The sequence below is a fragment of the Blennius ocellaris genome (assembly GCF_963422515.1).
Source record: "Blennius ocellaris genome assembly, chromosome: 4".
Lineage (NCBI taxonomy): Eukaryota > Metazoa > Chordata > Actinopteri > Blenniiformes > Blenniidae > Blennius > Blennius ocellaris.
In genome coordinates this window covers 10,333,337-10,396,132 of record NC_137653.1, presented here as the reverse complement: position 1 = coordinate 10,396,132, position 62,796 = coordinate 10,333,337, and the positions used below count along the sequence as shown (strand labels likewise).

General features: G+C 41.6%; 1 protein-coding gene across 1 annotated transcript; it reads right to left on the bottom strand.

The window, feature by feature from the left end:
* Positions 1–2,927: 2,927 nt before the first annotated feature.
* On the bottom strand, positions 2,928–61,922 carry gli1 (GLI family zinc finger 1). The gene is made up of 13 exons (XM_080494689.1): positions 61,674–61,922; positions 17,635–17,744; positions 13,947–14,182; positions 12,751–12,852; positions 12,463–12,661; positions 11,994–12,162; positions 11,744–11,851; positions 11,347–11,487; positions 10,568–10,717; positions 9,975–10,139; positions 9,586–9,828; positions 7,840–8,155; positions 2,928–7,664 (listed from the first exon to the last, which is right to left on the bottom strand). Exons 2-13 carry the CDS (start codon positions 17,703–17,705, stop codon positions 5,095–5,097), a joined length of 4,470 nt encoding a protein of 1,489 aa, XP_080350815.1. The 5' UTR covers positions 17,706–17,744; positions 61,674–61,922; the 3' UTR covers positions 2,928–5,094.
* Between the last annotated feature and the right edge of the window lie 874 nt (positions 61,923–62,796).

Below are 62,796 nucleotides of genomic sequence, written 5' to 3'. Positions count from 1 at the left end.
CACACACACACACACACACACACACACACACACACACACACACACACACACACACACACACACACACACACACACACACACACACACACACACACACACACACACACAGAGAAAAAGAGGGAGCATGAAGGAAGCAGTCCCACTGGGGTTTTGTCCCAGCCTGTGGTCTATGGGTTCAAAGCTTCTTGCATGGGGAGGAGAGCCCTTACACAGCATATTAAGCAGGAGTTAATTATATGCCAACCTAAGTGACAAAAGGAAAAGAAAGGCCTCCTTCTGAATGGCAAGACAAGAAAAGAGAAAAGTCATTATGTGGCCCACTTCTTTGCATTTGAAAAACTCCGTTCTTATTTTGGCATTTTAACACAACAGGAAAAGTAGAGATCAGACTGGATCTCTGCATCAGTCGTTTAACTTTTTTTTTTTTTTACACTAGATATTTAAGAATAACATTCTGGAAAGCTTTGCACACCCACCCCCCCCCCCCCCCCCCCCCCCCCACACACATATGCACACTCACACTAATTCGGAGGACATGAATCTGATGTTCTTGCCATTGTATTGAAAAGACTGAACATATACAGCAAGCCTAATTCTGATCAAATCATAAACTCCCTCCGATTCAGTGCAAAGTGCAGCAGGTTTCAACAAAGGAACAATTCAATACTCAATACACAATGTGTGGTGGCTCTCTGGTGGTATCATCAGTAATTTCATGCCTTATTTCTCCAGCTGTATGTATTTAACATGCAGCCATAGGATTGTTAATTATAAGAGCATTTTGCTATTAATGTGACCCCACCCTCCTCAGGCAACACGCCCCGTGCGACTCCTTTTGTGGAAACAGGGCTATTGTTTCAAATCACAAATGTGGATATGCCAGATTGCAAATCAGTAGTCCGTCAGGAAAACTTCCCCTCGCTTTGGAGCAAATGAGTCAGCGTTCAGTGTCGCTGCCAGGCAGTAGTGGCTGCCGTGAGTCTACTGTGCCATGCCACAACACCACAATGCCAATATAGTCTGAGCACACTGGGGCCCCTGAACCCAAATGAGCCAACACTGTAGAAAGTAAAGGTAACGACAGCCTTTCGAAGTCACTGTGATCCATCTTTTCAAAAATCAACCCCACACGACAGATTAAGTGGTAGTTTGACGGTTGTTTTAGGAAAGTATAGCACACAATTTTATTTTTTTTTCCCATATTACATTTTTACACGGGAGTTTAAATTGTACTGTCACTTACCAGTGGAGGGTTAAAAATATCCATGCTGTTTTAAAAGAATGTTGTAAGTTTAACCAATGTCACAATACAATGTTTGAAAACTACAACTTAAATGTGCCTTATTACACATGCATTTAATTTCTTATTCAACCACAAATAGGCCTATTGGTGCCTTGAGGAGTAAGTGTTACGTGGGGAAAAAGTCCCTCCTCCAAGAGGGAAAAGCACCTCTAACACACTGGGAAGTTCCCACTGGAAAAGTCGGAAATTTCAGAGAGCTCAGAGAGCTCAGACAACCAGACGATGTTTAGTGCACATGAGAAATATCATGAGATGAAAGAAGCCTTATCACAGCTGGAATACAAATAACTAGGCTTCATTAATCTAGACTACATTAGGCTACCTGTAGCATATATCACGAACTTGCTTTAAAAAACAAAAAACAAAAGATTGTGTTACCACAGTGTTATCACACGTGTAAAAAAAGGTCCACAGGTATTATTGACATATTTCTTCAGGCTTGTTTGGATGATGACAATAGTGTCTGTCATTTATCTGCTGATTGTCACAGGCGTGACTGTGTTGTCATTTCACCACTAAACTGGGAAAATGAACATTCCCCACTTCTGTTCCAGTTCCCAGATGCATGAACACACCATATGTGCGCAGTATAAACTTGCGATGTGCACTGCAATAAAGAAATTGCGAGGGTACCGTTAAAGTTGTTATCCTGTCATAAGGATGACTGGGCTCCTAAAATAAATATAAAATGTCACGGGATGATTAAAGGGATGGGGGTATAAATTTTTCTCCCTCTCCTTCAGTTTGAGGGGGGAAAAAAAATCACTATTTGGTTGAACTGTTTGTGACTCATGTTCGCACCACTGTAACCTGTGATGTACGACACACAAATAAACATGACTTCACTTTAAAGAGTCACAGGCCAACACCATTGGGAACCACTTGCCCTTTCTGCAGAATACGACGCAGAGTTTTCCCCATCTCTTTTTTATATGATGTCTTGTAAAGCCCGGATTGTTGTTGATAATATTTTACGAGCATGATTTGTGCAGTTTTTCTTACAGCTCTCAGTCGGCCTCAGTGCCAGTTCCCACTGACCACAGAGGGCCCGTCCAGGCACTGATGTCACCAGGAGCAGCCGCATTTAATGCTCGTTCACTTAATCTTGGCAGATCACTAGAGCTCAAAACAGGCTGCCATGAGGTCTAAATCATATCCATAACAAGAGGTTTTCTAATTATCCTGTGGGGCATCAACAAAAAGGAGGATGATTTAGGATGAATGCCTGTTGCTTGGCCATTTGAATAGACTTTCATAAAAAAAAAAAAAAAAGTTGGGTGTAAAATTGTGCAAAACACACTGGAGCGTAACTGCTTCCAGACAGACTATGTATAGAAACAGTCAACTGATGTTATGGTGGCTTCATTTGTTGTAAAATACATTTAAATAAGGTCTGTGCTTGATCTCGGGCTATACTGCCCTCTACTGGAACAAACGAGTCATTGCATTTTTAGAAATTCAGTCTCATTTTTACATGGAAACGTGGTTCATAGATTAGAGTTTTTTCCACTTCTGGTAAGATCAGAAAATTAAGACATTATACAAAATATCCTCCGATCTATTGACACAAAGCGTTAAAACAAAAAAAATAAGACAAAGAAATGTTTCACAAACATTCTGCATCCATCCCAAACTGAACATGTTTATTCATAAAATGATCAAATATAGCACATATGTATAAAAATGTAGAAAATTGTACACAAAATATAACACTTGACTTTTTTTCTTAATCTATTATAGTTATTGCTACTATTATAGCTTTCTGTTGCTAAAGGTGATATTCTTTTGCCAGCAAAAAAGTCAGAATGAAGGATGACAGTTAAAAAAAACACACACTCACAGAGAAGGCAACATCCATAAAGTTCATTAATATAAAAAGATAATTTTATACAAAACATCTCATACATTCTAAAGAAACAGCACTATCAGTCAATGTTCATGCCCTTATTGCTAGTGTTAGTGTTGTGTTAAAATAGACTATTTGTGCATTTCCTTTCAGTCATTTTTAGGTGTCTTTGGTAGGCTGCAGACCTTTTTATTCTTTTCCAAATGAGGAAATATTCTTTCATACAAATACTTGGCAAGATTAAAGGTGACATTGCTAGTAAGTTTTGAAAAAGTCACATGAAATGTATTTAGAAACACTTTAACGTGACTTCAATGTCGCACAGGGGTCACTCAAATGTGTTTTCTTTTGAAAAAAATACTGTGATGAATCTACATTGCCATCAAAAATGAGGTTCATGTGAATAGTTATGAGACAGGGATCTTCCACACAGTGCTGTCATCAGTGCAAAGCCACAGTATAAAATTTGTTCTACAAGGAGCTGCAATGTATGTTCATACAATACAGCTCATTAGATGCAAAAAGTACCTCAATATGCCCATATTTTATATATGCACTACAGTGGTAGGATTTGTAAATTGTAAAAAATAATGCTTTGCAATGCCTTACTATTCTGAGTTAGTTGCAAAATAACACATTTTTGGGATCAGCGCCAAAGTACATTGGCACCGTACTATGAATGTACCTCAGCTCCTCAAATATCAAATCCACCCAATCAAAGCGTAAACCAGCTGTATTGAGTTTCCATTCCATAGCCATGGCCCTCAGCTCAGTCAGTGTGAGTCACAGTGAGGATTAAGGTTGAGTAAAGGCATTATGGTTGATAGTATTGGTGAAGTTACTGATACATATTATGTTTGGGCTTTGCTCAGTCAATGTACCATTGAAATCATAGGCCACTTCTCGTCTTGCAGTACAAAGAACAAGTACAACAGCTGCTTTAGGAACACGTACAGTAAACATGTGGAGTGCAAACTCTCTGTCTGGAAAGGCAATTCCAACATACATGTAATGTGAACACCAAAGATTTAAACAAGTCCTGAGTGTTTGTGAGTGGGCACATGTGTGGGGATGTTATGTATGCAAATTCATCCGTGCAGATGTGTGAATACTGATATGCCACTTAAGCATAATGTGCTGCTCCTGGCAATGAAGAAGTCTCTAGCAAAGAAAGTGAATTTTTAGTAGCACCGAGGAATAATTTCTCAATCGATGAAAGCATATCTTTCTCACCGTTTTATCCATTCTTCTAACATCCCATCCTGTGAACACTGGCCTTCAGAATCCATCCATTTCTCCAAAGACAGAGGATAGCTATCCAATGCCTCATTGTCGTTTACATGTTCAGAATATATATGACTTATTTACATGAATCTTTCTCTGCTCCACCATTACCAAAATCCTTATGTGATTGGAATGCCTGTTTAGAAAAAGCAATGCATCGTTTTGTATCAGGCAAATAGCTCAGCGCCCCACAATAAGGCACAAATGATAGCAAGTACCAAGGCAATGAAGTTACAATACAGTGAGGGAAGCTGTTCAGGCACCTTTGGTTTTAAGATGTTGGGGGTGGGGACTCAAACGCATTTAACCTGTATTGGGACTCAACTTGCAACCAAAATGTAGTACAACATGTGGTTATGTCTGTTACCTGGTATCAACTTAGCCCTTAATGATTCAACATTCTGCCTGAAACAAGGCAGACATAATGGGGCCAATGCATATTACAGCACAGACGACTGACTAAATACATAAAATGTACCATTCAAACTTTGCCTAACCGTACAGTCTTGTAAACGTACAAGTAAAAACCACGATAAGTGACAGAGATAGTGTAGTTTTTTTTTGTTTTCTTTAAACCCCAGGCTAGTATCACTGGAACCCGGCCATGGCCAGTGTTTGATTGTTTGCTTAAATGTCTGCTTGGCCACTACAGAGTCTTCTTCTAAGACAGTGTGTTCAGGTATTTATTTTCTCCAGCCAGTGAGGTAAGCATGGATGTCATATCACCAACAGCCATGTTGGATAGGCCGGCGCCTACGGCGAGGCTGACAGAAGTCTGGGGGGTGGTGAGGCGGGATGAGGCCTGGGAAGAAGATCCTGCCTGCCCTTGTAAGGGATTGCTGACGGGGCTGAAAGAGGAGGAGTCGGCATCATCGATGATGGAAGTGAAATCTATGCGAGCATTGTCCAGGTCCAGGTTTTCTAAGGCATTGGATATAGGCCCAGACTCAGTATAAGGAGCCATAGGGGTAGATTTTGTGCCCCCTACTGGGTCCAGACCAGACCCCATACTATGCTGCTGGTTTAGACAAGCCACGTTTGGTGAATCCATGTGTTTTTCCATTTCCATGTTTATCTGACCCGCGTAATACATGTTGTTGTTATTGTTGGATGGGGAGAAGATTTCGCTCTGTGGATGCTGTGGATGCTGGACCGGAGGAAGGCGGACTCCTCGACGTGGACTAGAAGTTGAGTGGACAGGGCTGAGGTGGGGTGGGCTGCCAAGATAGCCTCCTCCTACCTGTGACAGGCTGTTCTGGCGGCTGAGAGGTTTCCGTCCCTGAGGAGGCCTAGGAACCACCATCTCCTGGTTATAACATGAACTTTGAAGACCTGTCAGTTGCTGGTCTTTAGGTGTTACTGAGCTCGGCACTTGGCTGTGGGCAGGCGGGCTCATGACCAGGTTCTGGTTGGGATATGGTGGATAGGCCTGACCGGAGAAAAGGTTCTGGTTTGGATGTTGTGGACTATGTTGCATGATTGCGTTTTGAGCACCCAGGTCCATATTATCAGAAAGAGGTGGAGGCTTTATTCCAGTCTGCTGCTGCTGCTGCTCCTGTTGCTGCTCCCACATGAGGGCTTGCTGGGATTGTACATAGTTCCTCACCATCATCTCCTTCACCTGCATCATCGGGGTTTCCGACCTCTGCCCATCAGCCAGCGTGGAGCCAGCGCAGCCCAAACTCACTCCACCTCCACTGGGGAAAGAGTTTTGGTTTGGCGCTTGAAAGTCACAGCTGGGATTGTTTGAGTTCCTCATCATTACCTGGCCAGCCTGCTGTGGGTAACCTTGTGTCTGTTGCAGAAGCATCTGTTGTTGGTGGAGCTTCGCACTTTGACAAGCATCACCATCTCCCATCCCTGGGTGGAACTGCTGCTCGGGCTTGATGACAAGTTTACGGACTCTCTCAGAGCTGTTGTAAAGACCCGTCTGATTGGTGAAGTGAGATGGTGTCTGCTGAGGCTGCAAGCTAGGATCAGAATACTGCATTGCCCGCTGGTTCTGAAGAGCGTGGCTGGAAGTCTGTGCTTGGCTGCGGTTGTCATTCCAAGGGCCTCCAGCATCTCCTCCCTGGCCTAAGCTGGGGTAATGTGGGCCTGAGGGACTGAGCTGGCAGGTGCTCATACTGTACTCAGCCTGCTGGAGAAGTGAATTTGACATGCCCTCTGGCTGAATAGGCCTTGACTGGACGATCAAATTTCCAGCGGCCCTGGAGGTGACCTCCGCGCCTTGGTTCTGGTAGTGTCGTGGCATGTAACTCTGATCGGGGCAGCTCAGAGAATCATGGCTTGGGGATAGCTGATTCGAGATCGAACTTCCACCTCCGAGGGTCTGATTCTGTTGCTGGTATCCTATGAAGTTTCTTTCTGCAGGCGCCATCATCACGGAACGATCCCTTGCTTCGGCAGGAGCGAGATGGGGGTCCATGCCCATGGCCTCCATCATTACATTCTCGGTTATACTGGGTGGCCGAGGAGAGTACATGTGGCGAGAAAGACTGGAGTCAGAGCCACGATGCTGCAGTGCATTTCTCCGGCCCATCATAGCCACGTTATTAAGGCTGTTGAAACGCTTCGGAAGAGCTTGCGGGTCAGCTGCTGATCGAACTGGGTCACTTGCTCGCCTGATGTTGTTACCCGCAGCCTGGTGAGGGTACATAACCCCAGTGCCATATTCGGTGTTGTTACTGTGCCTTCGAGGACCACCATGTTGGAGAAAGGGAGGAAGGGGCTGACCTTGGTACTCACTCAAAACACCTCCTCTTCGAACCGGAGTACCCGGTTGCTCCATGTTGGGTAAGGGAGTAGGTGGCGGACCACCAGTGGCTGCGGCATATTTGGCCTTCAGGCTATACTGCTGTGCAGGGGTTAAATTCGGAAGACCGGGCAGCCCTCCGCCTCCTCCTGGACATGGAGCTCCTCTGCGTGTGGTCTCAGGAGACAGAGGGTCACCAGCCGCCTGTTCAGGGCCGAGGAGGTGACAGCCTCCCACTGCTGTACCTCCCATCTGTGAGACGTCACTAGAACGTCGGCTGGACAGGTATGGAGACACCATGGAGGAACGGCGGCTCACAGTATAGGCGGAGCTAAGGCTGCTGGTGCCACTTCCTCTCCTGTCATTGGTAGAGCAGGCAAGTGTCCCTCCTCCGAGCTCGTGATTGGACAGCTCCATAACACGCCGATTTGAGAGAAGTGGAGATGGTGCACACATCCCCATACTCTCCCCAGAACCTGAAAAAAAATATTTAAGAGGTATCAGCTTAGAAACCGTGCAGCAAGGTAAAGTAAGAATTCTATTCTTCTTATGTGGGACAGTGAAAATAAATTCAACAATTCTTTATCAATCATAGTGTGGTTATAGGAATCCATTAAATACATGTGCGCCAAGAGGAACCACAGTGCGTACCAGTTAGGGCTGGAAGCTTGTTGCTGGCGCAGCGACCAGGAGGGGTTGGCCTGCGGATTTGTTTCAGTTTGTCGATCTTCAAATTCTCAAGCCTCTTCAGAGCCTGTGCTGACATCCCCATTGTCCCGGGCTCCCCACCTCCTCCACCTCCACCTCCACCTCCTCCTGCGACTCCATCTTCCAAAGCAGTGAGATCTTCCAAACTGCCCGCTGCATTGAGGTTCATTTCCACACCACTGTCATTGTTGTTGGCGCTCCCTAGTGGAGATCGTTCACTACTGCAGGATGACTGACCACCAGGGCTGGGCTGGGACTTCTAGAAGAGGATGAGAGAAAACCATACATTGTTACTTTTACCCTGATTTTTTTTTATTAGTTATTAAGTTGTTCATTGGAAATATTGTGCAGTATTTATTACTGTAAGCACAGAATGCAACTGTGAATTTTAAGCATGTTTTGTAAGAGTCTACTGATTCTGTCAGATCTCTGTGTCTGCCTCTGCGTGTTTCACCTCGTATTTCTAATTAACCAATGGCCTTCTCCCTCTGTGTGCTCCTATCGTTGTGTTAAACCCTTGTGTATTTAAACCCTCTCCCTCAGTTGTCTTTGTCGGTTCGTCTTGTCAACATGTCTCACCTTTTCTGGTGTCGCTCCTGTGTCCCTGCTTTTTCCTTGTTTTTCCTGGACTTTTGTTGCAATTAGGGTTGCAAAGGGGCATGGGAAGTTAAGCTGGGTAATTTTGGAAATATTAAAAATCAAATAAGTATCTATAAATTAGCTGACAATGCAGGTGGCCACCTGAATAAAATGACTTTAGAACAAATGTACTTTCAATAATAAACTTTGAATAGTCACGAAATGAGATTACAATCAAGCACAGGTTGCTGTGTTGAGGCCTGCATGACAGATGGATCACATATTTTAACACAACAGACAAAATTTTAACTCATAATTCATATTACCTACAAATAGATTGGTAGTAATTAATTTCAGGGGATCAGAGGAAGTAAATGGCCTTTAAAGTAACTTAAATATGTTTTAAAAACACACCATTAATAAGGATTCCTCCGACAGTAAAGCGAGCTGCTAACTAAGCACTTTTTACGGGGTGACTGAAAGCGCATACAGAAACCATTATTCATTCACAGCAGTCACACAGGTGGAGGTAAGCTGTGTTGTAGCCACAGCTGTGCTGGGCTGCTGACAGTAGTTGTAGTCTTATTCATCATCATGAGAAGGGAACATGAATGACAGTTGAAGGTGCTAATTATTCCCTCTATTCAAAGGACATCGCGAAAGGGAGATATAGCAGGTTCTTTGACCCCTGTTGAGGGCCAACCTTGAATTTTGTGAATTTCTGTTTTATCCCCATAAATTCCCATTAATTCCTATGGAAAGTTTTCAGCTTTGAAAATTCCCAGAATTTTGCAACCGTAGTTGCAATAAACCTGGTTTTTACGGAACTTCCTGAGTCTGTGCTTGGGTCCATCCACAGTCCACCTGCATTCCCTGACAGTTTCTTCTGTTGTATCTGACAATTATTTTGCAGTAACATTTAAAATTTTACAGTCAAATGTTTATTACTGTGTTTTCATACTTATTAAAGGTATCTTATGTATCTGTAATGTATCTGATTGGTTATTCGAGGCAACAAAAAATGTAATTATTTTGATTCCCATTTTATTTTGACAATGCTTTTATGCCCTTGTTAAGACAACAGTAAGATATATATTCATGAAAATTTACCAGAGTGCTTTCAGGAGCCAACAGTTTGCAGTCTTCTCTGCGAGTCTCCTCCTTCTCCAGCAGCAGTTCAGAGTTTGGGGCTCCGGGGGTCATAGCTGAGCCTGGGGGTCGAGGGCCCGTGTCTCCTCGATGCTTCTTGGTGATGTGAGCCTCAGGGCCGTGTACCGTCTTCACATGTTTACGCAGAGAGCTTGGGTCTGTGTATCGCTTAGTGCATCCAGGAATCTTACATACATACGGTTTCTGTAAAAACAGCAGAGCGATGAGTCAAACTGTGTTGTTTGGTTGTACACAGCAACATTCCCATTTGACCTATTTATTATTATTATCAGGACAGAAAGTATTGTCAATGTGTGGTGTTTCAGTTTTAACGATCAACACTACAGTACCTCATTGGAATGAGTTCGGTTTTGGTGCTTGGCGCGGTCTGAAGCATTGGAGAAGGCCTTGTTGCAGCCTTCGTGTTCACACACGTACGGTTTCTCTCCAGTGTGAGAGCGCAGGTGGGTCTTCAAATTCTCCAGGCGAGAATAGGCCTTATTACAGCCTTCAAACTAAAACAGAAAGCATTATAAAAAAAAGTTTGAAAATGGTTCAAAAACATCAATCGTGGACAGTGAAAGAGAAATACCTTCCACATATTTTTTTTTTTTAACAAGTTCCCACTGGTTCATTGACACTTTATTTGAGCTAGAGTATATTAGGTAGACTCATGAACTTTAATATTACTGCCCCATCTATCTATATTATACTTATACTGAATAAATCATATAAGAATAGAAGTGTTCAGAAAAAAGTGCTTCAGTAAGCTGTGGAAGCACTGTTCAAATAACTGTTCAAATAATGGACTACAAAGACTAACTAGATGAATACTGTACTTCAGAAAAAAACCTAAAAAAGGTCAATATTTTTCACTTAAAAACACACAAAGGGCATGTATGCAGATAAACAGGAAGTAGAGCGCACTATCACATTCACTCACAGTGCACTTGTGTGGCTTCTCTCCCGTGTGTCTGCGCATGTGAACCACCAGCATGTACTGAGCTTTGAACGGTCTCTGCTCTCGGGAGCACTCCTGCCAGTGACACACAAACTCCTTCTTCTCGCCGTGGATGTGCTCATTGTTGATGTGCTGATAAGGAAACAAAATGGCAGGTGCAATGATGAATATTAAAAGTGAAAGACTGGCGATACTTCACACTGGTGAATCAGGTGAGACATAAAAATCTAAAGGCACACGGTGGTTAAATGGTTAACATTGTCATCTGAAGTTTATTTATAGAATTTACATGTTGACCATTGAAGAAACACAGATAAAACTAACCTACATAATTTATCCACATTGTGAAAAAAAACAACCTTTTACATTATTACATTTGTTCAAATTTCAGAATTTAGTCAAATATAATTTAATTCATGTTTTGCATAAAGCAGTATATAGGGTTAGGGTTATAATATTCATCTAATACTCAACAGAAATGTTCCAAAGAAGACTTGTATGAATTCGGTAATATTTCCCCCCAATTTCTTTTAAATAAAAAATAAATAAATCCAATAATAGATGCATACAGGTGCTTTTATTATGAAAAAATAATAATTCTCATGAAAAACGTATATTTAGTTATAAAGCCAGATGAAATAAGTCACCCACACTTTTTTCTTTTGTCTTCACACATAAAAAGGATGAAACAGGATGAGATCCAGAGCAATATTACAATATATCTTGTGCTTATTCTATCAATCTTTTGCCACTTTTCTTACATGAACGAGCTGGTCCTGTGTGTCAAACTCCTTGTTGCAGCTCTCCCAGTGACAGTTGGTCTCATAGACAGCCTCTGGTTCAGGTTTCCCATCCTCTTTGTCAAAGTCATCTCTACCGTCCAGCAGACCCAGGAGAGGATCCTGATCACACATACAAAAGAACATCAAGTGAGACTGAGCTCATTCTGACTATTTACAGAAAAACTAAATCCACCATGTGCTTTTTTTTTCACTGAGACAATCAATTTCATCAGTCAGCTCCAAGTGCGTATGACCTTAACTCATTGTTCCTGAATCCATTTCATTGTGATACATGACACACAAATTCCTGCTACATCCCTGCATGCCATATTAAATCTCTATGGCGGAAAGTAAAGGGACAAAGACATGAATGTACCTGAGTGCCAGTGGAAGAAGGGCTGGCTACGTCTCCTTCTGACCTCTCCTCCAGGCTCTTTACATTCATGCCATCGATCACCCCTCCGAGCCCTGGCTCCGTCTTCAGCTGTGAGCAACATATCCAGAATATGATATCACCTTTGTAATTGTCAACATTTTAAATTTACTGTGATTCTTTTCCGTTCATCAGCCTGAACTGCCTGGATCGCCCCGGCTGCTCGATGAGGCGAGTGGGAGAGGCGTCTTACATGTCCATGCTTGGGCGCCGCGTGCAGCCGGGGATTGTGGGGAGGCAAACGGGAAGCTTGGCAGGGACCTGGTGTGTGTCCACCCAGTGGGGTCCCCCCGCCTCCTCCATACATGGAGCCCTGATGTCTGGATTGACAGTTTATATTGCTGGAATAACCCAGTGACGGGCTGTGAGGCACAGAAAGAGACACACATGTGATGACTCTGCTTTACCTGACGGAGCCAGCCACATATTTAAATATATATCAATACAAACAGAAGATTTCCTTTGAACTTGTATTTTTCACAACCAGACTTTTCTTTAGAATTATTTAAAGTGCATATCATGGTTCATCCTGTTCAGGGTGAAAGGTTATAAACAAGAGCGAACAACATTTTGAGACCATTTATAAACATAAATAGAGAGGCCAACCAGATACTTTCCCTCTGCAAATCAGCTCTGGAGAGATAAAACAAAAGAAAACTGACCTCATGGCGCTCACAGAGAGATGCCCGTACGAGCTGGCTCCGTTCGGGTTGCAGCGCGAGTTGACGAAGGCCACCAGAGAGTTGGGTGAGGTGCGGATGACCGTCTGCAGGTCGACGCTGGCATCGGACAGAGGGGAGATGGACAGGGCGCGCTTTTTACTCAGCTTCAGCATGGAGCGAGGAGTGGAGAACCTCGAGCCTGTGACAGTAAGAGCAGGCGGGTCAGTTTTGGTGCTATAAAATCATCATGTATGTTTCAATGCAGTGTTTATGAGTGTGTTTTCTCACCATCACCAGGCCCAATCTGATCAGTGCCGGGCTGAGCTGGGCAGAAGCTATGATGAGAAGACATCATGTTGTTCTGGTTACAGTAGGGGGCACTATTGCCTCCTGTAAAATATAAGAGACACAGACTTTGCCATTAATTTGTCACTTGCACACATTATAATTAAAGCTACAAAACAAAGCAGATTACACAAAGTAAACTACATGAGTATAAGTAAAATTATATTAACAAAAAAAGGAAAATGTGTCAAAGCATTGAATAAAACAACTTGATTGCAGCTTTATTTCTACCCCATTATGAATTTAAAAACAACAAAAGTTACAATACGGGAATACGTATTAGTTACAATGATACAAATTTTTTATAAATAATATAAATATTATAAATTTTATTTATAAATATTACAAATGAATAAATATATAGGATATAAAAACTTGAGTATCTGTTATTTGTTACTTCCACCCCTTACGGTTACATGGTGCCATATTAGTACAGATTTTATAAATGAAAAAAAACACCTCAGAAAAGTAATCAAAATTAAGTTACACTAATATGGACATTTTAAAGTTGTTATTTTCCCCTCTTGTGATTTAAAAAGTATCAAAAAAGATCAGATATTAAAAATCTTAGTTACAGTAATGTTAACATTTGCAATCTGTTACTTTTAGTTGGAAGTTGTAACTTATACATTTGTTCTTGAATTGGAAATAAATGATATCCATAAAACAATTAAAATAAAAGGAATATATGAGCGTGTGGGTCGTTAAGAATATTCCTTCAATACAATAATGTGAGTATTTGTAATTTGCGACTTCAACTTATTAATGATTTTGAATAAAGCAAAGTAGAATACATGGTTATGGATTGTATTCAATGATAGGCAATAACATGTACTTGCATAAAGTACTCATAAGTACTTCTCTATTGCCAATAGTTGTGATTCAGTTTTAGATGCTTCAACATTTCTAGTCTGAAAAAACTGGTAGTAGAATGACGTGTGTATTTTTTCTTAAAGAAGTGCAACTTGCAGGTTTATTGCATGGAAAATGTAGCAGGGAAACAGATTGCACCGACATCTCAACATCATCATCTCGTTACCTCTGTCGAAATCTGTGAGTATTAGGTTCAGTGTCTCAGGTGTCCAAAGTATGTCCAAAAATCAATGGCTGAGATTAGAGAAAAAGATACTGTGACTCACCCTCGGTGGGCGGCATGCTCCTGTGGCCCATCATGTTGTGAGGTGGCGGTGGGGCCTGAGGGGGCCTCATATATTGATCCATGCAGTGGCCGATCCCCTGCCCCGGTCCTGATCCGTGGGTCATGCTGGGAGTCATGGGATTGTACATCGCGTGGCAGTCCTGTGGGGCGCCGTCGAGCAGCGGAGCACGCAGCAAAGACACATCGCTGTAGGGGGACTGGTCGGAGGGGGCTAGGCTGCAGAGAGTAAAGAAACACAATCCTCAATTAAGATCATTAGGATCATTTTGATTTAGATAATTAACTGTGGATACATATTTTATTTAGTTATAAGCTATATAAAATTGAGAATAGGTGAATTATTTGGTGGGAAAAAAATAAATGCTGCTGGATAATTAATAACTTTATGACTATTTGCCCCAACTGAATGAAAATGTAATTCCTAGTATGCATTTTTGCCCATGTATTGCTTTCTGAATATGGCCCGCTAGTTAGGAGCTTTCTATTGATTTTGTTTACTGTATGTTGTATCCGAGACAAGAGCAGTGTTAATACAATTCTCCTTTTTAATCAGTACTGCCTTAAAGATGATAAAGAAACATTTTGTGCTCCTCATAGTAGACCTTCATAACAGGGGGATCACAGGGGGATAATCACCAGGTTTAGATGAATTTTCTCACTCTGTGATACAATAAATGACAAATACATAATCGTCAACTCAAATTTGATCAAGATGCAAAGTAGCAACTATAAGTTATAATGGAGAGTCTGTGCAGAGGAATAATGGCTGCAGGTCACAGAGGGTCACATTAGATTATTTATAATTAAGCCTGGTTGTGTCTAATATGATACAAGCCAAGCAGTACAAATAAGAAGTTGTCACTTAGCTACATTAACATACCACAGCTCTGAACACAGTCAGGATTTTATAGCCTTAGTGCTCATATTTTAACTTATTTTAAATCTGCTCTACACTGATTGCAGAGAGAACACTGCTGTTATGTTTGTGTTCTTGCAGTTATTACGTGGTTTATTGATTAAAATCAATGTGCCTATCTTAGTGTTACTTATCTCATGAATCATGAGCTCTCAAGCTGCGGATTAGTAATAGATTTCATTGAATTATTAAAATTAATCATTCAGACCTAATGAGGTATAAAAAGTATAAACATATTAGGCAACTGGAATTTCTTCTGATTTATTGCAACTATTTGTGTAAACAAAAGCATAGTGAAAGCATGTTTTCAGTGCACTCGATTGATGTTTTTAACTTGACAAAGCGAAAAAGGGGGAAGCCTAAAAGAACATGTGTGTCCCCATTTGATCATATATATAAAGTACAGATCAGGTTAGTCACTGTATTAGATTATCATTTGTAAAATATACTTCTGACGTGTCCAATAAATCATATTTAATGTTTTTAGCATGAATATGGATTGATTCTATTTTCCCCTTGAAGATGTTGAAACAGGATTAAAAAAAGAAAAAAATAGCATGAAGTCTCTGAATATTCCAAAACTACACCCTCAGTTTGAAAGTCAACCTGCTAACGAGTTCATAAGTATCACTGCTTTAAGCTGAAGAACTCAACAAGCTGTGATCCTGAGCACAACCTGAGCAGATGAAAGCTCCTCTCTAAAATTACTGTGACGTCTCCTGTCCACCACTAGATGCCGTATAGCCCTCGTCGTGCTCCAAATGGTGGAAACTTTCTCTCCTCTCTGGGTTTTCCCCCCCTCACCAACCTATAAAAGTGAAGCTCCTCTGGAAGTTTCCAGTGCTCTTGTGAATTTCAATGTGTTTTCTGACGTTTCTTGTCTCAGCGTTCGGCTCGAAATCTGCCTCTCCTGTTCTCTTCCTCTTCCTTTCTCCCCCTCTCTTTAAAAAGGACAGACTTCATCCATCCACCTTCTCCTAAGTCGTCCTTTCAGTCCTTCTCCTTCTTTCACCATCATGTGTATTCCACACAGGAGCTTAATCTGTCCTCTCTAATCCACAGTGTTGTGCCCCCCCCCCCAAACTGAAATTACCTCCCTCCTGTTCTCAACCCTTTTCTCCTCTCCCATTCACTCTTTCTGTTGTACTTTTCAGTTTCCTTCTATTACTCCCTCATCTATCCCATCTATCTATCTATACCCCCCCACCACCCCCCCGGCTCTCCATCCTGTCCGGCCACCTTTCTCTCCAGCCCTCTCTGCCTCTCCCTCGCTCTGGGTAACCTGAGTGGGGCGAGAGGCAGTCATGCAGAGCGCAGCAGGGCCTGGTCAGCCTGTAATTAGCAGCTGTCAGAGAGAGGCCGAGTCCACCCGCAACCTGGGTGGCATGAGAGCGGGAGGGAAGAGAGAGAGAGAGAGAGAGAGAGAGAGAGAGAGAGAGAGAGAGAGAGAGAGAGAGAGAGAGAGAGAGAGAGAGAGAGAGAGAGAGAGAGAGAGAGAGAGAGAGAGAGAGAGAGAGAGAGAGAGAGAGAGAGAGAGCTCTCTCCTAAAAAGACAGAGAGGGGAGGGTAGATATGTGAGGAGTGAGGGGCTGAGCCAGCGCTGCGTCCGCAACAATTGCAGAGAGATCTGAACTTCTGCATCCTCGGAATATCTGCGGGGCTTAAATAGGAACCATTTCTTCCCATCTATGCTGTTTGTATGGGAGCTGCTGTTTGTTGTAAATTACAATATTTGTGAAAAGAGTGAGATGACCCGTGTAGCGCCTCCACTCCATATAAAATATAAAAAAAAACAAACAGTGTATTTCTGAAGGTGAGCTCAGAAAGCTGACTCATTGTGAGTTGAAATGTTGTGAAGACAAGCATCTTGCGAGAAAAACTCTCAAACACGCCTCCTGCAACTCGTGTAAACATCTTCTGAACATAAACAAAAATGTAGATGTATAGCAGTTTGTGGGTTCTGGAGGAGTTGCGCGTCGGAGTCAGAGCAGTGGAATTGTGGTCAAGACCATCATGGTGAGGTCACCAGGTCGCCAGCGGTGTCAAACGTGCGGCTCGTGGGCCAAAACTGGCCGACCAGCGGGTCTGATCTGTGCCATGGAAAAACCTGACACAGCCTGTCAGAATTGTTTATATTTTTAAGGGAATTTAGGAGTTAATCGACCTTTTATTATGCCATTATTCAAATATTTAAAACTAGACTTTTTAATGCAAAAGAATTAGAAAATGCTGAATGTGACCATAGATGGACCATAAAGGGTTAAATGTGAATATTTACAGAATTTTCTCATAAATTGTTGCACATATTATTGTTGTTATAAGTTATAGTGTTATTGGACCGGCCCATCTGAGATGAAACAGTATGTATGATGACCAATAAGAGAATGGAATGTGTCTCAATAGGTACCTGTGTAAGGAAAGGACAAATACCTTTAAAGACTTATCTGGTAAATTAGAAAAAATAGCATTTTTCCTTTTGTGAATGAGTTTCTTCTGTAGTTGATATATTGTGTTTTTTAAGTCTAACATATAAAGTTAAACTTCTCAGGACCTGATCTTTTAAGATGTAAATTAAGCTGCATTCCCATGAGAGGAAGAGACAAACCAGACGGAATTTAACACGCTTGACTTTTAGCTATAGCTATAGCTATAGTATAGTATAGTAAATGTATATTTCATGGAATTTTAATGAAAATCTGGAACATTTCCATGTAAAAAGAGGCGAGAGGAAGGAAGCCCACTGCTGTCTTACCCTCTGGAGGGCTGGTTGGGTGAGTTCTCATAGTAATACAGCCCCTGATGTGGCTGCATGTCCACTGGCATTGGAGCTCCGGGACCTGCTGCTCCCCTTACACCCTGGACCTGATGCACACACACACACACACACACACACACACACACACACACACACACACACACACACACACACACACACGCACACACACAAGAAAGAGGGAGAAGGACACGGTCAGGGTGAAGACAGGAAAAAAAACTGAAAAAAACAACAAAAAACAAACCCAACCCAACCAAACATAACTGAACCCCACCAGAAAGAAAAAGCCAAATACACAAGAAACAATTGTGGCTGGAGGGAAAAAGGAGACGTAGGATGATGATGACAGACAAAACCAAACCGAGTCAAACAGTTTGAGGGCAAAATGAAGCACTAGGAAAGGCTTGAGTCATACTTATCTCAAACAGAGTGGGTTCTAATTCCATTACTTAAGTCAAGTAGAAGGTTTGAACTGTTCCGAAGCGTCAAAAGAAAAAGTGTCCATCATCAATTAGTTGATGCTTTCAATATTAAATCCTGACAAATACCTTCCAGCCAACTGACTGAGCAAAGTAGTAACCTTGATTGCAGCGTTTAATGTGTCTTATAAAACAAAAGTATTATGGAAAGAGTAAAAACCTTTTCAGACAAAGTGGGACAGAGTTCAAACAAGATATCTCCCAAATTATTGTATATTTAACAGGTAAAATCACAGCTGTGTAGAAATGTGATATAAATCTGTGTTTCAATTCCGTTCAGCCCTGAAATTTTGAGATATGTGACGTTTTCCTCAAACAACGTACTCAGAGTAGTCGGTAATCTTTCGGAAAGCATAGATATTTGGATAAACATCCACTTTATAACAGGATATGAAGAAGATGAGAGGATGGATAGGAAGTGTTTTTAAATAAAAAAAGAAAATGTCTGAGGCAGTTTTTTTTTTACTTTTTAACTATTGAATATGTTTAACTTTACAGCAAATATGGAGTGAAATAGGGATGAAAGAATTTATGTATTTGTTTATTTCACCCCTGAGCATTGCAAAAAGAAAATGATGCCAAATGCTGCTAAGAGGATGCAAAGTTCATGCTGAAGTGCATTTTGGCAATTCCACACAGTGTTTGTGTTTCCAGCAGCAACAGCAGCAGCTCGGTGCTTCGCTCTGCAGACAATTCACGGCACCGACAGGAAGAATCGTCATGAAAAACACAGGAAATCCAATCATTTTTCAAATTTAAATATCAGAGAAGTCAGATGAGTTTGAGTCCCAACATCTCCTTGAAATCAAATATATTTAAGCAATTTGAACAATTGTGATTGCATGATTAAGTTTTACAAGTTCCGAATCCATAAGTCCAAAAAATAACTTTCCAAAAAACGGCAACGAGGTGACGACACAGGTTAGAGACAATTTAGTAGCCATGTTGCCTTAACCAAACTTCAAAAGATTAGACCAAAGCCGGTGACACAAACAGTGGGTTTCCCTATAATCTCTCTTCTCCAAACACGCCGGCTGCGCCTCAAACACTGCTGACAGACATTGAAAACCTGCTGCAACTCAAGCAGTGATCAGCTTAGAAAAAAACAAAAAAAAAAAGACTCACAGAGGAGGAAAATCTGGGTCTCGCCTTAAAGCTTAAAGGACAAAAGTGTAGCGATGCAAGAAGCACAAACAGGGAAAAATGAAAGCGGGACAAAGCAGCCTTTTGTGGGGAAACTCGTATCGAGGAGGAATCTTTCAGCGGGAGTGTATGTGAAGGTAATTCTAGCTCAGAGATCTCGGATAGAAGCACCTGCTCATTACATCCAACCACATCAGTGCAGGTACTAATAGTGAAGACTACATGTTTATGGAGGCAATTAGGGACAGAAAAACTTTAAAATCAGTGGCTCAGCTGGGGCAAAACAGGAAATGGTGAAACAAAACAGCGCTTGGGGTTAAAATCTCTGATTTAAACATTCATCTGAGATACAGAAGCTGCGGATTTAGTGATCATACGTAATCAGATTACACGTCAATCTCACTCCAATCGCAATATGTAAACACTTCTATCTGATTCTTTGATTGATTAATGGCATTGGAAATGCAGCAGAAGGTAAAGCGGGACACAACGCAGCCACATTGTGCAAAAAAGCACTTCTTTCTAATCCGTTTAAAAACAAAGAGAAAATCCATCTTATTGGGTACAGTTGGATTATCATGTTTTCATATCCATTTTCAAAACTTCCCCTGAAGCTTTATTTTAATAACACAAACAAATGAGAGATCCACTGTAAATCTGATTGTGATGGGATTTTTTTTAATCAACTACAGACAAACAATTTTAAAAAGGAAGACTTAAAAGGCAAAGGAGAATCAAACTGATCCATGTAATAAGATAATACAAAATTAAGATCAGAAATGACTGTGGTAAAGTTTCAAGAACATAAATCATTAAATTTTTCTCTGAGTAAGAAAGAGTCTAATTTTACTAGTATTTATTTTTGCCACTTTGTTTATGTGCATTGCAAAGCTATGGTGGAATGAGTGAGTATTTTAACAATTTCCCATTAATACACTCTGTGAGTGTTTTCATGGTCTTGTCTTTGATTTGTAGCACTTCACTCCCAATATCAAAACATGTAAAAAACAAAAAAAACAAAAACACATACCGTGTGCTAATCTGACTAATCTATGCTGCATTCCTGTCCAGTATTTGGAAACTAAATATCACGTTGCTCCTGTTCATGTGACAAGTGTTGAGACGAGGACCGGGGAGCTCCTGTCTGCTGCAGATGAAAGTGCTACGGTTTCAGGGCAACAGGCCTGTTATGTAGTAGCACATGTGTTAAAAGGGCAGCAGGGACCTATTTAAGCCTACAAGCCACCAGAGGGGGATTTGGTACGCAAAGTTTAGCGAGAACCTAAATTACGTGGGCGGTCTGGCGGGCTAATTGCATATATTCAGCTCAGGCTTTGGATGTGTGTATGATAATTAGCAGGAAGTGCTAAATAGAGATCTTAGGCGAGCAGCTCAGCTGTCCAGAAGTCATAAATACCAAGATGTGTGTGTGTGTGTGTGGGGGGGGGGGGGGGGTGTCCCCTCAGACAGCCCGACACACACTGTCACAAACTGGCACACCTGTCAGTCTCGCCAGGGGGAAGCATGATAATCCCACCAAGACTACAGAGAATGTGTGGGTGAAGGAATGAGGGTGACAGTGTACAAACCGGGGCAGTTTGTACGGTGTAAGCCCCGGAGCAGGTGTGTATTTGAGGAGAGTTTTACAGACAAGTGTATTTGCAATGAAGAGGGAGAGTGTGTGTGTGTGTGTGTGTGTGTGTGTGTGTGTGTGTGTGTGTGTGTGTGTGTGTGTGTGTGTGTGTGTGTGTGTGTGTGTGTTTGTACACAGTGTGTATGTGCGTTAGATGATAGATGGTGGTGGATTGCAGAGTAAAGCTGAATAATATATGAGCCCACCTGCACATAAGCAAGCGAGGAATTTTTTTTTTTCTTTTTTAAATATGTTTGTGAGTGTTTCCCCCCGGGAGCGAGGCAGCGAGTGAGTGAGAGTGTTACTGTTGTAGCTGTGTGTACACACACTAAACTGTGTCTGCTGTGATTAATTCACGCGGTACACAGCTCACTCTCTCATCCGGGGAAAGTAAACAGCAGCGGCGCACTAAGTCTGAGAAACCCTGTCTGCTTGCTGTAATGTTTCCAGACTGTGTTTGCAAATACGTACAGATTAGAATCGTTAATTCTGTGATTCATCTTACTTTCACTAAAGGTCCGGATATTAAAAACACCTTCTAACATATTGGCCAAAGCTTTAAAAATAATCAAGCTTGAAGATCACATCAACAAAGAGATGGAAATTCATCACAGTCGTCGTATTGAATTGTGTATTTTGCGTAAATTTGAACACATTTATGACAAAAAAGAAGCACATGGTATATGGAGAGCCAGAATTGATTGTATTTAGTCAATTTTTTTAAATTGTTTTGATGGAAAATGTAAATGGTCACATACAGTATCAGAAATACTTATATCATAAACATCAATCAGCATTTACAGAACTATCAATAAAACATTCATATTGAACTTTGATAAACAACATTTTGATTCAATATTTCGTTTTTTCCACACACATATTAACTTGAGCAGCCTTGTAGAAAAACAAGCAACAAAGAAAAAAAAAAAAAAGAAGTCCCATTTGAATAAAACTATTCTGACATATCAGATAAAGTATGATGAGAAAAAGTTTCACACAAACTTTGATGATGAACATGAAGCATTTGAACTATTTTCCAGTAACAAATGTGTTTAAACAATCAAACGCTGATAAAAGACATACACGTCTTTTACTCTATCCACCTTTTATCTTGCTGTATCCAATTTAATTGACAGCCAGATGGAGCGTCAAACACACATGGAGAACACGCAAACACTGCAGAGGAGAGCCTCAAGTCTGGACACGAACGAGGATGTTGTCACAATGAGCCAAGAGTGCAAACCATCTACCTACCGTGAGCATCTGTGCACACAGAATTGTGTTCTGAACATCGGCCAAATGAATGATTTCATACATGTGGTGCTGACGCAGGTGTTGTGGTGTTGTGCTATTCTCGGTCAGTGTTTTGTGAGAAACTACAAGCAAGTTTGCTCCAAAGTGTAATTTTGCGGCGCCGGGTTGGAGAGGGATGGGGCGGCAGCGTATTAAAAACCCCAAGGCCATAAATCAAAAGGCTAACTAAACAGATTTGTGGCACGGCGAGCCGGGCAGCGAGCGAGGCGCTGAGGACGAGATGTTGAGCCAGAAGCCCCAAAACCTGCCCGCGACAGGTTTGCTCACCCTGCAGCATCCCAACGCACACAGAGAAGCTGTAAACTCGCGCAGACTCATGTTAAGAGGAAACACAGAGAGAACAGGCACAGGGACACGGCAGCACTGCACACAAGAACATTCACTGCATTGGACTGTTCAAATGCTATAAAGATCAGCAGTGTATAAAACACTCTGATTGCTTTGTGAAGTTTGCATGTTCTCACTGGTGATGTAAAGGGTTTCTGCAGGTATGACGGCTTCCTCCCACAGTCCCCAAAACATGCTTTTCTGTAAATCAGTAACTTTAAATAAGCATGACTGTGTGCATTTAGCATGTATCAGCTCCAGCTTACAGTCGTCCTTCATGCCATTAATATATGGCACTCACTAATACATTCAACCACAATCAAATAACTTTACGTTGCATTTATACACCATTTTATTCAGATCCACTTCTTTGATTGGCAACATACTGCTGAGTATCACTGTAAAGTATTGTTCACAAAGAAAAAAAAATACAGTGAATATTATTTATTAAATGCAATAGAAGAAAAACATAATGTCTCTTACAGTAGATGTGGATTCATGCAAGAGAGCAACACTTACTGGCATCAGCACCTAATCAAATGTGTCACGTGATAATTTAGTAATGTAACTTAAGACTGTAATTAATTTACATCAGTATTTTTTGGTGGGACAGAAATGTTTAGGTTAAAATAAAAACAGTAATTCTCTTACCTCTTTCTTTCGGTTGCTACACTTCTTTTTTCCAGCATGAGACATGCTCATGAACCTCACCCTGAAGACCCTGACTCCAGTTGAAAGGAGATATTAGCTACGATTACCTCAACTGCTGGATATTTTTACACATCCCCAAGCAAGTCTCTCATCCGCGGTGCAGCCTAATAAATTTCCACTCCAGCTTACCTACTTACTCACCAAACCAACACAGCTTCCACCACCAATAAATAAAGTATGGCTTTGTATGCTCAGTGGGCTGCTACTCACTCACGGTCAGAAACCCAACCACTGTTTTGCAGCAGAAGCTGATATTAACCAGCAGATCTGTGTGGCAGGAATCAAAATTCTGATTTACAGCCACACCGTGTCACATATAAGAGAAGAAATACCACAGTGACTCTTACAAGTGATCACATGGCTTCAAAAGGAATGAAACACTTAGCTGGGCTGAGTTATGCTGTCAGAGTCTGGCTTTGATATAGTTACTCAAACCCTGAGTAGATACTGGCTCCAATAGACATCTAGCTGACCTACTTAGTTTTCTCCGCTTTTGTACTATTAGTTTTGTATAACTGCCACTTATGACCATTACGTGGTTAGATCAACAAAAGTTACATGTGTATGGTGCAGACATTATGATGGGAGTACATGTACACTATGTTGGAGAAGAGCTATCAAATTCCTTCTGAACTCCACCATTGTTTCTGAGGTTGATCTACTCGCACACATGCAGAAAAACTATTGACTGCTACCGCAGTGCACATGTGCCAGGACTACACTTTGCACTCTGGAAGCCATTCCTAAGTAGTAAAAGTTTTAGGGGGCTCAAAACTATCAATAACTAAAGATTTACTCTTTTCACTTCTAACGCAGGTGGTGAGAGGAATAAGTAATTTCATCCTATTCAACAAGTGTAATTACTACAAAAGAAAAATATCAAATTAGTGCACGGTGATGTCATAAAACTCATTTAGCGATAGAAGGAAATCCTCTGTGTTTTCATGCCTGGAAATATATGTTAGATGAAACAAAAAGCTAAAACAACCAACGATGCAAATTAAGATTCATTTGCTTTGCCTGTTGAAGATGAGCGATGTGTTATTAAAAAAGTACAAGCAGTGGGTGTAGCTTTAACTGAGAAGACATGCAATGAAAAAAAAAAAAAAACGTGTTTCCACCAAAGATGAGCATTCACAAAGTACTTGTACACTGTCCTAACATTTAGCCTTGAATTTGCAATAAATATGATCTGATCAGGTAGCAAAAGTATTAGTCTGCATCAACTTCCACAGCAGACAGCAGAGCTCTGTCAATGTCAGACACAATATAAGCAATTCAAAAGTGTAGAAATAGAACATTTGGAAACTGGGAAGTGGGAAATGAATGTCAAACATGAACACAGTCAAACTGAGAATTTCACTCTGAAAAACTGGGAGGCCCCGTAGAAAGTCAAGAGAAGTGCATAAATGTAGAAATCGTTTATTCGATTTTACTTTTGATTGGAGTCACAGGCACAAATAATGAGGCTCCCTCGCATCATGTCAACGAAATGGCGCTCCGGTTCATCTCAACGTTGCAAGTCAGACAACAGTGCATCTGTCCGTCCAGATTGAGTTCTCAGGTGATGGTTCGTGTTTTGCGGTACACAAAGAGAAACATTGTTTGGTCCGGCCCAGTTTGGTCATTTGTGACATTCTCATAAGGTGGCGATCCTCCTCCCAGTGAGGACGTCTCCGGAGAGAACAGACATTTCCACAGGTCATTGGTCACGTCAGACAAAAGAGCCCGGCTCTACTCTGCCTCTTCTCTGGGGTGTAACGCTAAACTGGGTCTTGCACATGTGCCCACCCTCCCTCCTCTCTCCTCTCCAAATATATAAAAAATACTGACACTTAATGACATTCTTCCTCGACTCTTGACCTCATTTCTCTTTTCCTTTCAGGCGGGAATGTCGGCAAACGGAGTGAATTTGCCGGACGATGAGTTACTTTGACAGAAAACAGAGGCACAACTTAAGATGCGTCTTTGGGGCTTGTTTCACTTAGTGTAAACACCCATCTCAAAGTATTTTGTCCTCATCGCTCTCCCCCACCCTCTCCCTCGTTCCCCGCCGTCCTCTTCTCATTCGGCCTGTTGCACAGCTCTGTATCTCCAACTATCTCCTGCTTCTTTCTCCCCCGCTGCCACAACCCTCTCCCTTCCCTTTGCTCCCTCCCTCCCTTCACTCCCTCCCTCTCCCTGCTCATTCCTGCCTCTGCGACCTCTCCCTTGCCCCTCCCCCTCCTGGCGGAGCTGCAGTCGAGGTGGGTGTTCTCTGGCTGTTATGACTTGGGAGACGATAATGGCAGCTATAATGTAGCCAGCCGTTCCTGATGTGGCTGGGCTTGTGGGGGATTCTGTTGTGTTAGTGCTGGAGACGGAGCTGGAGGGATTGGGGGTGGGGGGGGATTTGAAGGCGGGGCCCGGGCCCTCAGCCAACCACAGTCCACATCCTACATAATTTTTTTTTTTCTTTCAATATTTTTCACCCTGGACCTTCTCTCCCACTCCCTCGACTTTTTCTTGCCCTGTTGTTTTCTTTCGGTGGTAAACTTTGTTTTTAAATTCTGGCCTTGTTTTTGTAACTCCCCCACACACCCACCCAGCATGGACTCTCCTCCTTTTCCTGCTTTTCTCCCCCACCCACCCCTCTTCTTCTTTTTTTTTTTTTTTTACCCCTTTTACCCAGACTGGGTGAATTCCTCACAGCTGCTGTAATGTGATGGGGGCCAATGGTGTGAGCACTGAAAAGGCCACAGGGCCGGAGACATCACTGTAATGTACAATAAGCCCTACTCACTGACCTGCTGCGGCAAAGATTAATGTCATATCTACTTGCTTCTTACTCCTGAGTTCGATTGAAACCATTTTAAAACTGGGTCTGTCTCAGTCTGACATTTTCAGAAGTTACCGTTCCAAAGTGAAGACTCCCTTTGGATAAGCAGGCTCATAAGGTGTGCAACACGTGCGTTTTTTTGGAGTCACTTGCAGTAAATCGTCTCATCATAAAAGCATTCTACTAAGCAGTGCTGCAAAATATATAAAACTCTGAGTAGAGCCATATGCTACTAGGTGAACATTCAATATGCATTATTGTTGTTTAATAATAAGGAAATGATTTAATTGTCTTTGTGTCTTGAGATTACATTTTAAACTAAATCTACTTTTATTTACCATTTGCGAATTGCAATTAATTGCACTTTTCTTTCATCTTCAAAACTCTGTAGTTTCAATTTGGAGAGAATGAAGGCACAATGCATGGAAACACAATTCATCCAATTTGCGATATATATCGTGAATCACTCTAATTTGAGTTTTTCTGTACGGCGGTTGCATGGTCTCCCCCGTGTATGATAACATGACAAACCGTATGGAAATCCCCGCAAAAAGTAAAAAAAAAACAAAAAAACAAACAAAAATGTGCACACAGACAAACTCTCTTCGTGTTTTAACAATGCAACTAATCCTGGTGAAATTTCCAGTGAAAAACTACATTCATGCAGCAGAGAAGACCTTTTTGAGAGTCTTTACCAGTCAGCAGGTTTGTGTAACAGAGTTGACACTATAACCCCAGTTTCAACCCGGCGGAATCACACCTTGCACATCGCCGTACTGTAAACTGCAGGCGGAGGAAGCCGTGGTGCTGATGTCTCACTGCTGGGGCTCTCACCTTGTGGAAATGGCAGAATGAAACGTTGATCCCTTGTTGCTACATAGTCGGAGTGACTGATGACAGACACTGGGGCACCGGGGTGGGCGGGGGGGCTCGAGCACAGCTCCTCAACATGACTCAGAACAGTGGAAGAGTTAATCCACTGCAGCAAAGTCAAAAAAAATGTTTAAGTTCAAGTAAGATATATATTTAGCGACCAAGGTTGCAGCTGCAGAAGAAAGAAAGGTTTTTACCTTATGTCATGTGCAAGAAAAGGTAAAGGTACTGACAAATACACCATTTGGTTGCAAAATGTGCAGTGATTTGACGGTGCCTTCACTACACAGTCCTGATTACTGTTTTTACACCTTTGGAACTGATGTCTTCATCAGTCAGTGACTTGGAAGTATTTGTTTTAGGATTAGGAGCAGTTCACAAGCTGAGCAGCTCCGCTCCCTCAAAGGCAGTTTAACATTTGTCAGCTCATAGATTTCAACCAACATGTTCGATGTGTCTCATCCATCCTCAGCTCCCTTTACTCTTTTATAATCACACTTTTTTCTGTTCTCTCTCTCTCTCTCTCTCTCTCTCTCTCTCTCTCTCTCTGGGCCACCCACCCGCCGTCCTGCACATACCTGTGGTTTCCTGTACCCCGCTCCTCTCCTTTCCACCCTCTTCTCTTTTTACCTCCAGCCTCTGTTTCTCCTCCCCCTCCTCACACACTCATGCTTCCCCCCTTTTACTCTCTCTACAAAGTTTTCGACTCTTGTCTTGTCTTCCCTTCTTTTCGTTCCGCTACTTCTGCACAAACCTCTCGGTACTGGATAGGTAATGCCCAGACCGCAAGTATGTCTTTGAACTCCTTTTAAGGATGGAAAAATAGAGGAAACAGGGGGAGGAAAAGAGGAGGGAGAGAAGGATGGATGGATAAAGCAGATGAGGAAAGGTTGATTCAAGCAGCTGGCTCCCAGCTGTGGAGCCAGGCAGCACAGAGAACCGCTCTATCTATAAACAAGCCCAACCCCCATTTTGGAGAAGAGAAACATTACAGAGCTTTGTCACTGTGAGTCCAGCACTTCTCCTCACCTTTACCAGCTCTCCTGGCCATCACCCAGCTCCTGTTTCTCTTTCCCTCCCGTCCTCGCTGCCGAGCTGCACCTTTATCTTCCTCCTCCTCCACTCACCAATTCCCTGTGTCAGTCAATCATCTTCTTGACACCATCAAAAGACATCGCGATACACAAAAATTCAAGTGGAATGAGCAGCGAGCATCTGAACATCGCCAGAGAACAAAAACTAGATAATAATCTGTTCAGTTTACGGAAAGACCGCAGTGATTATAAGTAAAATAATAATCCTAACAGTCTTGGGTGGGCAGGCAATATTTATAGCGGGCCTGCTGCTACTTATATTCGTGCTGTATACCACAGCTGGAGGAGAGAGAGAGAGAGAGAGAGAGAGAGAGAGAGAGAGAGAGAGAGAGAGAGAGAGAGAGAGAGAGAGAGAGGCCGCACGAGGGGGTATTTGATTGTTTAAGTGTGCGTGTGTGTGTTTGTGTTCGGTGTGTGGGGGGAAACCGCAGCCCGGTCCCTCCAGAAGATGACCGCGGCAGACGAGGCCTGCAGGCCACCAGACCAACACAGTGACCACAGCTCTGAGTGACTCTCACAGAGAGGAAATGGAGATACATGCGACAAAGACAACTTACGTGAAAAGATGCAATGAATCGAGAGAAGAATAAATCTGAATCTGTGGAAGACTGACAAACAATGGATTTTCAGAGATCTTCACAGGCTAATGTGTATTTATGAAGGCCGTCAAATTTCTCAGTGGACAAGACAATTCCGGAGCAATGGTTGAAGCTGTATGTAACTATCGAGGCAATGTGCATGTTTCAATGAAAGCCTGAAGGGCAAAGAAAATTAAATATACCAACAATAAACTACTGGCATGCTGCTTTTTGGTGTAGACTTCCTTCGCTGTTGTTTTCATTACTGTCTTGAAACTTGGCGTGCACCAAGTTCCAAAGTCAGGTCTGCGATGCCATGTTGTTTGGACAGGCCGACAGTCAGTTGGTAGAGCAGGTAGAATTTCAAGCCAAAGACTTGATTTACGTCTCTCACTCTCCATATGTTGAAGTTTCCTGAGGCGAGACTGAACCCCGAGTGGTGCCCAATGAGGTGAAAGCACCTTGCATGGCAGTCATATATGTAAAGTTCATTATACCCCAAAGAACATTACACACACTTTATTGCTCTCTGGCCCTCCAATATCTTTCTTATTGAGTTGAAGTCTGGAGAAATACATATGAAACCCACCTACAAAATTCATGAACATCACAAAAAAAGAGTCAATTGGATTATAAACCCACCAGGTTCTAGAGATCTCACTAATCCCATTGTTTTCTTTTTTAGTTTACACAATACATGCTAAAAGTATTTCTGAAATGATTTTATGATATACTGACTTGAGGGAAGTGTTTTATTTGGTGGATGCTCTGTAGTTTTTCTATCTGAGTCTATTTTTATTGATCTGCTTGGTGTCCCTCCATCAAAAATAGAGCCGACACGTATTTTTAGCACAGTGGAGCACCGTGAGAGGGAGGCTGTTTCTAAAATGTGTCAAAGCACGTTTGGTGAAATCAGAAACACCCAATCTCGAGGCGTTAGTCGACCTCAATGGCCGCACCAAGGTTGAGACGCGACGCATTCAGTAAATGAAACTCTGATTCCAGTAAGTAGAAAACACAAGAAAAATGCATGGAAACTAAACTGTTTCAGCTTTTTAAAACACACCACAGCCACACATCACTGCTTGACTTAATGAAAACACAAATCTAGTCATATTTAGTCCTTCCTCTTGCCTACATGACTTTGAATCCAACTCAAGCAGCAATAGGTAGGTCATCGATCCTGTGTTCACTTCTTCCTCTCACTTGGTTCCAGTTGAATTTCTGCAGCACACTGTTTAATTGGTCTCGACAACATTTTGGAGAGTTTAATGGATCTATTGCACAGAGGAGTCTGGAGATGAAGCTGTCAGGTAGGAGAGGAAGACACAAGAAGTGATGACCAGTGCAACCTGAAACAGTAACTTATTTATTTTTAAAGACTGCGTGATAGTCAGTGAAACAAACCACAATTCACACAGTAGATGAGTTACAGAGTACAACTGTACACTGCAATGTGCAGGTCTCCTGTGTGGTCCGGCTCTTAGCAGCTGACTTCATGACTAATATATCGCAGACGTTTAGTTCAATACCCAGATGTTGGTAGGAGTAAGGCATCCGGGCCTGCATTAGCTTTTAATTGGCTGGGATCCCTAAGCTGATGTTTGGAGATTAGCATGTGACTCAGGGAGAAGCACACACACATGCGCACTAAGAACCCCCCCCACACACACACACACACACACACTTTCCCTGAACAAATGAAAGGCTTGGCTGGGCTGTGACAGGGTGGCAGTCTCATACGCTGTCAGGAAGAGACGAGTCATGGCTGTCCAGAGGAGTCCACAAACTAAACAAACACAGACAACGCACAGCACGCACACATAAACACACACCCATGCACAAAAACATACACACACGGAGTTACGTCTTTGAGATCCCAGGACTGGCTGACGCCAAGCGGCAGCCGTGATATGTGCCGAGGAGATTATTACAACTTCAAGTAAAAAAAGATGCATGGTAGAGAGGGAAGCCTCAGGGGAAACAGGAGGACAGAAACAGCAAAACAAATTTGCTCCAGTACATTTCTCCATCATGTACACACAAACATTGTGTTGATGGTAAATGTGTGTGGAAATGCCAAAAACTAATTAATTGTTCACAAGTAAAACAGGGTTTTGAATTGAGTGTCAAACTATGTTGATACACTCAAAAGCCATGACTTGTCCAGTATTTTGGGTCACTTGATTAAACCGTACAGACAACTACCTCATATGCTTATAGGTTTTGGAGCCCAAAAAGCCAGTAAAACAAGGCCACACAGATACACTGAACTTAACCACAACTAGTCCTAATCCAATTTTAAACAAACCATACCCTCAAATTGAAAATGTGAGTGTGACGAGATACTTTAGTTTCCCACACACACGCACGCACGCACGCACGCACGCACGCACGCACGCACGCACACACACACACACACACACACACACACACACACACACACACACACACACTGCTTGTACAGCTATCTTTCCCACAGCAGTGCATTGATGACCATTCATTTTGAACAGCTTAACCCAAACCTAACCCCTAATCCATAACCAATTAAATGTTTAACCTAAACCTTGGAGATTTCGGGAAATGTGTTTTGCTTCATTACAGCAGCGCTTTGGCCAACATAAGGGCTATTGGGCTTAACAAGGTGGGTGTTTCCACAGACAAAGGTCTCCGAGAGGTAACGGAAACCTGTATACACACACGCACACGAACACATTTACATGCACACAAATGAAAACACACATATCGCAGACACATTTCAGGCTTAACAGTCAAGTACCGTAAACACAAACACAAAAAAAAACAGTCGGGATCAAAAACATGTGCAGAATTTCACCCATGCAGACTGTGACTCATTTAAATCAAATGTGAAATCAGCTCTTTGGTTGCGAACATGTTTTATAGGATTTCTCATGTGTAGTTGTGGGAGACCTCACACATAAAGAATGCTGTCACCAGTTTGTCACTTATTGTAACAGAGAAAATCATGGCCAGCATGTGTAATACATAAACAAGGGTCCAGGAAGACCTCAAGACAGTCACAGGTTCTTTGATCAAAACCAGACATATTCCTGCAAGTTTCCTGTTTCGAACGTGCTGAAAATTTGATTTTTGCTGTTGTTGTTGTTGTGGGGGGTAAACAAAACACATAATCCTATGAAAATGTCTGATTAATAGCTGCAGATTATTAATTATACTTGTTGGGTGTGCAAAAGGACAACTTCACTTTTCCACTTCTGTGTGAGTGTTATATTACAGATTGAGTGTGCTGCAATAAGAAGAGATATACAAAACAGCCTTCTTCCAAGCTCTAGAGGCAGATTCAGTTTAATCTGTTATAAAAAAAATAAAAAAAATGCAGTAAACAAAGTATTTAAAGTCTTTGCAAATGTTTCATGTAATACATTCAACATGTTCCAGGAAACATTGTGTTGGGGTGAGAAAGGTAAACAAAATGGTGTTTATGCACAACAAATACTCCACTCAGTAGGGATAAAACACTATATCTGAAGTGTAAGGAAATAGTGGAACAAAGGAGGACTCAGAGCTATTAACTCCTGCTGGTTCCCACATCAAATCTAAAATGGTTCATTGTAAAAAATAACTTTTTGCCGGGCACTGTAAACTTGCATCCAGTAATTCAGGCGCAGGGGGAGCAGCTTATAAAAAGCAAAGGTTTGCACTGACACTTTCCACAAAAACTAGAGCCACAACCACAACAGGTTGGGAAGCTTAATACAAAGCGCTTGCATCAAACAGCTCCAGACTGACAAAAGAATAAAGTCTTTACCAGATTACTGAAGTCAGAAATTAGACTGTTTTTTGTTTTTAAACTACAGGCAACACTGACTAGTAATTACTGGAACGAGCGCCACCATCCATACGTCTTCTATACGCACATTATAGAAGAGGGTTGCTGGACAAATAGACAATTAGAAAAACACGTGTTTTAGACCCATGGATGACTTAAGAGTCATCACTTAACCTAACAAGCCTCACAAGTATGTCTTTGGATTGTTGAAGAGAGAAAGCAATCCCTCCATCCTCTCAACCCTTTCATCCAGCCTGGGGTCGCAGGGCCACTGGATCTCCAGTCGATCACAACGCAAACACAGAGAGGCAGACAACCACACACAAACACACACCCACAATTTCGAGTCATCATTTAACCTGAAATGCATGTGTTTTGGGGCTGAGAGGAAGCCGGAGTGCAGAAAACCACACAGAAGGAGGGAGAGCATGCAACTCTGTGCAAAATGATCGCAGGTTTCGTCACTGTGCGATGAGAGCGCGAACCTCCTCATCACTTTAACGCTCCACAATAATTTCATGTGGAACTTGTTATCAGAGTGTGAGACATTTGTGTTTCCTGTCACGGTGCTGCTGCTGAATCACAGACTCTAAACAGATTATTTTGATGCCACTTTCAAAACCAGTCATTAGATTGTCCACTTGTCATCTGAATCGTGTCACCACTTTCTATTCATCCTTGACACTCTCACACATGCTGATATTCACTCCGAGAGGCAATTCAGAGTCACCAGTTAACCTGAAAATTGAAAAAAACTGGATTACCCTGAGAAAACCCACACATGCCCAGGGAGAACATGCAACCTCCGCAAAGAAAGGCCTCTTTTCTCTGTGGCCACACGTTCAAACATTTTCAAGTCAGGATTTTCCACTCCGGCTAAATGAAACGTTTAAATTTGGTCAACATGTGACCCAATAAAGACGATTCACAATCTGTGAAGTTGTGTAGTTTATGTTGGAGAGAAAAAAAAACGAGGACTGGAGATATGTTGCAATCACAGAAGCTCTCGGCCATTTGTGCTTGTAAACACTGATCCTATCTCATCGCATGAGGAAGGGGCTCCCTTTCACCGTGTCTCAGCCCTAAATTCCTGCTCGTATCTCCATGCAGTGCTCAGTGATGCGCAGGGAGCACATGCACGCATGCACAAAATAATCGCTCTCCACAGTACACACTGAAGCACATGCATGGCCAGTGTTTACAAGGTGACAAATATTTACACACAAACTGACATAATATACCTCGGAATTACACAGACTTACATTTATGTACAAACAGACACTCGGAGAGGGTGGCTGGTGACCCTGAGACCTGAAGTGACAGCCACAATGAGAAGAGTCCGGCAGCGAGTTAATGGCTCACTGAGGACACAGATTACTTTTCTCCAACGATCCTTCCAAGAGCTTCTCCTTCACTTGCTCGTTGTCACATTTGTACCAGAAACAGCAGGGATACATGTTTTTAATAGAAAGACATGCAATTGCCTTAATAGTTATCACTATATATAATAAATAATATTTCAATCATTATACTGTTTCAGAATGGACCAAATGTGACATTTTACGTCAATAAAAAATACCCACGATGTAATTATTTTACCCTTACATTTGACAACATTTTATAAAGTAACCTAAAATACACCTTAAACAACAACCTAAAATTACATCATATTTCAATTTTTTTTACTTTTGATCTTGTGTTACCAAGTGAAATTTGATCAATATCGCATGTGGGTCAAATTAACAATCAGGCTCATTGACTGCAAGGGTGTCATGTATCATCTCTAAAACAAGGTATGTTTTTGTCTGACAGTTCATCCACAATCTTCTGATTATTACTGTTTAATTTATTTACTTTATTAGAGTTTGTTCCGTTTATTTTACTATTTCACTTAATTTTGATGGTCATCAATTTGTATTGAGATTGTTTTTTGACAAACCAGTTTGTAACATTTTCTGTTTGTTTGTTTTTAAAAGATGCTTGTAAACAAACATTATGTTGTGAGTTGATCATTTTCTGTAGTCAGTTAAATCTTTTATGTATAAAAAAGCAAAAGTAAAGTTCTCTACTAGTCAGTTATCAGTTTTAAAAGCCGTAAACTGAAGTTGTTTGACATCATCCTTTATTTTCAGAGCATTTACCAGATGAAGGCATCTGAGACAATAGTCGCTCAGAAACATGTCATCCTCACACAACAGCTGTTTCATGTGGTTTCAGTCAGATTTCCCTCCCACAAAATTAGAATAAATGCCGACCTTCAAGTAGCTGAAGTCATTAAAAGGAGGATCAACAAAAAAACTCATTACATAAACGCCATTTAAAAACTTGAGCGTTGAGACTTGACGTAGGCGAGCACACTTTTACCACTGTTTCCTGCCGAGAGGAAAAAAGAGGCAGAGTGATTCACTTGAAAAGGAAAAAAAAAAAAAATCTGGCAGCAGTAAATGTTGCTGTGCAGCGGGTGACTCAAAGTCTGTGTGTGGTATTCATGCCCTGGTTTCTGTTTTATAAAGAAGAAAAGGGGCTAAATCAGAAGGGATGGAACGACCGAGAGAGACAGGGGCAGGGAGGTAGAGAAAATGTGCTAGACAAAAGGAAACAAGTGCAGAAAATCGAGCTGGTGGAAGAGGAGAGACTGAAAAAGAGAGAGAGAGAGGGAGAAAATAGAGCGGCACTATGCTTGAGCAGTCCTATTGACGGGCGAGAGAAGGACCAGAGAGCCATTGTTGAAATCTCATTCCTCACTGTATTGTCCGACCTTATCAATGCAGGGTCACCAGGAACAATGGAGGAAGCTCCCATAAGTTCTCGTTTGTTCAGTGTCGCAGAATCAGTCAAAAACTGTTCACGGATAATATATGACACCATAAATTATTCTGACGTAGCCAAAAAAAACCCAATCACTTCTTTTCATTCACACCCATTTACCACTGAGTACTTTCGATTCCAAAATACCTATTTGGACAAAATAATATTGTTCGTAGGTACAGTATGAAGGTACTTTCTGTGAAGGGGACCAAGGTTTGAATCCCAGATAAAATTGGTTTAAAGTATAAGATGAGAAGATTTTCTTTATCATCCTTTCTACAAACACATTTTTTTAAACTTGCACGTTGAAAGACAATGTAAGCAAATGAAAATGATAGCCAGACTCACCTCAGTGCAAAGTTTCCTAGTTTGTGAGATAAACCATAAATATATATGTTTCCCATGGCGTGCCTTACTGGGTCATTCACACTTGACTGACCCACTCACTAACTATGCTTTCATTGCTGTTGCCACATTGACCGGAAGTTAATGTTTAATGTGATGCATCGACACTCATTGTTAATCGACATATTTAAATTGGCGCATCACCCCAACACTCAAAAAATGTTATCGGCCTCTATATTGTTTATCAGAATTTTTTATTCTCTAATATCAAAATCGGCCTCAGCCCCCCCAAAAAATCCACATCGACGAGGCTCTACTTTTTAATAACTATAACACCAACCTTCTGCGGGTGTAACGGTGTGCTCAAACACTTGGAAACTGGGATAGTTGCCAATTGGAAAGGCTTCAGTTTCCTCACACATGTCAATAACGAGGAAGCATATATCAATCTTTTTAGTTTCTGCTGAAAAACGCGACTTCCCACATTGACTAAAGAAAAATCGGGTTGTTTAAAGTTGTGAATTTCTTCCCAGTCAAAAATTAAATGTTTCTATTATTGCAACGAAGTGGAAATCAGCCAACAGCCAATGCTTGTAACACGTATCTTTTTGATTATAATAAACACACCACACCGGGGACTTGCAGAACATTGCATACTGAGCGTTTGGATACCATCATCAAACTATCCAGTTTGGTACTGGGTTTGAAAGTTTGAATATTTCACTAAACTCTATCATGCTATCGCGGTTAAATTATTAGTGAAGTTACTAGTGGATGTGACTGTGAGTGTGTTTGCCCTGTGATGGACTGGCAACCTCAGATGGATGGATTTGATTGTAACGAGCAGACAGTAAATTCTGCACTAAAAACACAAACCTGCTTCATGCACAATGCAATCCTCATGTAAAAATAAAGAGAAATGGGTAAATAAAAAGTTCATTGTAAGGCTGACATTCATTCTTGACTTGTTACTATTAAAGTTCACATAACTCGGGCCAACAAGAAAGAAAAATAGAAATCCACCTGTGCGAGGGACAGAAAAAAAACAACAAAACCCTCATCTTGGGTCACCAGACGTTTCTTATTCATTACGTGCCATAAAACCTCACAAAGAGAGGGATTCCAGCCCTTCATCTGCCTCCTCATTCTCTCACTGGCTCTCTCCTTCTGGCTCTTCACTGGGAACAGAGAGGAGAATCATTCAGCGGTTGAAAAGGTTAAAGTCTAACTGTAGGCTGGAGTTCCTGCGTCTGCCGGGGGCACCTGAAGAGGGGCAAACATTTACCGGCAAAGAAAAGAGGGGGAGAGGGGAAGAAGAAAAATCAAGCCTGCCCGAGAGCCACGGGGTCCGCGGTGAGTGGTGGTGTAGGGCCCTCGGAGAGTTTGTCTTGTAATTGAGTCAATTGTTGACCCCTGTTCAAGCTGCCTCGGCAAATCTTAGGAGGAAAAGCTTCCCGAATAATTAATGTTCTCTCTCTTTCTTCCCCTCCTGCTCTTCATCTAGCCATCTACTACTCCTCTTCACTTGCCCTCCCTTTGCCATTCGCTTGTTTTCAGTTGTCTCAGAGGATAATTGTGCCGTGAGTAAAAGGCAGTCGTTTAGGGAGGGAGGGGGGTTTTCAGGGATCTGCTGAGGCTTACAATCTTCTTTTCACCCCAAATCTTTCTTACCCCCAACACTCGCTCTCTCTCCTCTGCTGCATTCTCTCCCTTTTTCATTCCTCCTTTTGTTTGCACCGTGGGATGAATTTTAATCACTCTACTCTCCTCCTCCAATCTCAGTTCCCCCTCAGTCCCCCCCACCCCCCCTTTTACCCCAGTATTGCCACTCAGTATTGCACCCTATATATCCTGCACTGTAGCACCTTCCTTCCTCGCCACTCCTTCACCGATCGTCCCCTCGAAAGCGAAAACAAAGGCGCAGTGCTCTTTGGGAGTGCAAAACGGGGGAGTGTTTGTCACTTTTTAGGCCAAATGTCTTACAGGCACAGGGGATGGGTTGAGAAAAGGAGAAGAGAATAAGAAAAAAGTGGGGGTTTGAGGAGGTTGTGGTGGTGTGGCGGGACCGAGAGAGGAGGATCACATTCTGTTTGTGGAGGAGCGATCATTTTTAAACGCCTCCTTCATTGGAGGGACACTTTGTTTGCACAAGAGGCTCTAGTGTTGTGCTCCCATTGTGGTGGCTTATCCCGAGGGACAGTGCAAGCCAGGGACACTGTTGTCATTTACATTTCACACATTTACTAATCAGCAGCTGTTCTTGAAAAGAAAACTGCATTAATGCAACCTTTATAGAAAAAAAAAGAAGTTAGAATTGAAGCTAAAAGCTTGTTAATATAAGAAGGCTTGAAAGAGAAAGATGTTAAACTTCTTGGTAAGAGAAGACCCCAAAATGTTTTTCCTCTTCTTCTTTTCTATTTCCTTCCGCGGCGGACATGTGAGTCACGTCTGACTGAGCAGGCTGACGACATTTAAAGGACGACAATGAGAAGGTCGTGAGACTCCTCCATTCTTTACGATGACAGGACGTCGTCAAAAAGTCTTTAAATTTACACGTATATTAACCGAAAGACAGCATAATCCTGGTGGTAATATTATGACGAGATATACAGTTTGCTTGCATTTGTACTTTGACTCGATTTCTTCAATTCAAACCTCAAATAAATGATCATTAATCTCTCAGCTGTGGTTAGGAAACTTAATTGCAAACATATCTTCACAACGATAGTTTACATGCTTAATCAAAGCTTTACAGTGTTGTTTTATTATTCCCTGGTGTAATTTAATTAACTTCATTTAGTTTATATCCGTAAGTCTTGGGAACGGATTACTGAAGATGCAGTCAGGATTTATTATACTTGCCAAAATTGCACAGTTACACAAGTGAATTAATATTATCTGTCACATTAAATGATAAATACATGTCACCTATGGTGATTTACACTGTAAGTTACATTTGCTGATTCATCCACATGGCAATGGCTGCCATGCAAAGTTAAGCAAAATGCACACAACATTTTCCTCAAGGACCCTCCAAACAACAACTCACACTGAGTCAAAGTCACCCCAAGTGTCAAGGATTTAACAGCAGTGATGCATATTTAGTGTCAATTACATTTTTCTTTTGGTCCAATAGGACAAATTCTACATTTTAACAAATATGATGTGTTATTTTAATGTTTAACTACTAATCAGGATTAAAAATAGTTGCAGAAATGAAGGTTGACATTAAAAAGTCCTAAAAGGATAAAAACTTATACAATATATCAGGACATATTTTGCATTTTCTTGCTCGAAAAAACAAGCGACTTCACATGAATGAAATATGATTAACAATTACAACAGCTCACCAGGATATCAATAGTGTTTATCATCAGTAGTTTCAATAGTTTCTCTTCAGTGTTAAGTCTGCAGTAGCCAATCACTGCAATTAGTTGCCACTCATGCCTGTGTTGATCCATAGCAGAGTCCCATCCAAACTGCTCTCCTCCATCTCCCTCTTCACGTCCTTTTCTGCTGTCCTTGGCCCTCCTCGTGGAGTGTTTGTTAGGAAATCCTGAACAAACCGCAGCTGTTTGTTCTCTCTTTGTCAAACGACGGGTTTTTATAGACTTCTACTATTGACAATCGTGTGACTCCAGTTGGCCTCATACAAGCTGGATAACACTGTGCAAACAGGTGTATGTACACACACACACACACACATTCACAGTCTGTCCGAAACACGCTCGCAACCTGTGTCCGAGTCACCCCGAGCGCATCGCGAGGCTGCCGGAGAGAAAGGAGAACTTAAACAGAGGAGAACTTGCATTGTCTTGCTGCAAATGGTTCTAAAGGTTGTAAAGCATGCGTGCTTTGATCAGAAGGGATTATCCTCAAGGCTGCAGAGCAAACATCAAAATAATGTGGTTCAAGTTATGTCAGCAGCTGCATGTAATGGTATGAGCGAGGAAACATTGTTATTCTAATGATACACATTTTCCTGGCTGCAGGAACTTTAGGTAGTAATGTTACAGGAGCAGCTCCTGGCTTAAAAAAAAAAAACAACAACAAAAAAACGTTGCTCCGTGGTTTTGAGATTGCACAGTATGGCTGCACAATATATTGCAAATTTATAATCCTTGCAAGATCCACATTTGATGGACAGAACTGTCCATCAAATTTCAACATTATTTCATACATGGTGGCAGGAAGCCTGAAACACTGCTGATAGAAACTGGAAAATTAGGAGCAACACTGTTTTAAAAAAACACAAACACGCTTATATAATCTACTTTAGTGTTTGAATTCTTGCAAATCATAATGTTACTGCAATACTTTTTAAGAGTTTCCATCTGATCTGATGGAAAGAAACAGCGGTGGATTTTTTTTTTTAAGGTCAATTTAGATGTTTTTATATTAAATCAGTAATGCAATCATGACATATGGGGAGATTTCTATTATAAGATTCTATTTACACTCTGTAGATTATATCTTGTTCTTTCACTTGTTTCTGAACTTGTTGAATCTTGACTTTTGTAGCAACTAATAGTATTTTAATGTCCAATAACAATTTTAATAAATTTCAATATCAACTAACAATGACACAGTACCTGGCAATAATGTAATATTGTATTTCTGACCAATTTAAATGACATAAGGCAATTATGTCATAAATTGTCGATAATGTAATTTTTTTTTCAATAACCATAATCAAGAGCTATTTTCTATGCATCCTCGTTGAATGAATATGATGACTATTACATCAAAATAGGTTTAGGCTTGAAATAAATCATATTTCCAAGTTATTTTTTTCTGTCTTTAATACATTATTGGTTGCAGTTAATACATTTTCAAAATGCTGCTTCAATTATTAACTAATTGGAAAAATGATATTATGATATCGGCTCTGATATTTCATTACAAGTTACTATATCAGTGGCTCCATTACATTTGAAATTGCCCAAATTATTACATTATTGGCCATTATTACATAATTAGTAGCTTTGATTCAGCAGGGGATGAGCATTACAATGGGCCAGAAATACTACATGTGTCATTACTTTTGTTACATAAAGAGAGGGAAACGCATAATAAGAAGAGGGAGCACAATAGAAGGAGATAAAGCTGGCAAAGTGTTGGAAAAATGTATGTAAATGCCTTAGTTTTGTTAGTTTCTTTGAGATTTAGTTGATTCCAGTGTAAAATCCTGACTGCAGCATACACACCACAGACAGGGGGTGTTCACATGCTCCAAGATGTAAAGTATACGTCCTTTGGGACATCTAAATCACACGCATACAGTAGCAGTTGGCACCATGGTGAAACACAACTATAGCGACCTGTCATCATTGCCATTCACTGGCTATTAGGCTGAATCCAGTTCACTCAAACCGGAGAAAGACAGACTCTCCAGATTCTTTTTTTTGTGACTCAGAGAAGAAGAAAAAAAAATGGTAAAGAAGGGAGGTAGGTAAAAAGACACCAACTGCAAATGAGTATGAGAGAGAGAGAGAGAGAGAGAGAGAGAGAGAGAGAGAGAGAGAGAGAGAGAGAGAGAGAGAGAGAGAGAGAGAAGAGAGAGAGAGAGAAGAGAGAGAGAGAGAGAGAGAGGAGAGAGAGAGGAGAGAAGAGAGAGGAGAGATGAGGAGAGAGAGGTTTGACAAAAACACACAGGGAGCAAGAGCAGAGCTTCTGTGTCAATGGACGAGATCATGGATGCCAGTTAGGGGGGCTCAGCCTTTGGCACAATGGACCTCCCAACTGAGCCAAGACCCTTAATACCCATACTCCCATTTCACACATATTTTAAAAGCACCCAATACAACCCACATCTATCTCCACTACACCCCCCCCACACACACACACACACATCCTCCAGCCATGCCCTGTGATTGCAGTCGGGTGACAATGGCGTGAAAGTCTTTCAGCGGTGCAGCTCGGGCCATCAGGACACCTTGTCTTTGTGTATTGTAAGACAATAGCAACATCTCAGTAACAACAATACAAGCTTCCTCTGTGCTGGCAGGGAGCTGTAAAGAATGACAGGGGCATCAAGCGTTGGTGATAAATGGTTCATTATCATGGGATCTGAGGTGAAGTGTGGAGCTGACAATGAGCCTCTGTGCTAAAATCCCAGGTATCAGCCTGTTGTGCTCACGACTAAAAGGTGTTTGACAAAAATTTGATTTCAGGCGGTGCAAAACTGTAAACTTGAAGGAAAAACTTGACTCCAATCTGTTAAAACATGATACATTCCAAAAAAAGACTGCGCACAAAGATCTTTAAGTCTTTCTGGGTGTGAGCCGGTCAAAGCAACGTGAGAGACATGCAAATATTCCTCTTATGTAGAAAGAAAACATCTTGCAAAAAAAAAGAAGAAAAAAAAAAGGAATCGTTGGGAGCTGGGAGGAAAAATATACCTCAACATCCTGGGCAGTTCCAAGGGAATTCTGGCTCTGACCCAAACACTGGAACAGGGTGAAGAAGGCCAGGCTTTGTGGAGTCGCGTGGTTGGGAGCGTAGTGACGGGCGTTAGGTAACAGAAATTATTGGCTCCGGCTAAAAGGTGGCTCTCTACAAAAAATGTGATTTCTATTGCTTCATTTTTGTACATGAGAAAATATTTCCCAATTCCACTTTTTGTCTCCTCACTTACTGAGCCCTGAAGCTCATTGCATCAGCACCCTTGGGGCATTGTCAGGCCGACGCACCAGCCTTTAGTCATGACCTAGCTTAGCTTCGCTCGCCTCTCGACTCGGCTACCGGCCTCCACTCGAGCAGACCCCCTCCTCCATTTACAAGGCTCTTCAGTAGCCGGCTGGTTGCTAGACAATGTGCTTGGTTATGTGGGTTATGTAAAGACCCTCCTGCACACAAAAGCCAATGTGGGCGCCTGTTATGTGCAGCTCTTCAGAGCCCCGGGTCAGTTAGCAGAAGAGCTCTGGCGCGAACACTCCAAGTTAAAAACCTTTGCTCTTCAGTGTGTTTGCTGAGAGAGGAGAGGAGAGGAGAGGAGAGGAGAGGAGGAGAGGAGAGGAATAATCTTCCTAATTGCTGATTTTGCAGTGCCTACTTTGAATCAACTCCTCTTGTTGACCAGTTGGATGCGTCAGGAGTTGTATCAGGTAAACGGGACATATGCATGAGAATGTGCACATACTAGTAAATGTGAACAATTTTTGATGATTGCAGAAGACTGATATTTCTAATGATAGCATGAGAAGATCAAAACTTGGAGGACATCAGATAGGAAGCAACGAGTAGAGGGTAAAATTAAAGTATTCTCGCAAAATATAAAGATTTACAACTTCAATTTTGGGGTAAAATTTTATGTATTTATATCATTGCATAATGCATTATATATCATAATGCAATGCTTAACTAGCACCTGTCAACTAATGCCATTTGTTGCCTACAATATATTTCATCTCGATGAGTTAAATGCACAGAGTTTAGAGTTAATCACATGGGTTTACTCGTCTCAGACGTGACAGCTCTGCTTTACTTGGACTTTAAAATACATTTTTGTCTGCTGGTCAAGTATATTTCATCACTATGATTGAAGGAATAATTTCATCCCTCACTCAGCAATAAAAAGAATTCAAGAGAAAGGTGGAAGCCTGGACCAGAGAGTAGATCCTACCCCAGTCTCATATTGTACTCTGTCTATAGAGAGTACACACTGAAGTACTGTATGTTTTTTTCACAGCTCACAACAAGACTCTATTCGTACTCTCCATAGACCTGCATATATACTATTTGCAGACTTACATTTCTGGCATTATTACAAAGTTGTACGTTTGAACTTTCTTTCACCAAGGACATGCATCTTAGCTGAAATGATTGTAATTCTATATTTTATTCTAATGGCTCCATATGTGAAGCCAGAGTTACTTTTATGTGCATTTTCCTCGGTCAGCCAGCGTAACATTTCCAGCATAAAGTAGAACCAGCCACAGACCAGAGTTTCCTTTCTGTACCTCTGTATCTCTAGGTAATTCATATAAACTGTATGGTGTAACTTGTAAATATCCAGCAGAACCCAGCACGCAGTGCATTAAATCAAATATAAATTCAAAAATAATGAGGAAAAACACAATATTAAACTCTGATTGCTGTTATTCTTTACTTGACTTCTACTCGGCTGCAGAACAGAAAGCATGCATGTCTGAGTGAAGCCATATGGAGCTCTGATAGAACAGAAACACATGGCTCAAAGACTAAAACCTGTTGCTTTTATAGACAGATGAAGAGAAGATAGATGTTACATATCTGACAAGCGCTCCAGGTTTAAGTCAGTCTGGTTGGTCATGGTGATTTCTACTAGTTTAATGCAGAATAACGGCTTTGATTTAGTGTGTGCAGTCTAGGTTTACACACAACACATTTTTTTTTTAATCTGCAGAAATTGTGAGAGTACGTACCTGTCATTTGTCAAATGTTCTTGTCAGCAGTGGGTTTTTTTTATTGAGTATTTTGTTTTGTTTTTTCAATCTGAGAAAGGAAGCAGCTTCTTCCTGTGTGTAAAGGTGACAACAGACAGCGAGAGCCCTGCAGGCAGTGACATGGTGGTAAGCCACACACCTCAGACACCACCGCCAGTCCGCTCCAATGGCCAACCAGCAGGGGGAAGAACCACCGGGGTTGGTAAACTATGCCGCAGTGTGTGCAAAGGTTCGACTTCAAGACACGCAGTTTTGCTTGCACAGAAAAACACACAGAACGAGTTGATGTTTGCACACCGCAGACTGTCGCCTAATGTTCCTCCAGTGAGTGATCAGGCATGATGTGGAACCACACAAACATGCCAAAGCCCCTGATGGTGTGAAATTAAAGCACTCAACAGTTTGTTTTGAGGTGAAAAAAAAACCCAAACAAATTGCAGAATTGCTTTACAAAGTGTTCAAAATATGATGGTGGACATACATTATTGTGACAGTTTTGTTGACATTAATCTCCCTAATCACAGATAGAGGTTAAAGTAAACATTATTACATTGATAACAGGATAAAGAACACTTGGAGCAGCTAGGTGTAGAGTTTCCTTGTATTATGGAGTGGTGAATTGGCATTTTGGAGATTTTAGCAAAAGAGACTAAACAGTCTAATGACAGCAAGGATCTGCACTAAAGTTATAACAAAGTGTAGCGCTACATGGTGAAGTCTGGACTGTGCAAAATCACACTAATATTTACAACCGTCAAAAGTATTGACGTTCTTTACTGAAGTCAAAGATCAGATACTTGTGCAAAAAAATACTTAAAACTACAGATCCAACCTCTTTACTTCAGTAAATAATATTCAAATTCTGAAATGTACTTAAGGGCTGCTAGTTGTGGTCTGGGTTGTTGTGTGCACCAATACATGTACTTCACATGAAGATAGAACTATTGTGTGTTTATGTGCGTTATTTGTTTTGAAGGCATGCAATATTGAAACAGGTCATAATGAGGCAGAACTTTATATAAAACACCATCAATTCCATAAAAAAAAAAAACTTGTGTTTTAGGGAAGCTTTTTCTTTAATTGACCATTATAGATCTAACTTAACAAATATCAATATTTATTTTTCACTCTAACTCTGAATCATCCTCACAAAAAACAAGTGACGAGCCATTTTACAGAACATGAGGGGGGAAAGTGTCGATATTGATGTTCTGATGCACAAAGTAAAGGTATAAAAGTAATCATAAAAATAAATACTAAAGTACAGATACCAAAAAAGCACTTCATTACTTGCTACCTCTGCAAAAAGGCCATCAAATGCCAAGTGTAATTAAAAACTATGATATCTCTAACGTCAAACAGGCTTATGAGTGGAGATCTTGCGACCTTTTCGTGTCTCTAAATCTGCAACCAGAGACGTTACATCTCTCCCGCCTGTGTTGATCTCCCCACAAACAAAAACCAACAAAGACAAAAGTGTATTTAGGCAACCTGAGATGAACCTGGAAAGCAGCGAGCGCTGACTAATTAAATTTTTTTATCGTGTTGTAGACCGTCGCTGAAGCCCATAGATTAAAAAAAAAAAAAAACATCCATATCTCTGAACATCTAAACACACACAAGGAGAAGGCCAGCTATCCACAGACCTATAGGCGCTCCTGTGCACACACTCACACTGACATCCCGTCGCCCTCGCACAAACTCCGTCTGACAAGCTGGAGCATGTGTGACAGAGCTGGCTGGTTGGAAACAGACATCCCGTTGCCCCGAGGCTCAGCTGGATCCCACAGGAAGCCGGAGTGTGAGTCGGGACACACAAGATGAGTTAGACAGGCAGCAGCCACAAGGATTCAGCTCACCATTAACTAGAAGGCTCTAGTCCCCCCATCCATAATTGTAGCTTTATAACAGTGATTTGTCAGTGCAATTCAAGTTACATGAAAGTTCAAGATACTTAAACTATGATTACATAAAACATATGCACATAAAACTTAAGAGCAAACCAGGCAAGGGCTTGTAAAGTGAACTGCAAGTGAGTCCAGCTCACAAAGACAGAAGATTCTGAATGCAGCTCATATGATCCAATACTCAAATGGCTGAAAATCAAGGAAAAGCTGGATTTTGGGCAGTAAACTTTGAAAACAATGTTTTTGGATCAACAAGACCATGTGAAAGTGTTAAAAAGCTGGATTACGGTATATGACTCCCAAAAAGTACATTATATTATTAATTTGTATCTTGACTGAATCATTTACTCCGTTATTACCTTCCCAGAGACAACTAAAGGTAAAAATGATCTATTATCATGCAGGTTTAAGATATCATATAAGTGCTCTTAAAATATAAAAAGCCCAGTGGATCAGTCATACACTGCATCTTCCAGCTAAACCATCATTGTAGCTAAGTTGAACAAGAACAGATAAATGTGTCTGAGATGTCTTGAATTGACTGTCCAAGCAGTTTGAAGTTGCAAAAAGAACCAGGGTTGTTTAGTGCATTTGTTTTGGCTTTCAGGAATACTGTATATAAACTGCAGTGTTGTGAGGGGGTTTGTGAGAGATCAGTTCTCTTAAATTTTGCCCCTTTGACTGAACTTTATGACTTGTTAGACTCCATATTATCTTGTCACTTGTGGTCACATGTAACCCAAATTAAAAAGTCAGCGCTGACTGCACATTTCATCGAAAACTCTGTAAAGCACAGCCGTTCAAACGCTGTACCAATCACATTGTGGTATCCGACAAACAACAAGCACCACTGTGGTCCCAAAAGTCCAGCGATTCACCAACAACTATCCCCCTTTTTGCACAACATCCACATGTGGGAGCCTTGGCCCACTGTGTGCGCGCAGGCAGCAGGCATGCACACGCACAACTTTTAACATTCACACGGGCACACTGACACGCATTGAACACAAGTGCTCACCACATTTCTGCTCCACAGCTGTGCCAGAAGACAAGAGTCGATAAATAACCCCTTTGAAGGGGATCCTGTGGGTTTCCGCTTTTGAAACTTTGAGCGTCCAGCGATTGTTCGCCACAGCGAAACAAATTTCCGCTCATATCCCGAATGAAGTGCTGCCGTCCGCACACCGACGGCTCAAAGGCTGTATGTATCTGTCACACTGTCAGCAGTCCGGGCCTTTAATGGACTACAGGTGCCAGCTAATAAGGGCCAATAAATGCGCCGTAGCAGAGCAACTGCATGTCCAGTCCGGGATAGAAATAGCCGGAATAGAGAGGAGGGCTACCGGCTGGAGAAATAATCACTGGTCGGGAAAGTCCGACAACCTGCTCCTGACTCGTCAGATTAGAAGAAACTGGAGTGACACTGTGAGGGTTTGTGGTTATATAGAGACAAGAGATATAAGCTAAGATTGGTATAAACTGTAGACTGTTATCTCAAAGCAATTGATTGCAGGTCAGCTTGGTTATATGTCCAGTTGACCTGATTTGATTGGTTTAATGTTTCCTACCTGGACATGCAAACAACTATGTTTTATTATAAGAGGAAACACAAGAGTTCAAAACAAGACAGTGTAGTGACAACAAACAGACAAAGACAATACCCCTTCATGGGACACTCACTGAAATACTTATCGATCTAAAAATATCCTCCTCTAAGTTATTATCAAAAAAGAGAAACAAAATTATAAATATATATATAACATACAATATGACATGAAAGTTGGTCAGGATCATGTTTTCTCAACATTTAGAACTAAATGTTTCTAAATGTGAAACATTTTATGATTTCTGAAACAAGTTTTAACATTCTGATGTCATAAAATGTCCACAGTGCTGCTGTCTTACATGTTTAGGTGCTATTTGTTACAAATAAAGTATCCAAAGTATCACTTAAACATGTTAAACATGTTCTCCCAGATTATGCATGTGTTTTCTTCAAATCCTTCTATCCCTCTAAAAATGTGCATTTGAGGTTCATTTGTGTCTCACTTGTCACCACAGTCAGCTGATGTCATTAAACACTGGTAAAGAAAAATAATAACACATTGAAAACACAACACAAAAACCTTCTGACACACAAATTACAAAAGTATATTTACCCGTACTAAAAGGTCCACTTGTGCGTTCAATTTTCCCCTGGTTCACTACAAGTTCACTCATTTGAACAAAAACCATAAACAAGTAGCCTAAAAAAACAACAACAACAACATAAAACCGTCAACCTCAATCACTGAAATGTACCCATTTTCAAATACTTCCAATTAGCGCTCAAGATAAACTTATAATAGAATAATAATACTGTATAGGGAAAAGTAGAACAGGATTATTATGTGGCATTATTTTTCTTCTTTTCTACTTCACTAATAAACAGATATATTCTGACAAAAACAGCTTTTCTACAACAATATGCAACAAATCATTTGAATAAATGATTTTTCCTGTTTGTTAGTTTGTGTTTGTGTCTGTGGCAATGACCTGTATGTCATGGCTTGATTAGTGGAGCAGGTTGACTTCTCACCCCAAGTAAAATGTACTGTGTAAATAAAGTCCATCCACTATTCTTTTTTACTCTTGGTTATTTGCATCTGCATCCAAACAGAACTCAAACTTAACATTTGTATTCAAACCTAAATTAATGTGAACCTCCAGCAGTGTGAACAAAACACGAGACAAGTCTTGTGATCAGCCTGTAAAAGAAAATGCATAACAAATTTACACACGAGCAGCCATGCAATACTTTTCTTTTTTTTCAGAGGGTGAGGTGGGCAGCTGTAGCCCTTTCCCAGCATGCACTGGGTGAAAGGCGGGGAATCTCCCCGCACAGGTCGCCCGTCGAACACACAGCGTTCGTACGTACGGTGTGAAAAGAAAAGTGAGCGTGGATCCCTGTTGACCCTCTGTGTATTCAGCTGAGTCTGCTCCCATAAGCCCGGCATAAATACCCAGCATGGTACTGCGATCCTCGCCGCGACCCAAAGACCGAGAGAATCGCTCTCACAGCCCCGTCCTTTCACTGTACCCTGCCCTCTCCCCGACACACACAGACACAGAGGGGCTCTTCCCCCACCAGTTACTCCTGCCTGCTCTCACGCTCCCCTCAAAACTTCTGCTGGCAGGTGCGTTACGGTGCAAGCACCTGTCTAACAAATGAACCCCCCCACCACCACCACTAACCACCATTACCCCCACCTGGCAGGAAGGAGGCAGTGATCGAGACAAGAGGAGCATCCAAAGTACAGGAGTACAGGAGGCAGCAGAGGAGGAGCAGGAGGAGCAAACAACAGCTCTGGACCTGAAAAAACAACAGCTGCGACATTGTCATTCCAACATTTGTTTCGTGCTGAGTGCAGCAGCAGGTCAGCTCACTGCAGGACTGACACCAGTGCAGGTCCTCGCTCTGCATCCTCGACTCACACAGGATCAAGCACTAGGAAGTTTGAACGATGATTTTTATGATTCAGCAATGATTAATTATAACTGCAAAGACTACATGGACAAGTTCAGTCTTTTTGCTTCTTTCAAATTGAGATTGCTCTAAAAGATTTTGATTTTTAGGTTTTTCCTTTTTCATTCAAAGCCAATTCTTACTTTAAAAAAAGCACAACATACAAAAATTACCGGTACTTTATTTTTTTTAGCTGAATGGCGTTTCGGGGTGTTCCTTAACTGTTTCGAAGCAGCAACCAGAGCTCATCCATTTTTACCAATATTTACACCAATGGTTCTGATAGATGAACTCATGTGCTGAATATGGAAATTGACGATTCCTGTTCAAAATGCCTTTGGCAATGTGGAAGCAAAATATGGAAAACTAATGTGGTTAAAATATCAGCACAATTTCTTTCATAATTAAATACTTCCGATTCCATGATAGGGTCCTCTTGGAAATCACTGGATCCTACAATGAGTGTAAATAAATCATATTATTTTCTGACCTACTCTGTTATTTGAATAAACCGTATAGGGATTGGTATGTGAAAGGCACGCAATCGTTTTGATACCATGGACTAAAATCTGCTCTGAAGTTATATATAGTAACAGATTTTTGTGACAATGTGAAAATGACACAAATGCATTCTCACTACAATCTACACTGTGATTCCTGCTACAAGCTACAGCAGAGAATCGCATGGCGATCAAGGTAGCATGAGTGCTGAACCTAAACTGTTTGGAGAAAATTCTAATATGGTGCAATGCTGAAACACATCTTTTATATACTTTCATACTAAGTACACACATTCATGATTTTCACATTGCACTGTGCAGCATCGAAATAACTTATACGACAGATTGTAGAAACCTTCACTGTTTTTTTTTTTTTTTATATATCTCTAATCCCTCATAGTACAATAAAATGGCTTTAGAAAAGGCTTTCACTGCTGCCCATGTGAGGAGAAGGCCTTTTGCTTTTATGGAAGTCTATTTTTCAAAGTATTAACATATTCATTCAAGTTATAATCACTGATGTATGTGTGAAATTGTGGAAATAAATTTGGGAAATTATGGTGATAAATAAATATATGAAATGAAATGAAATGAAATAAATGTATTAATTATGTGTTTAAATAAATGCATTGGCACATAGGTATCACTTTAAGCCACGTTTGAAATCCTATAAATCTAGCACTAAACAATACTGAGTTCAAAATGCAGTATATCAGGCCCTTTCCTGTGTAAATGACAAGTTTTAAAATAGGGATATACATTGTAAAATTTCCCAGCGAAGCTCTATGGTGAAGTGAGGTTCCAGTCTGGCAGCAGCTTTACCTTCAGTAGACAGTGTGAAACAGCCCCACCTGCAAGCATCCGGTCACAACCTGTACGTAAGGTCACATCTCCAGGTCTTCTCCGGGAGAAACACCCCGCAGGGAGCTTAGTGTGTGGCCGAAAACAGGGGCTACTGATGCTGAACAAACAACAAACTGTACCGTCAAGTTTCACCGTCAGGAACACGGTTTTAACTCACAGCTGTGCCGCTGTGTCACTTCGCTCCTGCGTTGCTCAGAGAGCCATCTCCTGGGTGATTTGCATGGCCCCCATGAAATACTCACACTCTCACACACACAGACACACACACAGACACACACACACAGACACACACACACACACACACACACACACACACACACACACACACACACACACACACACACACACACACACACACACACACACACACACACACACACACACACAAAGCATACATGGAAAACGCAGTATACGATGTGGCTTTTTTAACCTTGGACGGCTCTCATACATGGGAGGCCATGTTTCATGTTTCACCACACTCACTATAATCATGTGTGTCTTAGAGTCCTTCTTTACTGGCTCTCTTCTTGTTATTTATTGGCTACCAGGAAACGAAGGCCCTCCTCATGTAATTAATGGGCACAATTATGTAATTGAGGAGTGGTCTGCAGTTTGCTGCAAACAGGACCAGATGTCCCAATGGTCGACACGTTCGGCCCCTCTGATCACTTACAGTGGGGTCAGCGCTCAGACCGAGACCTCGCTTGCCCCCACACACGGCTACCCAGACCCACTTTTCCTTCTCTTGTAAATAAAGACTTAATGGTTTACAAGCTTTCCAATAACCGTAATACCTTCAGAGTGAATTAGCTCGCAAAGCAGCCAGACACACAAGCTGGAATGAACCATGTCTGCTGGCCGGGAGATTAAAAGTAACAAACCCAACCAGCATTTCTTTCAAAAATGCAGAATTGAAAGGAAAAATACATTTTGCATTGTGTTCTGAAGAAATACTTTTTTTTTTTTTAATTAAGGCCTTGGTGAAATTTATAATCTGAGGATAAATGATCTCCCAGTTTTTGTCTCAAATTGTGTGTATGTATGCAGTTAGGAGTGTGTGTGTGTGTCCCTGTGTGTGTCAGCACGTTATTGTGGTCAACCGACCCACCAAATGGCCTCTATATTTAAAGTTTAGATTATTGCTCTGCTGCGAGCTGATTTACATGCTGCTGATGTCATCATCCCCCTCGCTGTGTATTCAGACCAGCGCTGGGAAAACCTCCCAACTCTCAAAACTTACACAAACTGAGCACTTAAGCTGTCCTGTCAGAGCAAAAGTAAGACACAATGCAAAAGAAGACCTCAAACTGATGGGTTTATGCTTAACATTTCTGTTTAATCTTTGAGAAACTAGTATAACTGCCACAATTATATGAAGATCATATACAAGAGAACAAAAAAAAAAGACACTGCTTGATTACTGGTTGTTGCGTGCACTTATGTTCCCTTGTCCAATCTATTTGTAGGCTCGATGTGGGTCTAGATCTTTCTCATGCTGAGAAAAACAAACACTCATTGCTGGCACGACATACAGAGCAGCCAGAATTATGCCTTATCTGATCCAAGTTTTTAGGCTGAGATGTGAGTTGGTTCTTCTGTCTCTCAAGTGAAAACGTCTCCTCAGTGGAAATGAAAAGAAATGTTTGCAACAGAATCGGAATCAGAATCAGAAACTTTATTGTCATTGCCATAAAAAAAAACTACTTTGTTGGTTGCAATCAGGAGATAAATAGGAAAAAGGATAAAATCGAGTATAAAAATGTAAGACGTAAAAAAAAAAATGGTACATAACCATCGAGTATAAAAACAAAGAGATCATTTCTGTCCTGTGAAAATGTCTGCTTTGTATCTCCAGTGCTTCAAACAACAAAGACGTCATAAAAAAAAATGTATTGAGTCATCCTGGTTGCTCAACTCAGCAGTAAAAGACAAAGACTGCATTCAGTCTTTTGAAGAAATGCTGATAGAAAATAAATATTTGTGATAATTGAATAAGAAAGCAATGGAACACTCCTGCGTATTTTTTAAAGATCTGTTGGATCTTCCAGCAATATCCCAGCATCCCATCTGACAAATGAGTGAACACAGCTATAAAAGCCTCCAAACACATGGATTATCTGTGCTTGTTGGATAATAGTAACTGCAGGTCAGTTATAGTAGGAAAAAATGCAAAACATTTTTGAAAGGTTCCAAAGAAAACACGGTTTTGTTTTCATATTCAAGCAATATTTCTATTATAAAAACAAAAATAAGTAATTTCAGCAATGAAAGCCATCAAACACACAGAATAACCACAGTTCCGCCACAAAATTTTGCAAATGCAGTTCAAAGATTCTTGGGGAATCAACACCAAAACTACTAAACTACTACTATTAATTTAGAATCTCTGTATGGTTTTCACAGTTTTGAAATTAAATAAAGCCATAACTTATGATATTAAACACCAGACTAACCAGTAATAATTAGAGACTGCAGTTGTAATCCAATCCATGCAAATGTTATCCAAGTCTGTAATATTCAGGAAAGAAAATGCCATCATGTAACATTTGCAAACCTTTTGTAGCAAAGTTTTGTAGAATCTTCCAGCAATATACCAGCAATAAATATAACAAAGATGTAATTAAAACCTGTAAAAGCCACTGAATAATCACGAAGGCTTGGGAATTTTCGGAAACTTAATTTCATCTTGAGAAGGAAATACCCACACATTTTATAAATGTTTGTAATAATCTACAGTGAACACAATGAATTACATTTCATTTATAGCTTAATAATACAGTAATCACAGACTGCAGTTACATTTTTTGTGGAAATAGCAAAAACATGAAAATGTTTGTAATATTAAAAGCAGGAAACTCTGGTGACTGACTATCTGTGTACTTTTTGACTTTTTATTACAACAATAATCCCATGTTTAAAACAATAAAGTATCAATAGAACTATAAGTGAACCACCACATGATTTTTCAACAGTGGTATTAGCAGGATAAAAAGAATGCGATAAAAGTTTGTATTGTTCCAGGAAAAACAAAACAAAACACAAATAATCTTTTATCGTGTGAAAACATGTGCAAGGGTTTCCACAGTTTTAACAATATAGACGTGATTAAAAAAAGCAATAAATAAAAAAAATGAACCGCAGTTGCTTAACAGCGTCAGAAGAAGTGAGTGAGTGCAGCTGAGTGTTTCAGGGCAGGGCAGGACCGTGCCGGGTTGAGCCGAGCCGAGCCGGGCCGGGCCGGGCCGAGCAGCCAGTCAGGACGGTTGAGTTGTAAATGTGTTCCAGCAGGAAAAGCTTCAGAGCAAGGCGAGCAGTCTGGAGTCGGCAACTTTCCCCTGCTCCAGCTAGCGCACCGCCCTCCCTGCAGCCCACCCAAGAAGCAGCCCATGGGCATAAATTTGAGAGCCTGACTCGCTGCGGATTTAAAACAATCTGCAACTCTCTCTCTCTCTCTCTCTTGCTCTCTCTCTCTCTCTCTCTCTCACACTCTCTAACTCCTCCACATACACTATGAAATGTTTTACTCGCTCGCCCTTTACTCTCTTTCCTTTCCAACAAATTCCATTGTTAATGAAAACGGAAAGTTTTCTCTCAGCCTGTGCCAATAATATTATTTTCCTAAAGGTTTAATAAAGGCATCAAATATGAAACAAACTATTTCCCTATAAAGATTCACCTTCTTTTTTTTCATGAATGAAAATGATACAAACGCAAAGGTTTGTTGTAGTTGAGGTAATTACATCGTGCAAAACCTTTGTTGTCTGCTGGAGGGAATTGTATTTTTCTCAATGATGTCTTTGGCGTAAAGTTGTTTCCAGTTTACTTTCACAGCCGTGGCCCTCGGGGAACACAACCGTAAACAATATTTGATGCTAAAGAAGAAAGATGGAGCTATCACAAAGCCGACAAAGCAAGCCCCCCCCCCCGCTTGTTAATCGTACGCTGCTGTGCCGTTTAGCCCAAATGGATCCCGTTTGGTTGCAGATGCTTCTCTTTGAAGTCGGCTTCACCGTCTTGTTTGTGCCACGAATATAATCAACAGATGCTGCAAATGAATTCAAAGAAAGAGACAGAGTTTTTTTCTCTGAATCATCATTTAGCGTCAAAATCCCCGGATGTCCAATTGAAGCGCTGCACGGGCCTGCTGTCGCGTCCAAACATGAACACGAGGGCGCAGCTACCTTTGACCCACTGCAGATTCATGTCGGTGTATCGGTGACGACTCGGCCTGCATTTGGCTTGCAGTGGTTATAAGTCATGCGTCGTGTCACTGCGCTGCCTCCACGAGTGTGGACCCACTTCCTGTTATGGCATCTGATCCGGTTAACGTGGCACCAGCAGGCCACTGTCACTTCACTCAACTGTCACTTACTTACAGAGCAGAGGAACAGGAATAGCGAGGGAGACAAGAGGGAGAGTGGGCAGGGAAGAACAGAGTTAAAAAAAAAAAAAAAAGGAATGAGGGAGATTTATTTGAAAGGAAATGGAACGTTTGGATGAGCGGTCATGAAAAAAAAAAGATTACACAAAGAGTCTCCGTCTTTTCTGTGTGGGTCTGGAGGACTGACCACACAACTAATACACACGCTACACAACCCTTCACATAAACATGCAGTAAGAAGCAACAAAGTGGTTTAGGCCATCCATTGTTTTACATTTTTTTTCTGCACCTAAACTAAATCCGCTGACCTTTAGTGATCTGCATCATGTAAACACTTCTATCTTGAAGGTACGACTGGATAAAAGGAGGCGGTGGAAAGCTGTTCGCGATCCAGTGAGACTAGATGCAAACCGCCCTTCGGATTTCTCCATGTGTGTGTCTGCTACACACAGTTCACAACAGTGACTTGCATAACGAGTCTGAGGCTAACAAATCCATCTTCAATACTGACAGGCTCAGAGGTAAAACTGGGCGTGGGATCATGCACGCATGTCGCAAACGTCCAACCTCACAGTGCAAAGAATTACGGGATTGATTGAGCAAATGTGATGGTATTGTTGGTCCAGATTCTAATCATTACTCATGTAAACAGTTCTCGACTGCATTCACACTCAATGACTGGGGTGCACTGTTCTTCTGAGCAGTTTTGCTGAAAATCAACTTTATCACTCATATCCTATAACAAGTGACATGTTTTGTACTTCTTATAATCAAAACTCCAGGATTGATGATAATATGTAGAAAATTCAAAAGTACCACCAAGTAGAGAAAAAGAGCTTTGTGCCGATATACTGGTCAATAAAGTGACAGGACCTCCGTATGGCCTTCAAGATACAGTCAGAAACACACAGTGACTGATATGAAAGGCTGAAGTTATCTTAAAAAAGAAAAAGCACTCCCTCAATGCATATTTTTTGACAATTGAATAGCAATAAAATTAAACTATAACAAAACATGTATACCATAATGAATGAAACTGAACGATTAATTACAAAAAAAGGAATGCAAAATGTTTGACTTTAGTTGAATGTTCCGGCGTGAATTAATATTACGCACCCCAGCAGCTTTTGGCCTCCATGAGCACGAAACATACAAAACACGATTAATCACTTGTTTTTGCAGCTTTAGATGACAATTTCTGGAGTCTTGCTGTATATGTTGTGAGGAGTGTGTGTGTGGTATGTGAAGCTGCAAGTTGCCCAAGAACATACACCAAGCCAAGAATCTGAAGACGCTATCTCATCTCAGATAACAGAGTTGTTGTCCAGAAGGCCCATCATAAACTCATGCAAGACCGGTGGCGTTTCTCGATGTAAATACTTGGTGGGGCAAGATTTTCTTTCAGGTCGAGTGACACCATTGAATTACAAAGTAAAGAGGGTGCACAACCTTTTCGCCACAACATTATAACAACCGTAGAGGCGCAGATTCAGTAAAAATGTTGAGCCTTGGAGATAGCTAATCAAAAAATTAAAAAAGTTAATTAAAAAACTTTTTTTTTTTTTTTCTTTAGGTCAATGTTAGTATTCTAGCCAGGTGTGGCTGATTTAGAGATGGGAGCCCAACCATTCGACCACCGATAAAGCTGCCAATTTAAAAGATTCTTAAAACCTTTTGCTAATGGTGCTACAGAGGTTACCACGACTTAACTGCATGTAATACACACTGCATGGTGAGAGAGGGGCGTGCACCACGAATGCACAATCGGTGTGGATCAGGAGAAAACACAGCAGGAAACCCGCAAGAAGAGGCTAATAACCAGGGAGTACAGTCCTCACACAGTAATTATGTGCTATGTAAGAGAAAGTTTTATTCACAGACAAAAAAATATTGTAGATAATCTTAAAGAATTAAGAGCATACTTTGCATGCAGTCCTTTCTGATGACATCAGGTAGGGCTCAGCCCCACCTCAGTCCAATGAAACTTTGCATTACAATCAGTTGCGGAAGTCAAAAACATTTAAAAGTTTGCCATGTCACACTTAAACTCCAAGGATTACCTCCTTCCACTGTCTGAAACAGCAGGAGAAACACGGATCTGACATTTTTTCCACGTCCATCAGAGTTGCAGGTAGTGAAGGAGGCGGCCGTCAGCCACTGTGTTGTAATTACACTGACGATGGCAGTACCCAAAAGCATCGTGGCTATGGCAACCGGGTGAAATAATAAACACCGCCTCCTCTTCACTTTCTGCCTGTCGACAGGACAGCGCAGCGACATGAGTCATCAGTGGCGGAGAACACACACAGTGAAACGCACACGGCCACAGGCACTCGACAACAGAAAACACATCTGGGAGCAGCGAATGCGTCCAGTTGTTGATCACGCTGCTTGGAATTCCCGATTGCTCCTTATCGACCTGATCGGGAAAGTAAATCCAGCTTCGAACATTCACGAGGCCTGGGTTTTCTCTGCCTCCTCCAGAGACGCCACTAACGTCTCGCTTTTTTTGTGATCCACAGGCCGACCACCATCCCTCAAAGTAACCCCAACCGCAGGCCCATTGTTACTAACGCGGCTAATGTAACAGGGGGGGAATGAGCGAGTATCACTGTGGGTTGTTTGTGCATACAAAAGCTATTCAGTCTCACCTGGAACCTATTAGCACCAGTTTGATTTCTAATATCAACCACATGAGACAACTGTAACCCGTGTGCCACGCTGCCATTGCACACACACGCACATACACACACCTATACATACACACACACACGCTGATGCACACACACACACACACACACACACACACACACACACACACACACACACACACACACACGTGGATGCATAAAAAGCTACCACACAAATTCAAAGAATAGAGGGGGATGATGGGTTCCACCTTTTACTGTTAGCAGCGTGCTTAAATTTATATTACACTCATACACGTTGTGCCCGAGGCTTCTGCAAGAAAAACACAGCTTTTCCAGCAAAACAGAACCAGAAGCATTATTCTCGCTGTTGTCTGCTACGGACCAGCAACCAGACCTCAGCAGGGTATGGTTTGTTTTATAAGGATGTAATGCAGGCAAAATAAAATGCAAAACCATAACAAATGTTTGAGCTATCATCAGCTGCAATGACTTCTACTAGCTCCTATAAACAAATGCCATTTACTGGCAATGGATCTGCCGTCACAAAAATTTATTTTATTTGTAAAATGAAGGAATTCTGGAATTCAGTCAAGATTTACTCTTGTGAATTTCACATTTGGTGCAAGTGGGATAGGCTTCAACATCTTCCCCCCCTAAAATAAAAAAAGCATAAGGATTAATAAGTACACCAGAAAGGGGGTAAAATCCTACCCACCATTGCACTGTGGACCTTTGTTTTCCGTAACCAAGGTCCCTAACCACCGGCCCATCGTTCATTTTATACCGGCCCGCATAAAAAAGAATAAACCTTACTAAAACGGAAAAATGTACATTCCTCTTGCCGTGCAAACTGTTGCACGGAATAAAGGATGAATTAAACAGAAACATTGTGAAATATTCTGTTTGGGTTCCCGTTTGATGTCTAAAATGAAAGAAAATCATTTCATCCCATGAAATCGCTTTTTGCAACAATTATTAACTCAACACTTGGCTTGACTTTCTCTCCACTAAAGCCTCGTCAACCTCAGTTGACCCCTGTCTAATTTTTCCAATTGCTTTGAACTGACTATCACTCTTTCGATTTTCAAATCTGCGCGGCTGCAATTTGTCTAATACACCCTTTAATGGGTGGGAAAGCGCCTAGTGACCGTGAACAATGATTTTCAGAATATTTCCCATGACTGCAACATTTCCCCTTTCTATTATGTTTGCCCTTTGGCTAATGCGATTCAAGCTTTTTAAGTGTCTAATGCCTTTGCCCTCTGGTGTCAGCCCACTACTTAGTAACAAGCCCCCACCCCCCTCCAAGCCTCAATTTGGCATTATTTAATGGTTTCAATATCAATTTCTCGGAGATCTTGTGAAATAATTTGCGTGATATGACTGCATTCAACAGTTGTTTGACAGGAAGTAGACCATTTCACGCACATTGCCAGAGCTTCATCTTGAGAGCTTTACATGGCTCTGACGGGATAGGCTACAGCTTAATGACAACCACAACAACAAACATGTAGTCACTCGAAAATGTTTAAAAAAAAAAAGAAAAAAAAAAGGAATTATATAACACAGTGGGGAAAAATGAATGGAGCCCGGGAGATGAACTACAATAACCCTCAGAGATCAGATCCTCAGAGATATAAGGGGGCAGGCCATCTCTTTATGAGGAGAAAAGAGGTGGCAGGGGGATGAGGACAGAAAAGAAATGTCCATGTGAGTCTTTGATTATGTGTCCTCTGGAGCATCCCGGGCCTGTCTGCTCTGTTCTCTGTGCAGCCGGAGCTGATCGGCTCTGCTCGGTGAGCCTCCGTCGGGTTTAGCCAGGGCCGGCACAGACAGACAGCTGCTATTAAACCCTGATTGTTTCAGGTTCACAGGGTGTGAAAGGGTCTGATTGAGGGGCTGTGATCCCAGTGAGGGTGGTCTTTCTACCCCCGCCTTCCTTCTCCCTCCAGCTCACCTCCCTCTTTCTGAAAGGTGGGAGGAGGAGGAGGATTGTGTGTGTGTGTGTGTGTGTGTGTGTTGGCGGGGGGGGGGGGGGGGGGGGGGGGGGGGGGGGGGTGAAAGACATCACGTGACGCATGTTTCTTGCTGAGCGGACTAAAATGGAATCTGGACAAAAACACACCACTTGTTGCTGCCTGCCCCTGGTTACGTGTGGGTCACATGACCAGCGGCCGATAGTGCAACACTAAATTTCACATTATTAACACCTGGTGTATTTGGCCGTGCCAACAGTCATCAAAATTTGACTTAACAAAGGAGACGATGACAAATAAACAACCCACATTAAAACCTGCCCCTCTTTGTTGTGACATTCCTTGAATTCAACTGTATTCATCCTGACAGACACTTCATCACGGCACTGATATGGTGCTGATAAACCAGGTCAGTCCCCACCTGTGGCCGCCTTCAAGACGATAGCTGCTTCCTGTATGATCTATTTGTTTAAGGGCATTCCCATTAAAGAGCCTTTTGGCCTTAACACACTTGATAAAGACCAGGGAGGGTGAGGAAGCTCCCCTGTGGAGCTTTTCACACGTGGCCAAAGGACAAGTGCACTTTACTCCCTTAAAAACTCCCCCGGCTCAACCTTGACGAGGGTCCCACCGCTGCTATTCAATGGGAGATATTCATGAAGTCACTTGGAAATTAAATTTCATCAAATCTTGATCGACAACTGAGAAATTGTTGGAAAAAAAATAGCAGGTTGTCAATTTGAAGTGTACGTAAAAACCTCTGTTCGTAAATTTGTAGCCTTTGTGTGTGTGTGTGTGTGTATTTGTGCGTGTGCAAATACTGTTAAGGGGAGGTGGTGCGTTTGTGTGCTCAGCACTCCTCACTGTCACTTTGGAATAAATAAGAGTTTGGCTCTTCTATTGAGTCCAGTGTTGACGCTCTTCAGTCCAGGGCCACTACATGAAGACCATCAGCCTAATCTTCCCACATTAGCAGCTACAGTCAAACTCTTACTGAGATAATTAGATTACAATCCATACTCTTTCACAGATTAAAGATAGATTATGATCCTTTCAATTCACGTTTCTTTTTCTTCCTTTTCAAAAGAAAGGAAAGTTGGTCATTCGGCACCCAGTTTCCTGGGGGGGAAAGTGGGGTGTTTGCAGGAGTTTTCTGTCCTCTAAAGCTTCACTGGCAGTGTTATTTTGTTGGTGCCTTGGCAGTCGGCTGACTTACATTTGGAAAAAAAAATATTGGCACCTTCAAATATTTCAGGTTACAAGAAACAGCTGTTCTCGGGTGGCCCTGCCACCCTCCTCTGCAGGATGATTTTAAACTGAAGAGACACTCGGATCCCCCAAAACAAGCAAATTATCAAATGAAACAAACGTTTTCAAAACAGGAAAACATTTATACTTTCAGATGCTCGGACATTAATAGACCAGTGCCACAGTTTCGTCTTGAAATGTTCAGGAAAAGGACTGAACAAACATACAATTCGAGATGAAACCATGAAAGGAAGTGTTTTGTTTTGGGTTTTTTTAAGGGAAAAAGAACAATCTCCGTGAGAATGAATCAAGATTTGATCTTCTAGGGATATTATGCAATTCAATTACAGAAATTCTGCAGCGCACAAATAAATTAAGACTATCCTCCCAGCCAGACACACATCATCACCATCCTCATCATCATCCTCCTCATCATCATCATCATCATCATCATCATCATCATCAAGCATCAGCACGACTTACAGTCAATGATAACGCCTCCACGTTTTTTTCCGATACTTAAGTAATGATGCGTAAAGGCTCTATTAACGTTCGAATCAATGTTTCTCTCTCTCTCTCTCTCTAATAACCGGGCGTGATTTCAGGATGAATGAACGTGCGCTTACCTCAGGTTAATGTGGGAACATTCAGCATGAAACTTTCTGACTTGTTTCCCAGAGTCCTTGGAAGAGCTCAGAGGGTCCAGGGACTGCGAAAGTCGGGAGTTACCAGTAAAGCCCCCTCTCTTCTTTCGCTCTTTCTCCCCCCTCTCTCGCTCTCTCTCTCTCTCTCTGTCTCTCTCTCTCTCTCTCTTACTTTCTTGGAGGCGCGCTCGGATGGAGATGACTGGATTCTTCACAGAAACCGACGCATTGTCTCCACCACCTCCCCTCAGGAGCGTTTTCCCATACTTTTAATTCTTCAGAGTCGCTTTTGCGCAAACGTTGACAAAACCGAGCCCCATGTTCGGCTGTGGAGTCCCGCAAAGCGCCCTGGAGTTGGCTGCACAGTCAATGCGGGAATGCGCACCCCCTTCTCCCCCCTCCTCCTCCTCCTCCTCACTCCTCCCTCCTCTCTCCCTCCCTTTCTCCACAGTCTGTGGACCACCCCGAAACAGGAAGTTCACTTTTTGTTTTTCTTAAAAAAAAAAAGAAGAAAAAAAAAAGCTCTGCCTCAGTTTTCTCCTCAAAGTCACCATGCGCTTCAGCTTTTTTTACGCGATCAAACCTCGACAATGTGCGTCTTCCTTCTCCTCTGCACATTTTACGCAAATGGGCACAATGCATTTATAGATGTAGAGTTGGTTATTTAAAGGCATTCTCGCATGCGTTGTGTTCATAAAGTGCTTGCATGGACAGGGCTGTTTCTATATAAAGTGCGTCCCTTTCTAGTAAACGGGGTGATCTTTCTATAAATGTTTGTTGTTTACTTTAATGGTGTAACTTCAGAGCGGCTCGGTGGACAGCGTGTGTGGCTGGCTGGCTACGTGTGGGGATGCTGCAGATTGCTGCGTCCTGCCAGAGAAATCCACCACAAAACCTGGACTGGACTTCCATCTGCAGCTCGGGAGCAGAGACACGGGGACAACAACCCCCCCCCCCCCCCCCCCCCCTTCCTTCAGTGTGATGTGCAGATATGGCTGTTTGGTTAGATGTACCCCTTCTTTAGGGAATAATGACAACCCCTACATGGTCATAAAAGGTAAATAAATGTCAAACAACAAAATCATCGCTGCATAAAATAATACAT

Excerpts from the sequence above, each read along its gene's own strand:
- gli1 (XM_080494689.1), bottom strand. The coding sequence starts at position 17,705 with ATGCCAGTGGACATGCAGCCACATCAGGGGCTGTATTACTATGAGAAC. Across the intron at positions 11,488-11,743 it reads CTTCTTCCACTGGCACTCAG|GATCCTCTCCTGGGTCTGCT; the intron begins GTACATTCATGT and ends ATGTGTGATCAG. Across the intron at positions 9,829-9,974 it reads ACCGAACTCATTCCAATGAG|AAACCGTATGTATGTAAGAT; the intron begins GTACTGTAGTGT and ends CTGTTTTTACAG.